At 42.8% G+C, this 72,089-nt stretch overlaps 1 long non-coding RNA gene across 1 annotated transcript; it reads right to left on the reverse strand.

The window, feature by feature from the left end:
- Positions 1-15,752: 15,752 nt before the first annotated feature.
- LOC309652831 lies at positions 15,753-24,722 on the reverse strand. The gene is made up of 2 exons (XR_014258904.1): positions 24,656-24,722; positions 15,753-24,563 (listed from the first exon to the last, which is right to left on the reverse strand). It is a non-coding gene; the product is annotated as an uncharacterized lncRNA (long non-coding RNA).
- Positions 24,723-72,089: the final 47,367 nt, after the last annotated feature.

A 72,089-nucleotide genomic window follows, 5' to 3' on the forward strand; every position in this document is an offset into this window, starting at 1 on the left:
ACCGGAAGCGCAGAGTCTTAACCCCTGGACCACCAGGGAAGTCCCACGTCTTCTTATACCCTGCTGAACGTCACGAGGTCTCGCCCTCTCCATCCAAGGATTGCAAGAACTTTCATCCCCTGCTACCAAAAGACAATTCTTGGGAAGGACTCTTAGGTTGTACTCATATATAAGACAGCCTGTGATTTGGATGTAAGGCTCAGGGTTACAGTGGGCTTCAGCCTCTGGCTAGTGTGTACTTAACTTCCTTCTTATAGTACACTTCTTACAAACGACAAAGACTTAATTAAAAATTCTGAGTCTACACTCTTTTTTCCCCGCAACAGCTTAAATTAAGAAAGCTACATTTTATGCACACCTGAGTTTGGGACTGAGATTCATTGCTGCTGCAGGTGCACGCGAACGGAATTTCTGATGGTGGGAGAGTGGGGCAATTCCTACTGGCAGCTTCTGTGGGAACCAGGCTACCAATTCTAAAGTAAGGTGAGAAGGGAGAGCCAAGACAGGAACCCAAGGGTGTCTTAAAACACAGGCGCGCACAGAGCAAGGCATGGCACAGGCAGTGAGAAGGTAGAAGGGGGCTGAAAGGCTCAATTCCCTGAGCCAATGAATGCAGTGCATTTTTAGATGCTTTCCTGCAGACCTGCGAAGGGAAGGCTTGAGACTTGGGGATGCTTTGGGCACACTTTAAATATTTGTTTAACATTAATTTAGGGGGGGGTGGGGTAAAACTGATTTGCTATTAATAAAAGTCACTGATTAATTTACACCTGGGAGCCAAGGCTATTTTAGCAGCATGTTTTCTACTTCTCTTCATTCTTGCTCTCCATTTTTTCTTTTGCAAGTTTTTGAACCAAATAAATTTTTAAGACTTATATTAAAGGGAATAAAGTTTGGTGAGTAGATCTTCTGTTGCTGTTATCCACACTGTGCTATACATGATTAGGCGGTCAGCATTTCAGCTGACTGACTGTAAAGTGAGTTTGGTGGTGGTGGTGGTGGTTTGTTCGGGTTTTCTTTTTCATTCTTGCACGAGGACGTTGTCTACTTTGAAAGGAGCAGAACCAATCTGCATGTGAAGCCGCATATGAAAACCTGAAGAAACTAGCAATACATTGCTGGTGTATCCCAGTCACGTTTTAGGGCCCGGCCAGACTGGCACCATGGATGGGGGGAAAATGGCCTGGGTGGGGGGAAAATGCCCTGTGGGCTTGCGGGTACCGCTCAGGAATGGACACTCCATCTCCCAGGTTGGACTTCAGAAAAAAGCGAAGTGTTATGGCCCACTTCTGCGGTGGGAGGCCTCCAGATGCTGGAGGTGACAGTGGCATTACCATACACCCAGCGCCTCCTTCAGTCTGCATTCTGGCCGTCTCTATACTAACAGCTGTGCTCCACCAGGAGTGGAAATGGAGTCATTCGGCTCATGGGAGTGAAGGGCAGGCTTGCCATGGAGCTGGTATGGAAGAGGGCAAGATATATACAGAGGAAGCAGCTTGCAGTAGGAAGACTTGTGTCCAGAGGCAAATTCATTCAGCCTAACCCATTTACTCCAGGCACAGATAACAAGTCTCACCTGTCCTCTTCACAGTGGCACTTGGGTATTTGGGTGCTCTGAGCAGGGAGAGGGGCAGCAGCAGAAGCGGCTGCATACCCCCTCCCACCACTCCCCTCCCTAGTGATGACACTAAATCCCCTACCCACTCACTCCTTTCACAGCCTGGAAATGCTCTCAAGTCTCGGGGCTGGGGGCGGGGGTGGAGACAGGAAAAATCAGATCACTCTGGAAAAATTAAGGAGTTTTGTACAAAGGCCAGGAGATGGGGCACTGATCCTAGGTGGTTAAATGAACTGTTAAAACAAATCAGGCATTGAGCTTATTATCCGCCTAGCCCAAGACAGAATACTTGGGGATAGGAAATATATATATATGAAACATAAAACGAGGCAGTATGCTAGAGGCCAGGAGGTACGCACTTACTCTTAGTTACTTTTATGAGATGTGTAAACCCCCAAGTGAAATAAAGAGACAGTTCTAGAGAGGGAAAGGAGAGCAATTTGAACCCTTAGTTCAGTGGCCCTCAACTGGCAATGATTCATCTCCCCGGTGACATCTGGCAATGTCTGGAGACATTTTTGGTTGTCGCAACTGGAGGATGCCACCGGCATCCAGTGAGCAGAGGCCAGTGGGCTGCAAAACAGCACACATTGCAGAAGACAGCCCCACCAAGAATCATTTGGCACAAAATGTTAGTGCCGCGGTTGAGAAGCCCTGCCCTAGAGCAGTGGTTCTCAATTTCTAGCAGGCGTCAGAATCCCCTAAAGGACTTGTTAAAACGCAGATTGCTGGGTCCCACCCGCAGTTTCCAATTCAGTAGTTCTGAAATGGTGTCTGAGAATCTGCTTTTCTAACAAGTTCCCAGGTGATTCTGAGGCTCCTGGTGCGGAGACCATACTTTCAAGAGCCCCTGCCCTAGTTCTCCACTCTAATTACCCTTTCAACTATCCACCTGCTCGAGAATGTGCTTAGACCCACCTTAGCCCGGAGTCTTCAGATGCTATTAGTCCTCACAAAAGGAGGAAGCAAGAGGCTCCCCTTTAAGCAAAGAGACTTCCCAGAGACTTAATTAAAGTTTGGGAAAGTATCCTGGGAGGTGGGGGGGGGGGGACAATAAAATTGATCCAAATAAATTCTTTGCACATACAAAATAAAACTCACATGCACAAAAAGAAATTTGATCAATAAATTAGTAAATTCAGAGTGATGAGGGAGTAATTAACAGGCCCATTTAAAGTGCGGAATACATTAAATACAGAATAAGCGACTCCACCGGGACCAGTGAAGCAGGAAACACCGATGTGTTTGAGAGGCCTGGAAGATTAGAAACATATTTCAACAAGGAGAAAAGAGGAGAGAAAAGGGAGAGCCCAGAATGATGAAGATGCCATGGGGGTGTATGTATCAGAGCCTTTGGAACGTCGGATTTTGAAATGCTACAAAAAGTTTAACAAAATTGCAGCTGCGCGCTTGTGCACCTCCCAGGCATAGGAAACTTAAGTAACCTACTGCGAGAGCTAGCAGGGCCACACCTGGCCCTGAGCAGTTTCTCTGTCAAGTCCCTTTAGATTGGGGTAAACAAAAGGCTTATCCCAAGTCAGCTGGAGCAGAGGCAGACCTCAATGATCCAGAACAATCCCAGAATGATCTTGGATGCCCTGGCAATCTATAAGATCCCCTGCCGGAGAAACTGAGGCCAAAGCAGACTCCATCGATAGTTCAAGCCAGAGCCAAGGGCCATAATAAGGCACTTGGTTGTTGGAAGTCAAGTTCTGGGCAGTTTACTATTGAGGGCAAATACTAGGCCGTCCTACTTCAGACAGACACCCACATACTGAACACGTTCTCCCCAAGAGGTGGGGCATGAAGGAAACCAAACTGTGTGATGAATGGCAGAGCCAGAAAGATATAAATTATTGCTAAGATGAGCCAGGATATACCTAACTTTTCAGTTAAATGTATAGCAGGGTCTTGATAAATATCAGATCCCTTGCTTTCGGAGTCCAGTTCCCCACTTCACCCCCAAGTGAGTCCCTTGGGGTTTCTGTAGGCAATGGAAATTTACATTGGACCAGCCATGGATATGAATCACTGTGATAATTCCTTTAGACCTGGTGGAGAACCAGACCTTGGCTAAAAACTGCATCAGCAAGAAGCAGACCTTTCTGGCTTCTCGGCCTCGTTATCATGCCCCTGGAGACCGCTATGAAACTTGAGTAATAGCTTATCTTCCTCTAAGGGAGCTCACTCAGCCTAGCGCCATGAATTTCACTGCGGATTAGTGAAGGGCTGGGAAGTGCTTTTTGCTTTCCATGGAGCCCTAGGGACCCGGAGATCACGAAAACAGAATCTTTCCAAGCTTGGGGAACCTAACCATGGGAGGCACCCAGAATTCAGCTCCAAAGACTCAATCCAGTTCTCTGAGCCTCCTTTTCCTCAGGAGTATGGGGTCCAGGCCTTAGCTTTTAGCAGAGCGGGTGGGAGGTTGCTATGATCAAAGCTGCTGCCTCTGTTTTTTAATTTCCCTCCACCGCTTTCCATCAGGCCTTCCTCATTAGCTGGATGAGAAGGCTTGCAGAGCCAAACCGGCAGCTGAATCCCTCAGGCTATGTTTTAGTTCTAGTGCTTCCTGGGCTTTGGGCATAAAAGCACCTCCCAGGGTGAGAGGACACGCCGCCACACATTTGGCTGACACCTGCCTATGAAGGAAGGAGGCTGAAACCACTTTCCCAGAGCAGCCCTGGAGCATTCCAGCCAGTGCCGCCTTCCGCAGCCTTTCTTCCTAGCCAGGCACCGGGACGGCTGCCGAGCTGGGGGACAAATTCTTCGTCTGGTGTGCCCTTCCAAACTGCTACTCGAGCCTTGGCTGTCACCACAGGTGGCTTACATGGTCCTCCCAGTGTGAGGTCAGTTAAAAGGCACGAAGCTGCAAACTCCCAGACTCGAGGAGGGAGGAGGAGGCTTGCGGACACACCGACCAGACTCTCTGGATTGCAACATCCCAGGCAGAGAAGCAACCCACCTTTGAACACCTCTACCGGGAGGAAGCTTGGCACACCATGAGGCGGCAGCCCTTCTGCTGTTGATCAGCTCTAATGGTTACAAGGCCATCCTCTTACCCAATCCCCATCTGCCTGCCTGCATTTCCTATGGAGCTACATGGAATATGTCTGCCGCTCCTGCCATCTGATGCTATTTCTATTTGTGCACTGTGTCTTTGCAACTGTACTAACCAGATGGTTGGTGAGAGCGTGGACCATGTCTCCTGCTCCTTACACACCCCCATGGTGTTTGTGGCGGGCTCGAAGACTGCTGGGCAGTGTTCTTAGTTGTGCTCCAAGTTTCTCCACTTGTGACCATCCCCTTTCCCCACAGCCCCTTCCCCCCCTCAAGCCTGAATTATGTTCATTCCAACTCCACCCCTCTGCTCAGCCCAGGCCCTCCTGGGATGTGCTTTGGTATTTGCTCTCTACAAAGCCAACTCCTACCACCCCTTCAAACCTCTTCTCCAACCGGACAGCTTCCAGGAAGTGCCCTCTTCTTTCCTGAACTCTTAGTGCACTTGTTTATGCCAACACCTAGCATTTGAAGGAATATTTGACTCTTCTCTATCTGTTACGTATGTTTATGTTTTGTCTCCTCATGTAGACTACAGCCTCCTCGAAGGCAGGGGCTGTGATCATGATACTTCTGCATTTATCACAAGGCCTGGTACAGGGAGGGGCACACAGCTGAGGCTTAATTAAATGAGTGGTTTAGAGACTTCCCTGGCAGTCCAGTGGTTAAGACTCCGCGCTTCCAGTGCGGGGGGTATGGGTTCGATTCCTGGTCAGGAAACTACAATCCCACAAGCTGCACGGCATGGCCAAAAAATATAAAGTTTTTTAAAAAAAGAAGTGGTTTAGAAATGCTGGAAAGGAAGGCTACCAGTGAATGAGTGAGTCAGGTAGACAGGTTAACCTAATATTCTTGCACTGTCAAGATATTGAGCACCTCCGAGGTGTAAGGTGCCCAATTCATTTTACTGGAATAGAACCCCGTTGGCAAAAGATGCCCAAGTCCTCTCTTCTTACAAACCCAAAACCCACGATCTGTTCTTCACTATGCTGTTTTTCATACACAAAATTCCAGCTGGTCACATCCTTGTGGCCCCCTGTCAGTGCAGCCTTTATGAGCTAGCTGTGTCTCCAGCAGTGGGGATGGGTTTGCCTGAGCCATCCACAATCTCACACTTGGGACACAGTATTTGTAAAAATGACAGGTGAGGCTAAAGGTGCAGCTTGGGAGAAATGCCCAAATTCAACAGCAAACCTTGTGAAGTTCTGGTGAGAAAAAAAAAAAAAATCAGCCTAGTTTCTAAGGTCCTTCTTAAAGTAAGCAAGAAAATGAGCCCAGTGTGTAAGGGAACTGGTGTATATGGTTGGCATGATAGTGTAACAATTCCTTGAGACTTTATCAAGCTCTAAAAGCATCTACATGTACAGAATGTGGTTCCTGAGGACATGGAGGGGTTCAGCAGGCAACTATTTGTGTACTATGAATATGCCTCGAGGCCTTTTTACACAACCTCCGCCTGGATTCCACCCCTCCTTACTAGCTTCTTCTTGGTCATCAGGCCTCAGCCTAAATGTCACCCGACTCCAAGAGGCCTATCTAGAGAAGCTCCTCCAGCAATATGCCTTACCTCTGCTTTCTTTCATAGCACTTCTCACGATCTGTAACTTTAAAAATATATTCACCCATATTTTGTCTATGTTTCCATATACTTATGTATCAATACTTGAATATAATAAGCTCCAGTGAAGATATGGCTATGTCTGTTTCACTCACTGTATCCCCACAGGGCCATGCAAAATTAGTTCTCAAAAAATTGAGATAAATGATTATGAGACAGTGTGGCAAAGCCAAAAACCCAGGGCATTTCACATCAAGTGATCTGGGTTCCAGCTTTAGCTTAGCCATTTACTAGCTGCACAACATCAGACAAACTGCCTAATTTCTGAGCCTCAGTTTCTTCATTTTTTTATATGAAATAAGATCACCTACCTCACAATACTGTTTGAAAGAAAAAATAAAATGAATGTGAAAATAATCGGTAAAATGTAGAGTCCTGTACAAACATGAATTATTATGTGAGGCACCTAAAATGGTATCTCTGCTTTCTCTAGGACACCCACCACAGGCACCTGAAAATCAAACCAGTCACACCCTTGGTTGAATGCTATCTCAAAGACAAAATTACATTGAAAACTGTTATGAACCTTTAGTGCAGGCATTTGACCTCATTGTTACCTGGCAGAGAGCAGGATCCTTAAAAGGGTGGGCCCAGGATAGGTGATCTCAGGAAAGGGGAGATGGGAGGAGAATCTTAAAATGCCTTGAAACGCTTTAAGCTCAGGAGTGAGTGCAGGCCAAGGGGAGGGAGTCCTGGTGGAGCCACTACACGGAGTTGTTAGGCAGAGGGAAGACATAGAAAGGGAGGCAGAAGTGCCAGCTACAAACTTTCTCTCCTTGGCTTGTGTTCATCTGAGGGACGTTTGACTTTACAGAAGCCATGTGTGTGCATTGGAGAGAGGGGAGGGAAGGCAGAAAGCAGCAAACGGATGCCAAGGGAGCTGTACTTAATCATAATAACCATTAGTATTGACTTTGGTGCCATCTTAAAGGAGCCATTTGTTATAAGAACCAATAGTCAAAACCCCAAGTCAGCCAAGCTTTGTCTTATGAGCTCTAAAAATAATGGTATTTTGCTGTCCATCTGTTTTAATTTTCCAAATTCAAATGCAATTTGAAATCAATTCAAAAATTGATTTCTTTCTTCTAAACAAAGAGATGTTAAAAGGAGAAAGGAAGGAAGAAGAAAGGACAGACAGACCCGGCTTTTCAATGAATCACGTAATAATACCCAAAAAGCAGGAACCCAAGGCAGTAATAATTCCCCTGAGAGGTATGAAAGGAAAATGGGTGAGAATTATGACCACATGAACAATATATAAAACCTCTCCAAGCTGAGGCCAGCAAATCACTTACCTACAGCTTCAGCAATGACATAAAAGCTGGAAGAAACACAGTTAAGGTCAATTGGTTCCTGAGTTTTAAGCCACCGCCTCATTTTAATCAGCCCCCCATGCCAGGCAGCGTCTCCAGCTGGCAAACAGCTGAGTGAAGTTAAGAGTTGTTGCTCTTTTTCAAGCAGCTTGAAAACAAAGTGGAAACAGCTGAGTGATCTTGCAGTTAAGAGTTTGGGAAAGGTCAGCAGATTATTTTCTAGCCAGGCCTTGTGAGGGTGTCTGCACCTCGGTATGGTCACAATCCAAGGTCTGGCACTCTACTTTACAGGACCTTTGTTCTGTCAACTTCCCCAACCTCCAGGGCCTGGTTCACAGTAGCCAAGCTCAAATAAACAGACTGATAAACCTGGACCACCAAGTTACGAACAGATGGTGGGATGGACCTAACAGCCAGAATACTTGGGCCCACTACCTGGTCTCCAGGAGAGAAACTGAACTCATTAAACAGCTCAAAAGAAGAGAAAATAAACTACATCCATTTACATTTACGTTCATTGCTTCACGTAACTTAATTCTTTGGGCCTGGATTTTCTGATCTGTATAAAAAAGAACAGTGTTTACCACTTAGCATTGTTTTTTTTAGGCTATCTGAAAAACATTTTGTGAACTGGAGAACATGATACAATTGGAGTGATTATGTTCGGCAATAAGATGGCAGTTTGGGGCACAAAGAATCTGAAAAGGAGCTAGAGTGTTCTACAGGCAGTTTACCCTCACTCCAGTAGAACCAAAAAAAAAAATCCTTACTGCACTATAGAGATGGCTTTTCTAAGGACTCAAAGACACCACACGTAGTCTCTGTGCCTTGGACACGTGGAGAAATCTCAGTCTCTAACACCTTTCTCAAAATTCCTTATTAGACACCCAAAGCACACACTGAAATGACTGACACTGCAGGGTCTCTGCCATGAATTCCCTCCAAGATAGATGCCTTCCTGGGTGCACTGCCCTGTCTGGCATCAGACATGCCCCCACCCACGGCTGCACCTTCACTCCTCTGTCTTGAGGTTCGGCTGCAATAAGTGGCAAAGATCTACTCCAGGAAGATTCATGTTGCCTTCCATCTCGGAGGTGGGGGGTCTTTTTCTGACCTGTCCCCCAGGTCCGGCTGTGCCCCTCTGTTGAGAACAATGAGGGGTTCCCACTCAGAGCCGGGGCAGGGGTGAAATTGGGGAGGGGCAGTGACAGCACAGAATGGATGGTTCTAGACCGCCAGAGATCCGAGCATTCCTCTGGGACAGTAAAAACCAGGCATCATTCACTATAGAAAGAAGCAGAATGAGGGACACAAGGGGGCCCAAAGGCAAATCTCAGAAGCCAGACTGGTAAACCCAACATGGACTCCCCACTGTCCTTGGAATCAAACCCAAGCTGCATAGCCCTTGAGGCCCCAAGTGACCCAGACTCCACCTGCTTCTCCAACGTCACCTCATATACTCACCCCCCCCACCCCATCACTAGCTCCATCCACACTGACCTTCTCTAGACCTGCCAACTCATTCCCAGCCTGGAGTCTGTGCACCAGCTCTTCCTCCCATCTGCGACCCTCTTCTCCTCTATCTTCTATATCTTTGCCTGGCCACCACTCAGGTTTCAGCCCAAATGTCACCTCCTTCTCTGATGACCTTTCTACTAACGTTTCCCAATCCCTCAGCCACTCTCTCTCCCGTTACCATGTTTTATTTTCTTCTTGACACTTACTAGACATTACTTCCTTATTGTCTGGTTCTTCCTCCGCAAGAGACAGGACAGAGAACCAAAAGAGGCGAAACTGAAGCATTGCAAATCAGAGCAGTTAACAAGCTGTGGGGAGAGAGAAATTCTGGAAGCCAGGGGAGGAATGCCTTGTCTTGTGCATGTGTATGAGCAGACTGCGTCTATCTAAATGGGCCACGGTCAACATGTACGGGGTATCTACTGTGTAGCAGCCCCTTTGCATAGACTATTCCCTGCCTCATGTCTCCATGGGGGAGGGCCTATTGTTCCAGTGCTTAGGAGGGAACAGCATTAGAATCCCACATTTGCTCCTGTTTAAAGTGGGAAGAGCAAACATTAATTGGGCAACATTAACCAGAAGGTTTAGGGTCACTTCATTGAAAGGATAATGAGGGCCTGTCTTTTCTCTCTAGCACTTTCCCAGCTTCTGGACTCCATTCTGTAAGCCCATCTGGCTGGGGACTCTCAATTGCAAAAATGTCCTCTATTCTTCCGCCTCGAAACCTATAGCTCAGCAGTCCCCAACCTTTTTGGCACCAGAGACCGGTTTTGTGGAAGACGATTTTTTCACAGATGGGGAGTGATGGGGGAGCCGCAGATGAAGCTTCACTCGCTCACCCGCCGCTCACCTCCGGCGGTACGGCCCGGTTCCTAACAGGCCAAGGACCGGTAGCGGTCCAGGGCCTGGGGGTTGGGGACCCCTGCTATAGCTAATTTTAATTTGGAATATTCGGAAGCCCCATTCTATCTCATGCCTAAACCATATCCCCTGGTTCATCTTTAACAGAGAATCTTGTTTTTTTAGATACAGGCAGGGTAATGATAGAATGTGTGGACTTAGGTCACTGAGGTTTTTCTCTTGGCTCTGCCACCTACTGAGTGACCTTGGATAAGCTATTTAATATTTCTGTTCCTTAATCTTCTCTATAAAATGGGAACGTTAATATCTACTTCATGGGGTTGATATAAGGAACAATATGATACCAAGTATCTAGCAAACAATTAATAATTTTTTGTTATTATCACTAATAAGAAGTAGTAAAGGTACGACAATGATCCACATCTACTTCCTCGTGTTTGTTGTCAGTTGGTTAGAGCCAAACAGGGTAGACAGGTAGGCAGATTAGCCTCACAAATCTCCAACATGGCCTGGAAAACTGAGGGGATAAACACAAGGAGTGGTGTTTGGGGACTAAAGTACTATATTGAGAAACCAAAGTTTTTGGTGGGCTTTACCAGCACTGGTGTTTGCAGCCTTACATGTGGCTTCGTCTGGCATCCTCAGGTTTGGGTCTAGGGCCATGATTTACACCGACAAAGCTTTATTTTCGGCGTCTGGGGCCTTACAGGGATTAATTAGCCTTATGAAAGAGCAAAGCGAGCTCCAGAGTCAGCAGAAGCATCCTGGGGCACCTGGACTGCAAAGGTGGCAGAATTCCACGTGCTTCAGAACTCCTCAGGAAAAGGGCAAGGTCCTTACTAGACTCAGGAATGGCTCACCTCAAAACGAGCTACTGTGAGCATTAATTGATCTCGAGTGTGTGACAGTAGTTAATAGGCTCAGCTTTTTTGTGTGTTTAGGAGGATTCCTCCACTGTTGTATGTCTCAGCTAGGACGGCAGTCCAAGGCTTTAAACCACAACAGCGGCTACATTCTTTGTGAGTCAAGGTGCAATAATGTGAAATTCAGGGCTTTTAAATTTTTAGTGTTGAGCATTGTTAGATAGAATTTGGGGCAGCTCACATAGTGCTGTCTCCCTTGATCTTGTCTGAAATTGCATGCAGGACCAAGGGGGAAGCCTTAAAAGGGACCAACCTTGGGTCTGTTTGGAAGGTCTACAGGCTCCCTGGAGCCTCTTTTCCCCCTCCACTCAATCTATTCGGGAGGATGAGAGCTTTTTGTTTCGTAGTTGACTGGGAGTAAACTGTCTTTTTCTGATATGTCTGTCAAAGGGCTTAGCATCATAGGAAGTGAGGGATGGCCCCTTACTGACACTGTCTCTTCCCCATTCTTCTTCTACTTTTCCCATCTTTCTTCCAAGCCTCTGCTGCCTTCTAATTCTATAGACCTTAAACTGTGAATATTCCAAGTATTTTGACTTGTTTACTTTGCTCTTTTCCTTCCCACGCTCAGTAGACCCACCCACTGCCAAAACTTCAGCTCTCTCCTCCAAGCAGATGACTCGCTCACCGGGTCCTACCTGCAAGTGTATCCCAGGTTCACCCCTCACACCTCCTACATGTAGGGCTGTGCCAGTAAGGGCGGAGAATCCAGTTTCTAGCTTTTGCCAATTTCACCTCAGGCTCCACATCTCCAAAAGTAAGGATCTCTCCACAAACATGCCCTTCCAAGTTACCTTCAATTCTGTCAACGGTCCCCGTCAGAAGGAACTAGCACTTCCCAAGTTTCAGGTTTTCCCTGTAGAAGTTTCCACTAGGGTAACACACATGGCCTCTCTGCAACCCCCCGTTCCCTTATTCCTCAAGGCACGACTTTGCTTATTGGCGAGACTGATGAGGAAACTGCTCGACTCAGTTCCTTCTGTGCCAGGGGTTGGCAAACTCAAGCCCGTGAACCAAATCCAGCCCGCCACCTGGTTCTGTAACTTAAGTTTTACGGGAACGCGACCACACTGGTTCCTTCACCTACTGTCTATGGCTGCTTTCACACCTCAACAGCAGAGGCGAGGTGTTATCACAGAGACCAACCACACAGCCTGCAAAGTATTAGCCGTGGGCGCTTGCCAGATCAACCCTCCTGTAACACCACTGTAATCCTGGCTGCTTAAGGACTTATAATGGGCACCTACTATCTGCTAAAGCAGTGGTCCCCAACCGTTTCGGCACCAGGGACCGGTTTTGTGGAAGACGGTTTTTCCACGCGCAGGGAATTGGCGGGGGCGTGGAATGGTTCAGGCGGTAATGCGAGTGATGGGGGGCGATGGGGGGCGATGGGGGGCGATGAAGCTTCCCTCGCTTGCCCACCGCTCACCTCCTGCTGTGCAGCCCGGTTCCTAACAGGCCGCCGACCACTACCAGTCCTTGGCCCAGGGGTTGGAGACCCCCGTGCTAAATAAAGCCTATTTCTGTGCAAACAAGGGAGGGGAAATTGTTTTGCGGCGGGGGGGGGGGATTTTGTTGCTATTTCTTAGAACTTTAAATTCTCTTTGAGAACAGGGATACACTTGAGAATAGAAGAAGGGTTTCCGTGTTGACCTTTTCTGGGTGGGGGCCAATTTGGGGCAACGCAAACATTGTTAAAGCCTCTCTGGCAAGGATGTTCTAACAGAGCTGTGTATAAAAAAAGTGAGAGAGAGAAAATACCAGGCAGCTTTCTGCTGTAGTCTGGTAAATTGAATAGAAGTAACTCCCTGCGTGGACCAATTCCAGAATCTTTAGGAGAGGGGGCACACATGAAAGAGACATTCACAGAAGTTCTAAGGGCCTCAACTCCCATCTCACTGGGCCCAGGTGGCAAGAATCAGAAAGGCAGACACACGGAGATGCAGAGGTAGGATTGGGACTCTCCACTGAGTTCTTTCATTAAACAAAAGAACAACACTCCTGGGTGACCAAGGACTGGACTGTTAACCCTCCTGGGTAAACAAAGCAACAAACTGTGGTGTAGTGGGGGCTTTGCCCTATGGCCAAAGGAGAATGCAAGCCTTTCTCTCCATCTTCTCTAAGTCTACAGTATAGAAGTTCTTGTTAAGGCCGAGAGTCAAAATGACCTCCAAGAACCCAACCTACCCACCATGTTAGAAGGTACAACTTTTGGTGGAGAAAAGGGATATTGGGTTGGCCAAAAAGTTCGTTTGGGTTTTACTGTATGATGTTATGGAAAAACCAGAATGCACTTTTTGGCCAAAGAAAACTGCTCTTTCTATTGCTTCCTTCTCTTAGAATTAAGTCTTCCTCTTCAAGCATTTAACGGGAAGGGCTCTTACCACTTGTAAGGCCCAACAGGATCACGGTTGAGCCCAAGGTAAAGAAACCCAGCAAGGACAAATAAGGCCAGATCTGCTCTAGACTTTAGGAGGGATGGCCCTACTTTCTTTGGTTTTGTTTTTCTGTGCTGCATTTCGAAAGAGTGGGGATGACACTGAAAGCCAAAAACCAAGGTTTGGCCCTAGGGGGAAAAAAATTCAGAGAGGCTACTTGGTCTGCTTCTGATCTAGGTCACAGGCTGAAGGACAAAAGTATTCCTTTCAAATATTAGGTCTGGCTTAACAAACCAGGGGAGAAGCTTACCAAGGGGTTACAAGAGCCTAGCCAGGAGTACAGCCCAAACATAAGAAGTATAGCTTTATGGTGAAGATCAAATTCTCTGGAGCCAGACTCCCTGGTTCATCTTCCAGCCCTGCTTCTTACTAGCTATGTGACCTTGGGCAAGTTTCTTAGCATCCCCGAACCTCTGTTTCCTCAACTAAAGAGGGGAGACTAGGGGCCTCCCTGGTGGCGCAGTGGTTAAGAATCCTCCTGCCAATGCAGGGGACACGGGTTCGAGCCCTGGTCTGGGAAGATCCCACATGCTGCGGAGCAACTAAGCCCGTGCGCCACAACTACTGAAGCCCAAGTGCCTAGGGCCCGTGCTCTGCAACGAGAAGCCACCACAATGAGAAGCCAGCACATTGCAACGAAAAGTAGCTCCCGCTCGCCGCAACTAGAGGAAGCCCGCATGCAGCAACGAAGACCCAATGCAGCCAAAATTAAATTTAAAAAAAAAGAGGGGAGACTAACAGTTCCAGTTCCATAAGGTTGTTCTGATATGCCTTCTCTGCTAGAGATATTCCTTGGTAGACATAGCAGGAAGAGTTACGGCCACAGGGTCTGGGAGGTTCTAATCCTAGTTACATAGAGACATGAGAACCACTGTGCTAGCCAAGTACATCTTCTTATTGCTCCCTTCTCACCTTCTTCTCAATTCTATTCTTGCTGTGTTAGTCCGCCCTGACGAAAATGCCTTCTCCCTACTTTATCTGTACCTATCCAACCCTAGCACAGTTCCACCTCCTAAAATACCAGTGTACTTACAATCAATACTAGGCAATTTAACACTTAATTGTCCTTTAATCCTTTCATGATGCCTACATTAATCACTCCTAAGAATTAAGAAATTGTCACTGTTAAGATGAAAATGTCATCTAGCTCATAGTAGGTACTCAATAAATGTATGGGCACTGCGGGAAAGGATTCGGAAAGTATACAAATATGTCTCAGCAGGAGGTCATTATCAGTCATTAGTAAGACACACTGGGCCTTACAACTTGGTCTGTAGAGCATGGGCTCTGGTGTCAGACAACGTAGATTCAAATCCCAGCTCTACTGCTGGCTAGCTGTTGGATCTTGGACAAGTCACTTAACCTCTCTGGGACTTGATTTCTTCATCTGAATAATGGCTAGAATAAGAACAATCAACCTCGTAGCATTGTCGGGTGGATTTAATGAACTCGAATAAAGCATTTAGCAGAATGCCTGTAAGTGTTGGGTTACATTGTGTTAGTTGTTAACGCTACTGTAAATTGCTTTATCAGATTAAGTGAACAAGGGCCTCCTAGGAATTAAACACAAAGCCTACATATTCTGATAGAAGGAACTACTAAAAAAAGGGTCAAAGCATAGGGTCAGGCATGGAAAGGGCTAGCCCCAGGGAGGGGCCGTAGGGAGGGGCCCTGGGGGCCTATGCGAGGCCATACTATGAAAGAGGACTCCTAAGTCTGGAACACGCAACACAAACTTCTCCCAGCTTCACACATTTGTCTTAGGGTGGTTTTCATAGTGACTGGAGTACGCCAGCCTGGCCCAAGTTGTGCTCTAAGAAAAAAGAGGGCTAACATTGCATTTCTGAAAGACTCCCATTTGGTTTATTAAGTAATTAACTTCCTGATGCACAGAGGACAAAGCACTGAGGGGACCTCTGAAGCCAATTAAAGCCCAAATGGCTGGATTGCTGCAAAGAATAGGTTCACAGGGAAAAGCCTTCCCTTTCTGAGGCTACCTCCCACCAACCCACTAATTAGACTGGGGAGAGAAAGAGCGGATGGCGAGGAGGCAAGGAAATGGCAACCTGAAGGTGGGGGGGGGAGGTCTAGGAGCCAAAAGGAAATTAGGGAAAGCTCAGGCTATCCCCCAGTGAGTGTGAACAGAAGCAAGGCAAGCACAAAGCACCACATCTGGCCCTCTGCTGGACTGGGAGCACCGACCCTCTACAGAGGCCCAGAGCCAACTTGTACTGGTCAATAATGTGGGTGACGCACAGCTACTCTGGAACCCCAGGCTGGCCGCCGAGTCTCAGAATATTTCCAAGAGGCCCAGGTCATTCGCACTCAGAGTCATTCTAATGTCAAGATGAATCAAGCAGAGCACAGAAGATAAAGCTCCCAAAATGAGCAGGTTGGGCTTGTAAAATATATATATATATTTATTTATTTATTTTTGGCTGCACTGGCTCTCCGTTGCTGTGCGTGGGCTTTCTCTAGTTGCGGCGAGCGGGGGCTACTCTTGGTTGTGGTGTGCAGGCTTCTCATTGTGGTGGCTTCTCTTGTTGTGATTGTGGAGCACGGGCTCTAGTGCGCAGGCTCAGTAGTTGTGGCGCACGGGCTTAGTTGCTCCGCGGCATGTGGGATCTTCCTGGACCAGGGCTAGAACCCGTGTCCCCTGCATTAGCAGGCAGATTCTTAACCACTGTGCCACCAGGGAAGTCCCTAAACCAGAATTTTAGTCCCTTTCCATATTATTTGAAATTGTATTTTAGGTACACATTTTTCTTCCCCACCAAGCTGAAACGTCAAATTGTGGAACCATCCCTGAATTATTTCTCTATTCCCTACTAGGGCTAGCACGGTGCCTGTGCAAAGTAAGTGCTCAAGAGATATAAACATATTTCAATTCAATAAACATAAAAAAATGACTAAGGATGGGAGAAGAACAGAACTAGGAAAAACAGTTTCTGGTCATCTGCAGCAATATTCCTTCTCTTTGTGGATTTTCTGCTCAATTACTTTGACTGAAGTGTATGGGCACACCAAGAACTATTTAGCAAGATGTGTGACAAATTATACAAGAAATACAGGGCTTCCCTGGTGGCGCAGTGGGACCTACCATCAGCCTACCTGAAGCTTGACTTTGAGAGGCTCTTGTCAATACACAGAGACTATTCCAGAACCACAAAGCCCTAGTCTTTCCTGCTGCTTTGGCCCTAATTACTACTAAAAGTTAGCAGCCAGCACCCATCCTTGATACAGTCTTGATATCATAATATATATATAAGTCTGCAAGAAATATTTTCCTTTTTCGCCTCATCTTTGAGAAGGAGCTTTATACTTTAATTTTGGTATTGTAGCTATTGCAAGTGGATTGTATAGGGAAATGGAGAGAAAAAGGGTCAAGACCATAGTCATGTCAGAGTTCAAGGCGATAGGATGCTGGAGCCAACACAGTTTCACAAGAGCCAGTTATGCACATCTCCTCCCAAGACTACATTCAGTGACTACGAGTTGGTAGTTTAAGTCCACCCTGATGGGAATATTTGCACACAGAAATCAGCAAACGTTACACATCAGGGCGTTTCCCCCTAGAGATCCAGTTTATTAGCACCTCACGAACTCAAAGGGACCTTAGTCATCATCAAAGGTAATCCCCTGGAAGATACTAAAGAGGATTGGGACACTGGGAAAAGGAGGGGGCAAAGCCAGAAGGAGTAAATTTGTGAGGGAAAGGATTGTTGAAGAAACCCTGCCCTCTTACCATCCCCTAGGTCTTGGCTCTTGTTCCCTTTTCTCAGTCCTGCACTAGATAGTGTGTGTGGGAAGGGCCAAGATAGCAGTTGCCATGAATATTCCCCCAAGTGGAGAGCCACTCAGAGCTCAGCCTACTTCCTCTGCCTTTAGTGTCAGACCCCTGAGGGACTCAATGGCAAAGGGGTCATAGATGCCCACCTGGTCGCCAGGAAAGCAAAACTCCAGTACAGCTCAACACAATGGTCCCTAGTTACAGATTAGCTGCACATAATTCCCCAGCTGCTCAAATTGCTAGGCTGGACTCAAGTGGCAATTCCCCAAAAATAGAGGAATTAAATGACCGCGTTTCTCCACTCCCACCTCCTTGGACCCTCTCATTTTCCCTGCGCCCTTCAAATGTGCACTCCACAGGGGCACACAGCACTCCCGAAAAGCTCCTTCATTGCCCCTGTGCCTCCTCTTTAGTTGTTAGATTCTGAAACTGCTCAGGAAAGAAGCTGTTGATGTTGGATCGTCACCATCTAGCACTCACTGCATGCTCTGCATTCACCAATCAGGCCTGGCTCTGCACACTTACTGAAATTTTCCTTTTTAGGCAAACCTTCCAACCACAAATATTTACAGTGTCTACCATGTGCCAGTGATATATAGATGTATTTATCTAAAATGATATATGGATAAATAAGGCATGGACTTTGCCCTGTCAGAGTTTACAACTAAACAAAGAAGACATACATATGTTACCCTAGTACAGGATAAAATGAAATTTAGTGCTGATGGAGGCAGAGACCCAGAGATATGTAAGTCCCTGGCATCTGGAAAGATGAAGGCCAAAGGGAGTTAAAATGAAAAAGATTAGCTGATGTTTACTTAGCATGTGCCAGATTCCATGATAAATTCTTTACATAAATCACCTCACTTAATCCTCACAACCACCAAGTGTTCGTGGTGAATTTAAGGTTCTTTCTTCGTTGCGAAAGAATTCGGAGACAAAGTGATAGGTAAGAAGTGGATTTATTTAGAGAGAAACACACTCCACAGACAGTGTGTGGGCCATCTCAGAAAGTGAGAGGCCTCGAAATATTGCGTGGTTAATTTTTATGGGCTGGTAATTTCATAGGCTAATGAGCAGGAGGATTATTCCAATTATTTTGGGAAAGGGGTGGGCATTTCCAGGAATTGGGCCACTGCCCACTTTTTGGCCTTTTATGGTTAGCCTCAGAACTCTCATGGCACTGGTGGGTGTGTCATTTAGTATGCTAATGTATTACAATGAGTGTATAATGAGGCTCAAAGTCTACTGGAAGTCAAATCTTCCGCCATCTTGGACCTAGTTGGTTCTCACTAGTTTTCGTCATGTACTGTCTATGTCATTCTTTTAAAGTTTGTGCCCTGCCCCCTTCCCTCCTGTTTCACAAGTAAGATAGGTAGCATCATCCTCACTGTCCAGCTGGAAAAAAGAAATCAAGGAGTAAAGAGATTAAATACTTCACCCCAAATCATGCAGCTAGTTAAATGTTGGAATAGGGGTCTGCTATAGACTAGATGTTTGTATCTCCCCCAAAATACCTATGTTGAAATCCTAGCCCCCAAAGTATTAGAAGGTGGGGCATTTGGGAGGTGATTAGGTCACGAGGGAGGAACCCTCATGAATGAGATTAGTGCCCTTGTAAAAGAGACCTCAATGAACTCCCTTGTCCCTTCTGCCACGTGAGAATACAAGTCATGGTCTGCAAGCCAGAAGTGGGCCTTCACCAGAACCCAACCATGCTGGCACCCTGATCTTAGGCTTCCCAGCCTCCAGAACTATAAGCAATGTATTTCTGCTGTTTACAAGCCACCCAGTCTATGGTATTTTGTTATAGCAGCCTAAAGAGACTAAGACATTGTGTATCCCAGATCTTTCTGATTCCAGAACTCCAGGCAGACTTCTAGGGAAGATAAAATGAGGTATCATACTCTTTTATTAAATGATCTCCACATTCTTCTATAACTTTAGGGGCTAGTAACAGAATTCATTCATTCTCTCAACATGTCCCAAGCACTGTTCTATAGGAGTTTAAAAAAAAAGACAAAATTCCCTGCCTTTGTGGTAGTTTTAATACAATGAAAGATAAGCCCTCTTAAGGAGAAAATTGCATGTATTGGAACAAATACTTTAATAAAGTGCTTGGAGCAGTGGAGAAGGTGACAAAGCCCATTTGATAAAGATCACCACCGACTCCCCTGTAGTGAGACTGCACACCAGAGAAACCATGGCATAACCTCACCAAACAAAGGAAGGGACACAATTATTTCGCATCAGGCAGGCAGGTTGTGGGGGAGAAGGGTGTAGGTACAATGTAAATGAAGCCATGGTTTGATGGTTTCAAAATAGGGCAGGGCTGTGTATAAAGGGGTGAACCTTAGCCCTGAGCTGAGAAGTGGACCCAGGGTCCTGTCTCCTTGGAAACTACAGAAGTAAGATAAATGTGGAATGGTGTGTCCTAAAATCCCCTGATCTGAAGCTCTGCAACTGGATTGGAAATCAAGGCTGTTTCCAGGCAAGAATGGGATATTCTATTATTACTGGTACGATTTCAAACAGCAAAGTTCTGTCAGCCTAAGATTTTAAGATTTTTCAGCCCTAGATACTTCTATTAATTAACAAGAAGAATTTGTTTTTATAGGTTCACAAAGGTGACCTGAGTGTTAACTGGCAAGAAGGCCACAGAAGAGTGAGGCGGCTCCTCAGTCAGTATAGAGGAGAAATTTAGAACTTTAGTATTGCCAGGACAACATGGGAGGAAGAGAGGTGAGGAGCTGAGATGAAAGCGTAACAGGGAGAATAAGACGGAGCAAGTCTGTGGGAGTGGGATGGTGTGACCCTGCCCATATACATGCTGGCGAAAGTCTACTGACCGGGGGCAGAGAGAGGCAGGGCCTGAGAGGGAGAGAGGTGGGCCCTATGTTTCATACCAAGTAAATATAGTGTGGGACAGGGACAGCATGAGTGACCAGGGAGCATATGAGGCTCCCACAAAGTTCTCCAAAATCATTGGGATGTGTTTGAACTTCGACAGGCCATGAAGTAATTTCACAACTTAGATCATAAGGGCAGGCCAGGCTGATGTAAAACATATAGGCCTCAAGGCAATTCAAAGACATGTTACTTCAACCTACAAGGAATAAATTTAGAGAACACATTCCCTCAAGAATGTAGCCACCTGGATTCAAGCTCCACCTCTATAAGTCAACACCTGACAAACTCAGAAATAGGCCAGGAAGATTCAAAAGGGCCAAGAAGCAAGCAGTTGAGACAAGCAACGTATGAAAAATTTTAAGAAAGCCAAGCTGGTTAAGACAGCACTATTTCCATGAGATGCTTCCTCAGGAAGCAGGAGGTTCCATAGGGTTCTTGTGGCCTTGCTCTAAAGGTAAAGGCAAGACAGTTAGTTGCTTGTGGTAATGGCAGTCAGGTGTCTACAGTTGTGTTATGCCAGGAGAAGGACCTAAGTGAGTGCTGTGAGACAAAGATCATTGTAAACCTGACTGTTGAAAATAAAATCTTAACATCTTGGCATCTTAAGAATATACAACCTAATCATGACTGGCCGAGACATTAAGAGTCATCAAGTGGGGGCTTCCCTGGTGGTCCAGTGGTAAAGAATCTGCCTTCCAATGCAGGGGATGCAGGTTTAATCCCTGGTTGGGGAACTAAGATCCCACATACCGCAGGGCAACTAAGCCTACGTGCCACAACTACTGAGCCCATGTGCCACAACTACTGAGCCAGCATGCCATAACTACTGAGCCAGCATGCCACAAACTACAGAGCCCACGCGCTCTGGAGCCCGCACGCCACAACTAGAGAGAAAACTCGCATGCCACAACTAGAGAGAAGCCCAGGCACCACAATGAAAGACCCCACATGCCACAACGAAGATCCCACATGCCGCAATGAAGACCCGACACAGCCAAAAATAAAAAATATATAAATTTTTAAAAAACAATAGCATTATATATTTTTAAAATAACATTATATATTTTTTAAAAAGTCATCAAGTGAATCAAGAGTCGTGGTCCTGAGCAGGGAACCACACAAATGGGCTGGAGATAGACTTCAAGACTTAGTGAGACAAATCTGTCCTTCAGGGATATTTTGTCCCTCATAGTAACTTGAAAATTTTCTTTAACTTTCAAACATTTAAAAAAATAGAAGTATCACATTAGGAAAAAAAAATAATCATATACCTGCTCTTGAAGAATCAGAAGATCTAACAAGATTTGGCCCACGTTCCCATGTGGTAAAAGGAGGCTGGAGTGGATGGCAAGTGTATCCTCTGCTTCCCTGCAGTCCCTGCCGGTAGAGAATGCCTCATACTCAGCCAGTTTTGCTTATTTATACTACCTGGCAGACTCCTGGAGGAGTTTGTAACTCCTGAAGTACCAAAGTTCATACTATCAATATTTTGCTTTAAAAAAAAGTGAACGCACCCCATCTGTTTACTCACATACTCCACGCTGCTTTGGGGGGCTTTTTTCCAGAATATTGTGCCTTGTAAGGCTGTTTTTTCCTGGACTGTGTGAAGGGAATCACTTCCCCTCACCCCAGGTTCCCTGCTTTGTTCACTGCATGGTCAGCTTGCGGTTTTCTGTTTGGTTACCAGCATTTGTGAAGAAGGACAGTGTGACCGCTGGGGTAGGAGGACCCTTGGAGTGAAGAAAGCCGTTAGGAAATCAATCCTAAAGTGATTTATTTCCAAGCAGTAGATAGCAAGGAGGCAGTGTATATTTATCATTTGGACAAGGCCTTAATAAAGATAAATTCGGAGTTTGAGTTCCCCTAAGGAAGTGGCTTTGACTTCCGACATATGCCAAAATGCACATCACAGCTAATTAGGTGGTGTTTGAATATGCCTTGCAAGTGGCTATAGTTAGGAAGTGGAGAGGAATGATGTGTTTGTCTGCACTGAGATGTGCCACTGATGGTCTGAAAATTCCTGGGACTTTGAGACCAATGTCAAGAGTTAAATCCAAGGATATCCCCAAAGCCAATAATGAATGTGTGCTTGTTATAAAAATCTAGTCAAGACTTTGTTTAGCTGCAGCATAGAGGGCAAATGAACAGACTGCCAGTTACATTCATGTGATGAATACAATCATGCATGATTGCTGGATTTCATTTTTACTGTCTCCTGTGTGCAGGTGGAGAATCCCTGCATTTACCAAAAACAAAGGGGGTGGGAGAGTTTAGACAGCGGACTCCGTACTCCAAACGATCTCAGAAAAACTGGTATTTCAGCTTCTCTGCCATGAGAATCAGGACCTGGAGGACTTGGATAAGGCCAGCCCGGCCCCTAGGGCACAAGATTTCAGGAGGCGCTCACTCTCAGGGTCCAGCAAGAAGAGGGTTATACTTGTCAACTGGGCACCTCCTTAAATTTTGCTCCCTAGGGACCTAACTTGGCTCACCCTAGTCCCAACCCTGTTAGGAACTTTTTTTCTTAAGTTGTGATGCTATAAGATCTCACCAAGGAAGTGGGAAGGCCAAAAAATGTGCAATAGTTACAAAATCATGTACAATAACGTGCAATAACTTATCAGGACACACTGTGCAGATAATATCGTAAATCCTTACATCGTCACAGAAAGGAAAGAGAGGGGTCAGGAGAAATTAGTAGCATGTCTGAATATCCCTTTCTCAATTCCAAAGCCTTCTAACGGAATTAAGGGCTAACAAGGTACTGCCAAGGAGCAGGCGAACCTGCAGGTGACCAGTGAGGACCTCAAGCTGAAGTTCTGTGCTGTGACTGGTGCCTTAGTCAACCGTACCAGTGGGGCTAACAGCGACTAAGACTCATTTCTTCAACTAGGCTAAGAATCTCTAAGATCTTGGCAACATGATTCATTTACTCGTGAGATCTTTTTTCATACGGAGCCCCAAAGGGAAACTTCAGCCCTGTCTCATGTAGGACAAGTTCCAAGTAGAAAAGAGTTCCAGGTAGGGGTTTCATCCTGCCGGCAAGAGAAGAGAGACGGGAGACCTCAGGTCTTATTTTGCTTCCTGTGGCTCAAGTTAGATTACCAAGTATCCTCGGTTTTAAAACCCCAGCCTACTTCATGCCCTCTCCTTTCTCCTACTCCCACCCGCGGCCCAGAACGTGACTGCATATGTCAGGACTGAGAAAAAGAACAGGCTAACGTGGTGCCAAGCCGAGAAGGGTCATCCTTATCCAGCCTTAATTGGAACCCAATTTGAGACTTTCCAAATGGAAGATCATTGAGTGCTTCCAGGTGGGAAAAACCGCCACCTCTTCAAAATTTATCAAACTGGCTCATGAGGCTCTGTGGGCACTCCCCCAAAAACAAACAAAGAAACAAAAAACAACCACTCTTGTTGAACAGAGAGGCTCTCTGGAAATGAATTCCAAACACAGGGATTAGCATTTCCTTTCAAAGGGTCACAGCACACGAAGGGGAAAGGTCCTTGATAAGATGTGGTTTCCATTTGCTAAATTCCACTTAGCTCAGCTCTCTGGCGGCTTCTCCCTCGGTTTGGCTGGGCCACGCGGGAGCCGGGCTTCCAACAGAGCATTTCCAAACAAGAGACTGCACTAAGCATAGTCCAGAACTTGGCACAAGCTGTGATGCCTTTCGAAAGTTTATGCTCAACATTCTGAATTAGTTGACAGTGCTCAATTACTCAAATATTGATACTTATTAAGTACCTCTAAATGTACAAGATCCTATTCTTGGTGCTGGAGGGAGGCAGGGTGAGAAAGATGCCAATGAGATCCCAAGTCTTCTATGAGAGTTAACTGTCTAGTAAGGAGGTTAAGATATGCACAGGAATAGCTAGTATGAAGTAGGAAAAGTTACAAAGTTGTGTTAGTTTCAAGTGTACAGCAAAATGATTCAGTTATATCTATTCTTTCAGATTCTTTTCCGTTATAGGTTATTACAAGATACTGAGTAGAGTTCCCTGTGCTATACAGTAGGTACTTGTTTACCTATTTTATATATAGCAGTGTGTATCTGTTAATCCCAAGACTCTAGTTTAACAAGAGCCGCAGGGGATTCTGATACACTTGACAGAGAACCCCCAGGCTAGAATTGTTCTGAAGGAGAAATGGTTTTCAGCTGAGGGGCGCAAGAAACACCTGAAGAAGGAGACAGCATGAATCAGATTTCAACAATGTAACAAACTGCTAGTTGGCCGCCAAAATTTGCCCTCCGTTTCAGACTACATTGCCTAGCCTCTCTCAGGTATGTGCGGGCGTGTGGCTAATTTATTTCCAATGGAATGTAGGAAGTGGCATGTGCCACTTCCAGGCCTCGACCTTGAAAGAGTGGACCCATCTTATTCACTCTTTCCTCTTCTTCCAGCTGGAACCTGGATGAGATGGGCCAGCCTTGACCACTCAGATGAGAATCACATCCCAGGGGATGGTACAGCAATAACTTGTTGAATTGACAACTTATAAACGAACCTAAGTTCTGGAATGAAGACACAAAGCAGAGCCACTGTCACTCTGAAACACAACAGAACTGTCACATGAGAGAAAAATGAACTTCTGAATTTTTAAAGCCATTCTACTCTATGGTCGCTTAAAACACACACACACACACACACACACACACACACACACACACACACACACACACACACACACACACACACACACACACACACACACACACACACACACACACACACACACACACACACACACACACACACACACACACACACACACACACACACACACCCCTACATTTACCCTAACAAATGCAGACAGAGGTGGTGAAAAGGGTATTATGGCAGGTTGAAGGAGCAGCCTAAGTAGACACAGGGGTCTGTGTGAATGTGCATGGAGTGTTCAAGGAATCACGATAGTTTGGCTGGCCGGAGCATATGGTATGTGAAGTCATAATACCGAGCACAGCTGGAAAGGTAAATTCAAAATTCAGATTATGGGATCTGGCATTCCAGGCCAGTGGTAACAGGGAGCCATAGCAGATCTAACAAGGGAATGCATAATGTTTGGGGAAATTATTCTGGCAACAGTGTGTGTAGTAAGTTGAAGTGGGGAGAGAAGAGAGGAAGTCCAGTTAAGCTTTTGCAATAGTCCAGCTGAAGAATGGCAATGAGAACCTCAATGAGGTTAATTCTAGTACAAATACAGTGATGAAACTGGCTATTCTCAATTTAGGTATTCCTCCCAAAAACTCTGATAAGAAGCTTTGAGCTCTTAGAGGTGGAACTAATGATAGAATATCTAGTGTAGGGTAAAATTTGTTGCTCCAAATTCCATAGAGAAACAGTACATCACCATAGATCTTTGAATATGGACTTGAGAAAAAAGAGGAAAGAGATTAGAATAGGGGAAAAATTTCAAAACTTGAAAAAGCTATTATATGGAATGTATCCAAATATTATTTGGATTATTTTATTTATTTTATATCTAAAATTTTCTAGAATTTAAACTGCAACTGAATTTTTGTAAATGAACTATTATCTTCCCAATGAGCTCCTCTCATTTCTGAGCTATTTTCTCTAATTGTCCACAGTAAACACCTAACATCTGACCTTTAGTTTCTTCGTCCCAGACTATATTATACAGCTAAAGACATGGGAAACATTTCAATACACTCTTCACTAAAGCCAAGTAGTTTGTTTATAGCTTAAATTTAAAAGTGCTCTTGTACTTTGGCTTTTCAGAAAATTTAGATGTTGGATCTGACTTATGCCTTAAAGCATGGCTCAGCCATACTAAAAAAAATAAATGAGTTTAATGATAAATATACTCCAAGTTGGTGACTGGTTAGAATTCCAGGATTATAACAGGATCTAACTGAAGCGCTCCTGAGGGTGTGAGCACACAAGTATTGAACTTGAAAATTACAGGCTTCAAGTGTAGAGAGTGCACTAAAAAAGTTGATTGAAATCAATTACCCTCCTGAAAATTGGGAGGTATTCAGAGAACAATTAGGAGGAGTCCAATCCATATTCATTAATACAGAGTGGGTCCCCAAATGACAGAGATATCTGCTGTGATTAACAAAGTTAAAAAAAAAAAAGACAGCCTCATAGAAACAGGTGTGGGGAAGGCTTACAAAGCACAATAGACAGTAACATTCTTAAATTATATTAGAAAGAAGCTGCAATCTAATTCATGATGAAATGTATTTATTTTTAATAGGAGCCAAAGTGAGGGGGCTCTGATTCAGGCATGTTACCCAACACAGTGAGGAAGTGACGAAGCCTCGTTTGCCCCTGCCCATCCATGGCTTAATTGGTAACTTAGTAATAATCCATATGGTAGGTCAGGCCCCAAACATAAGCAGAGGAGGGAGGCTTCTGCCTGGGAGGAGGTCCCTGGCCAGAAAGCTCTCCCCTGCCGGGCTGCCATCATATGGACAGTCTCAGAATTCACTTCAGCCTTAAGAAGTAAGGAATCCAGAGCTCTGGGTTCTAATCAAAGGCCTACCATCTATTTGCTGAGGGTCCTTGAGGGAATCATCAACCTCTCTGTAAAATGGTGATATTGGTATTGGCCAAAAAGTTCGTTCGCGGTTTCCCATTAGATGTGGGAAATAACATCTTATGGAAAAACCCGAACGAACTTTTTGGCCAACCCAATACTTGTCCTGCCAACCACACAAAAAAAGGTGTTTAATAATCAGGTGTGACTTTATGTATGAAAGTTGATCACTGCTGCACAGTGCAAGGAATTTTTACTGTTTTGCTACTTTGTAATAGCAGCTGACTATGTGCTAGGTTCTGTGATAAGCACTTAGTATTCATTAATAACTTACTCTTCATAACTACCCTATGGAAATGGGTTCCATTATTATCCCATCTTACAGATAAGGAAACTGAGCCTTAGAGTTTAACATACAAGATCACACAGCTAGTAAATGGTAGCACCCTGTGAGGCCAAGGTGTTTGATTCCAGAGCCTATTCTCTAAATCACTGCATTCCAATACCTCTTGACATTAATACTGGATATTTGCATATTATTTTGCCTCCTCCAGGCTGTTATTCCTCTGATGAGCTCCTTCTGCACTTCATAGCTTACCATGTACTTTCATACACCTTCTCATTTAATCAACACCACAGTCTTCTTTAGTAGGGAAATCATTCCCTGTATCATGGAAGACTCAGGGGAAGTGACTTGACCAAGGTCACACAGCTAGTAGGTGTTAAGTATTCTTGACAATACACTGAATCTGCCTTACCAATTTGGTTTCCTGGGTACATGGAGATCAGGAAATGTTTCCTGGGCCATCCAATGTGGGTATTCTATTCCCTGGAAATATTTTTTTAATCTAAATTCCATAATATTTAGAAATAGCAAGGCTCATAAGGTGTCAGAGCACAAAACAAGCACAGCTAAAAATTAGGGTCTGGGCCAAGCTCTAGTGGGGCGCCATAATGGGGAATCTGAGCATACAAATTGTCACTGGTGAATACCAATGACAATCCTAGAAGCAGGTTGAAGATCTAAGCCATTTTTGAGTGACTGCACCTCCTAAGCCCTTCAAGACTAAATCCATAAACAACCATGATTCATGAGCATTTTAAGCACAGCTTACAAAAGGACTCATTTGTGGAGATTTTTAACTGCAAAGAGTGACTTGTTTGAATGCGGAATTCAGCATCAGTCAATGACTGAAGGTCAGAATTAGGTGACCCCCCTTCAGCAGATTTCAAGTCAACCCTGAATCCCAGCCATCAATATATCCCCCCTCCCCACAGCCATGCCCGAAGGCAAATGATGTACACAGGAAAGGCAGGGAAATCTTGCTTGGGGCATTTCCCTTCTGGCTCAAAGCTCTCCAGCTCCCCAGTGCCCTCCTGCTGCGTCCCAGTGCCCTCCTGCTGCGTCCCACTGCCGAGCACCATCTGGTATTGCCCTCCCTGCAGAATCTCCTGTCTCTCACTTACACTTACCTAAGTGACTCCTTTCCTTAGGGTAGCACATGGGATTGCAAACAGCTCTGAGAAATTAATTACAACTAATCTGTTTTTTTGTGGGTTTTCTGGCCACACCACATGGCATGCAGAACTTCCCTGACCGGGGATCGAACCCATGCTCCCTGCAGTGGAAGCGCAGAGTCTCAACCACTGGACCACCAGGGAAGTCCTAATTTGTTAATGGCTGAAAATGAGTTTCGTTATTCAGCCCCACATCTATCCCACTCTAGAAAACAGAAGACAGCATGGTACAGTAAAGGAAAGCTGGCCTAAAAAATCCACCAGATTGAAAGTCAGGCCAACAGGGTCCTAGTTCAAGGTCTCGGTGTTTCAGCTGTGTGATTTATTCTTTCTGGCATCAGTTTCTCAATTGTGACCAGAACCTGCTACCCATTCAGGGATTACCAGCACTGCCCTGCATGCCTCCTGAGATCTATCTGGGCCTAGCCCAAAGTGAAGAGGACGTATATCGGATTTTTGTATGTTTTTCTACAGAATAGGACTGGCTTTACCTATGCTTATACACATTTCACTGCTCTCTAGGAGAAGCCCTCTCCTTCAATTGAGTCTGACTCTGTAGTTCAAAGAATTGATGTAAAGAGAATGTCTGAACCATTCTTCAAGTATTTTAACTTTAACTTTCGGTCCAATCTTACAGAGTTGTAAATGCCAAGATAAGAGTTTAGGACTTGATTCTCTAGGACAGTAGGAAATCATGGAAGCTTTCTGAGCAGAGGAGTGACAGAAATAGGGTGGTATTTGGAATACTAATCACTCTACGGGCTAACACCTATGCCAAGAGCCTTACCACATCACCTAATCCATAAAACAACACTGTGAGCCAAGTATTTTCACCCAAATTTTACAGAGGAGGAAACTGAGGCACAGATAGGTTACAGAACTTGTTTAAGGCCATACAACTATTAAACCATGAATCTGGGATATAATCCAGGTCGGTCTGATTTTAAAGCCTATGCCCTTTACCACTGTAATGAGCAAGGCAGTCCACTTGCCTGTTGAGATTCAAACCCAGGGAGCCTCAGGAAGGAAACAAAACGCTTCCATCCCATCCCACCTGTCTCCACCCGCCTCCAACTGCCAGGTGCCAAACATTTCATACAGAGATTTAGCCCGTTAACTGAGTCAGTCCCCTTCTATGCAGTGGCTCTTAGAGCTGCCATCAGTCATTCCCCCTTTATGAAGGAGCAGTTTTCCACGCTCTCACGGAATAGGATTTAACAGAGGTCGGGCAGAAGAAAGGCTGCAGGCTCTGGGAATCTAGGAGGAGAGGAAAAAGGAAGGTACAGACCATCAAGGGGATAAAAGGGAAGAAGTAGGCTAGGAAGACAGTGAAGATGAGGGACTATCAAAGGCCAAATTTCCTGACTTCGTCATTTTGCCAGGGGTTGGTTTGCATATTATAGAAAGCAAGCTGAGCAACGTTCCTTCTGACCTGGCATGAAAAGAGAAGGAATGTTCCTCAATATTCTAACCCGTCAAACTAGTTCAAAGATTCCATTTTACTACTAAAAAAACGGGCTCAACTGGCCAAGAAGATGGATTTCTCAAAACTGTTGCCTCGGTTAACAGCATTTCTACTTCTGTTGTCATTTCTTCCCTCATACCTCATTCCCGACTCACATATACCACCTTCAATTTCTGAGCACATTAGGGCCAAGTGTAGCTGCTCTCTTGATTTTGTGCGTTTCTTGAGGAAGGCAGTGAGCACTTCTAGACCTAAATAACAGTGGCAGCCACGGGGATGTAAGGGTCCTAGAGCTGCCTCACCTGTTTAGTGCATCCAGGCTCTAAGAGCCTATGAGAGGGCTGTTCAGAGACCTCAGCTGAACACAGACCCTCACAAGGTAGGGAAATGACGGTGGGGGAGCTCATTCATCAGAGGTGAGACCTTGATGCAGAAAAGACTCTACGGCTGCTATGACTTGCTTCAGTGGCTGGACTTTACACACACTCTGGACTCCAGCAGAGTTGTGTAAAATTTCCCTCTTACTATTGTAAATTCAAAAAAACATTTTTACCTCTTACTATTTGTCAAGCAGGTACCAGGAGACACATGAGACCACAAAGATGAAGAAAACACAATCCCCAATAACCCCAATCCCCAATAACCCCACCTTAGTAGCCATACGCTACCTCTTACATCTGTTATTGGACTCACCATTTCCTCGCAAACCGGAGGGGAAGATCCTTGAGGACAGCGAATATCCTTGTTTCTCTAGTGCCTATTACACTGCCTGGTCCATCGCAGAAACTCGATGTGTAATCGGGAAGAACAAATCTGACTCCATACTGGATCGGTTTCTTTTACTTTAACCTTTGTATTCGATGTCTTTGCTTAGTCTTACGAGCTCAAGCAGGCATGAAACCGAGCAGGACCCTGTGGGGCCCTCTCAAGTACAAATCCTTCCTGTGTCCCCTCATTTCTTGTTTGTAGGAAACAGGCTTCATTCAGCCTCCTAGACCTTCCCTGAGTTCCAAAGGGCAGATTCAAACAGTTGCTAATCAGGGAAGGGAGGGAATGCAAAACAAAGGAGGAGCAGTCCAGAAACAATAGTGCAGGGCTTCCCTGGTGGCGCCGTTGTTGTGAGTCTGCCTGCCAATGCAGGGGACATGGGTTCGAGCCCTGGTCTGGTAAGATCCCACAGGCCGCGGAGTAACTGAGCCTGTGAGCCACAACTACTGAGCCTGCGCTCTAGACCCCGTGCTCCGCTACAAGAGAAGCCACCGCAATGAGAAGCCCACGCACTGCAATGAAGAGTAGCCTCTGCTCTCCACAACTAGAGAAACCCTGCACATAACCCAACGCAGCCAAAAATAAATAAATTAATAAGTGAAAATTAAAAAAAGAAAAATTTAAGAAACAGTAATGCAGCAGTGGGGCAAGTTCCTGGTTCCTCCGGAAAGAGTTCTTCTGCAGGAACTAAAGGCGCCCAGCCAGGTGGGGGATGGTAACTTCAGGCTGAGCACGGGATTCCTGGAGCACCGCCCTGCTACCTCACCACCAACCAATCAGAAGAAAGCCACACACACGTTGCAGCCCTCACCCCAAATTTTGCTCATAAAAACTTCTCCCCCCAAACCACCAGGGAGTTTGGGGGTTTTTGCGCACAAGCCACCTATTCTCCTGGCTCAGTCCTGCAATAAACCTTTCTCTGCTCCAAATTCCAACATTTCAATTAGGCCTCACTGTGCATCGGCCACAGGAACTTGTGTTTGGGAACAGGCAGGCAAAGGAATCGCTAAGGGCGTGTGGCCTATAGCTTAAAATATACATAATGGCCCCTTTCTGTGAACCCTGCCTCCCACGCTTGAGCCTTCAATTAAAATACATTTGTTTGTAGCTCAAGGCAACATCTCAACCAGGCCCACGTTTGAAAGGCCGCAGGAACAAAGAATGTAACTAATCCCCTCCGGGTCTGGCTGGCACCAAGAAATTTGCCAGGCCTATTGCCTTTTGACCTTTCTTCCTCCTGCCAGCACCTCCCCCTCTTAGTAGCGCAAAAGAAACTAGCACCCAAACCCGGGCAAGATGGCAGTTTAGGATGGTTGGCCCACCATCTTCTCGGTTTCCTGGCTTTTCCAAACAAAGTCGCCATTCCTTGTCCCAACACCTCATCTCTCGACTTATCGGCCTTTCGTGGGGTGAGCAGTACCAGCTTGCACGCGGCAACAAATACAGGTGGCAACCAAACAGGATTATAAATAAAGAGAATCCTTTTTCACTAACTCGAGAGACTTGAATTTTCCTAATAAGTCATAGCTGCAAACGCTTTCGTTTTGACTCCTCTCCGTCAACGGTCTATGATAGGTTAACAAAGCACAAACACACTCAGGAAGCACCTTCAATTTTTAGGAACCCTTCTGTACCCTAAAAAATAATCCCCGCAATAACGTAGTTGATTTTTTAAGTAAGTTTGACAAACCTGGTCTTCCTAAAGCCGGGTCGCCTGCAGCAGGAACTTCTTCCAGCCCCTCTTCCGTAAAGCAACCTCCCAGATTTAAATATACCCCCGGAGGAAAACACGTTCCCTCCCAGCAACTGTTGCGTGAACCCACAGCTGCTGCCTATTGTTAAGCACCAGCGCAAAGCAATCAGACTTTCTTTGTATCAGCTGAAAAAACAAGAAAATCACACATCCACGCCTAACTGCCTCACACCTGTGCTCGCAAAGGTGGCAGCAGCTCTGAGCATCTTGTGACTGAATCTGGAAAATTGTCTACTTCAAGGAAAGTGACTCAGTAAGCTTCAAACCTCTCTGCCTGCTACATATGATTTGGAATACACATATTTGTTCCTTTTTCCTGGTAATCTTTCAAGTCTAAGCTCTACCCAGTACAGGACTTCCAGATCACAGCTATAAGCAGAGATCCCAGACCTAGAACTTCAGTGGTCAGTTGGCAAATTGGCCAATAGGACCTCCTTAAGTGCAGAGAGACTTCAAGAGAGAAACTGAAACTCAACCCATAAGCAGACTCTGTTTCCAAAAAATAATGGCACCAATTTATTGTGTGCTTACTATACGCCAGGCACTGTTTTAACCGTTATCTTAGTTCTTACAGGTAAGGGAAGTGAGGCATAGATCTGCTAAGTAACCTGCCAAAGACTGCACAGCTAACAGATGTGAACCCAATTAACTCCATGTGTTTTTTTTTAATTAATTTATTCAACTCACTACTCTTAACACAATTAAAAATACTTATCTTAAACTAATTATAATTTGCTGATTTTAAATCAACAGAGCCTTTAAATTAGTAGAATTTTTATTCATTTATCTTTGCCATAGACTCCAAATGCTCTAGGCGTGGCCAATCATCAGGAATCATTCCAACTCTCTGCTCCCTTCATCCCTACCTATCAAAATCCTAAAAAAAAAAAAAAAATCCTATACACCTTCAAGATCTAACTCAAATACTCCCTCCTCTCTGAACCTTTTTCTAGTCAAGTAGATAGATACAATCTCTTCTTCCTCATATTTCTCCCTTGGGAAACTAGCTTTTAGTAGATATTTTTGGTCTAGCTTTTAGTAGATATTTTTGGTCTAGCTTTTAGTAGATATTGGGCTGATTATTTTATCCTCACCGTCTACTCAACCATAAATTCCTTAGAGGCAGAAAATGAGCCACACTCACCTCTGAATTCTCCACAGTCTAACACAATGCCTTGCAATAGTGGATCCAAATATATCTTTATTGAATTGAATTTTCAGTCGAGAACTACATTTACATCTTGCTGTGAAACAAAGAAGTGAGAACAGTGAGAGATGTGGGGAAAAAATGTCAAGTGGAAGAGATGTCGGAATAGTCCCAGCATAAGAAAGAAGCCAGAAGGAAATATGTATAACTACCACAAATCTACATGGTAAAGGAAGCTGGGAAGAGTGTGAACCATTTGGCATGAGAATGTGCCAGGATGAAAACCACAAGGTCATAAAGAGGACAACTATTAATTGCTAATATCCTGATCACAGGGTCAAGCGAACAATGGGAATCCAGCATAAGAGTCAAAATGATCAAAAAATTTAAATTGGTAAATGTCAGAACATAAAGTCAAAAAGAGTCAACTAATGGAAAGGGAATAGTCAAAACCATACAGAAAGTTTAATTACTTAATGCAGTATAATAAGTGGTCAGCTGGTTTAATGTCAAATTATTTCAGTAGAATCTGGGGCAAAGAGTATAATTTTGGAAGACTTACCATTATTGACGGGCTCTTCCAAGGTAGGAGAGGAGTAGCTTCATTGTGTAACATGCTGACAATTTTTTGGATCCATCAGATTTTCACATTCTATTAATCATCCTGTTGATTTTTTGTACAATCCCTCACTGAGTAGTCAGCAGACTAGAGAATCCAAGCTGTACCTAGATCTTTTTTTTTTTTTAATGCTTAGAAACCTTGTCAAAATCCTATAATGAGAGGACATGGTCTAGTCAGAGGGAAGGTCCACATTTGGAACAAAGCTTTGTGAAGGGACCTGATTCAGAGTTCAGGTCCCTGGCCCATTTCTTACAGTTGGGATCTGCCCAAACTCTCAATCAGTGGTTCCCATACGCCAGCTCATGGAACTGTGTCAGTCTGTGATAGAGTTTACCCCTGCTGGGGATGAAATGAAAACAAAGACAAAGATAACAAAGACTAAATTTAATTAGGCTTTTGTTCTTATTTTGTGATTTGTCTATCTTTTTAATTTTGTTTTTTATAACGACTAAGTTAGTCATATAACTTAATGTAGTCAACTAAAATGGTTGTTATTATTTTAATACTCCAGCCTTCCTGCTTGCTTGTTTTTAAACTGCCTTTTCTTTCATCAAATAATAATAATAGTAGTTGGTATTTGTGTGTGTGTGTGTGTGTGTGTGTGTGTGTGTGTGTGTGTTCTTACGTGGCAAAATAAATTCCTGGCAATTTAATATTAGTTCTCCAAGTATATATCTACATTTACGTATACACACACAGACACACACAATTTTTTTTTCAACTGGCCTGGGAACCTCTGCTCAGAAAGATGTTGATAAATTTAACAAGGGTATGGAAGGATTAGCGCAAACCAATTCCAATTAACAGCTAAACTCAGCAGTCTTATCCAGCTGGTGGTAGGAGGCCATTTTCTTCAAGTACAAAAGACAGTAAATTTTATTTAGTTTAGTTCCTCAATAATATAAATTTCTTACAAGAGTCCATCGTAGGGAAATCTATGAATTAATATTGTTAAGCTAAGGTATTAAGACACATTACTTATAATCACTTCCATTTAATGCACAGAGCATGTAAATAGTGCTTCTGAACCTTCTAAAGAGAGATGCATTCATATATTTACCCTTGAATCAGGCACTCCCATAATGCAGCATATTTGTATTTATAGATTTTTTTCTTTGGAACTCAGCCTCACAGACACTTCAGTGCAGTCTCTCGCCATCCTTTTGCAGCTTCCTGGTGGAGATGACATTTGCTCAGCTAAAGAATAGACACTTTCTGGTTGAGTTGCTCATCACACTGATACCCCAAGGCCTGGCTGATTTGCTGTCAGAGGACTCCAGCTGTTTAGCTGCCTTGATATGTCTTTCATAGGAAAAGACATTTCCTGGAACGTCAACAGCTTGTTAAGGACTGGGGAGTGCAGGGGAGAAAACTTGAAATTTTGGAGGAACAGAGTGGTTTGAACTCGGAGGAGGCATGAAGACGCCCCCCATCTGTGTTTGCAAGACTCATTGTCAGAGCTAACCTTACAATTTGTGATGAGCAACCCTCCACAGCTCAGAAGGTTGAGTGTTGGTAGGAGAAGCAGTTCTATTACCCACCCTAGGGGTGAGCAGATCAGATGAGGATATAAAACTCATCAAAGAAGCTAGAAAACTCCTCATGAAATGGTCAGCAATATCACTTCAATCTGATTTTCTTTGTGCCTTGATTTCTGAAAATCAAGGATGAAGAATACTCTCGGGCACACTTATAAGACCCAGAGAGCAAGAAACTGACCAAAGATCCCTGGATTCTAAAGGACCCTTTGGGAAACAGAGTTGGTAGCCAGAGCAGGCAGGAGGGAGGAGCAAACACAGGGCTAACGAAGCTGTGCCAGCCAAACTAAGCCCAGGTGGGCCAATTAGCTCTGCTTTCTTCCACAGCCATCGACTGACCCCTGAATTCTGGCCAGTCATCTCAGGTCTGTGCCATTGGTCACAGGGGTCACCGAGAGAAGGTGGTGGCTCCAAGTGTCACCTCTTTGTATGAGGGTCAGCACAGCAACACTTCAGGGCACCAAGTTCTATTTAATGGCCTGCTGGAGTCCTTCTGCCCCCATCCTTTCCACCATCACAGCTCTTCTCATTCTATATTGTCATTGTCACATTTCCTATTTGTTTTTCCCACTAAACTGTGGGCTCTTGGAGAACAGAAACCGTGTCTTACTCAACTCTGTAACCCTGGCGCCTCACACAGTGTTGGCACATAGTAAGTGCTGAATAAATCTTTGCCGAATGAGTGATGAAGGGCTGCAGGGTTCCCAGCCATTGTCTTATAATAACTCACTGGAAAAAAATTCATTTTTTCTGCAAAAAAAATACCGAAAGGAAATTCATGTAATTCAGTCTGAAAATTTGGATGGATAAAAGTCTTTGCAAAAATATTACCTATGTGCAAGGGACAGATGTGGATAGTAACAAATTAAGTAGTCTGCCAGGGTAACATCAGCCTCGAAAGGTTGCTGATCAGTGGCCTAACCCTGGCTTGTGCAACTCCATATGCAACAAAACTTTTTGAATAAAAAAAATCATAATTTGCATTCACAATGTTGATATTTTGGCCCCAAATGTCAGTTGGGAAAATGTCAGAAGGAGGAATACCCAATGAGGTAGCTACTATTAGCATGTCCATTTTACAGAGAGAGAAACTGAAAGTCAGACTGTTTATGTGATTTTCCCAGTCACTTTAAGTGCCAGAGAGCCAGGATTCAAACCCAGGTCTTAGTTTTTTTCCAAAATTTTATTTGGAAAATTTTTTAAAATACAGAAAAGTTGAAGGAGATTGAAAATCATAAACTCACCACCTAAATTCTATAATTAACATTTTTCTATATTTGTTTTATCCATCTATCTATCCCTCTATTCATTGATAAATCCATCTTAATTTTGGTGCATTTCAGAGTAATTGCAGACGTCAACATACTTCAGCCTACATGCTATATGATTATAGCATGCATATCATTAACTAGCATTTAATATTTGTTTGCACAGCTTTTTACATAAAATTTACTTATAATGAAATGCACAAATCTTACATGTACATTTGCTGGGTTTTAACAAATGCATACACCTTAGCTACCTAAACCGCTATAAAGACTTAGAACATTGACGTCCCCCCTAGAAAGTTCCCTCATGCCACTTCCCAGTCAATCCTACCTCCATCCCCAGAGGCAACTACTATTCTTACATTATTCCACCATATTTAGTTTTTCCTGTCCTACAGTGTATATAAATGGAATCATAAGGTATGTACTCTTTTGGGTAATAATTCATCTATGCCATTTTGTAAATCAGTATTTTGTTCCATTTTATTATCGAGTGGTTATGGATATACCCCACTTTATTTATCTATTCTCCTGTTAATGGATACTGTTTCCACTTTCTGGCTATGAGAAATACTGCTGCTATGAACATTCATATACAACTCTTTGTGTGGACATATATTTTCACGTCTCTTAGGTATATACCTAGAATGGAATTGAATGGTCATAGGGTAGGTATATTTTAGTTTTATAAGAAGTTGCCAGACCCTTCTCCCAAAGTGGTTGTACCATTTTAACACTCCCACCAGCAATGTGTGCCAGTTTCAATTCCTCCACATCCTCACTAACACTTGGCTTTATCACTCTTTCAAATTTTAGTCATAGTGGTGGGTATGTGGAAATATCTAATAGTCTGACTCAGATATTTTTTTATTTCAAAATGAATGCTTTTACAGCCTTACTACACAGGTGTATCTAGGTATATAAAAAATAACCAGATATTCACAGTACAAGGCACAATGTGAGAAGTGCAATATAAACGAAGTACCAAAACATCACAGAGGAGGGAGCTAAGACTTTCAACTGAGATGTTCAGTAGGTTTTCATGATAAATGATATTTATGTATTTATTCAAAAATATTAAGAACCTATTAGGTACTGGTATATATATATATATACACCAGTAACCAATATAACAATATAACAGTAACTAAAACTACAAAGGTCCTTGTCATCATGAAATATAAATTCTAGTGGGGTGAGGGGACACAATAAACAAACAAGTAAAATGCATTTCAGATGGTGATATGATACAGGGTAAAATAATTTGGGGTGGGAAGGTAGGAAGAGCTGACAGCAGGTGGTTATTTTATATAAGATGGTCAAGGCATTTGAGATGGACCTTGAAGAATTACTGGGATTCAATGTGAAGGAGATAAGTGCAGGAACTTCAAGTGGGGAAGGGTACACACAGAAAGCATTGTGTAGTAGGAAAGGACAAAGGCTAAGGGGAGTGTGCTAGGAACCTCAGGTCCATCTTGGAGCACAGTGGGAGAAGAAGCTAGAAAGACTGGGGAGGGCCATTTAGGGATCCCGTACCTACTTCAGCAGGCAACAGAGAGATAAAGAATGGATTTGAGCAAGAATGAATCTAATCATCATCTGAAACTAATTATGTATGTCAATTCTAGCTCAGTAAAAAAAAAAGAACCCAATCACAACCACACTATAGGAAAATTGAATTTGTGGCATTCTATTCAGTTGAGTAAACATTTTGCAGTATCTATTATGTGCTTCACAGAGAGGACTGTAGGAGGGAGAAACTAAAGACTATGGTGGGGAGTAGGGGAACTCATGAGTCATCTGCTATCATTGTCCAGGCTTAAGGCAATGAACATCTTAACAAAGGCGGTGGAAATGGTAATTGAATGATGGAAGACTTATTGAGGAGGCAGAATTGAGAGCCCTGGTGACTGGATGTGGTGATGGGAAGGGTGCTAATCTCTCTTCTGCTTATAGCATATAGCTACCCTCCAGTAGCACCAAATTTGAATACTGGCAGTAGTTCCCATATAGAATGAGGCCTACCTCTTGTAGAATTGGGTCTTTTTCCATTGCCTTTGCTAGAGTGTGGCCCTCTACCCACCTCTCTAGAGTAACTGTATCTCTTTGAACATTTGTGCTTCTAGGCAGTATCATAGGAATCACAACCACTTAGGCCACGGCATCCAAGAGAATGAAAAATGCTTACTGGGATTTTTGCACATGGCTAAAAAGGTGGTTATTTCCAAGGAATATCAAAAGGAAATACCAAGGAACATCATCACCACCACCAAAATTCCTTCTTCCACTAACTTGTTAAATGCCTGACAGTTTCACCATTCAGTGAGAGAATTCAGAGACAGACATTCAACATTTAGGCCCTTCTGGAATCGTGTGCATTGAAGTTATATGGCAACATTTTTGCTTGAGAGAAGCAAGAGATTGGAATGGGTTCATGTATCTGGTGCCTCAATTATCCTTTTTCATTGAGTAGAATAAGGCCCTCAGAGAACAGGACTCTTGAGGTAAAGTGAAGATGGGTGGTGGGGATATTAAGAGAGTCTAGAACAGGAAACAAGCCCAGATAGAGCTCCAACTTGTGGGTGTCTGGGTGCCTATGTCAGTCAGTCAAGGCTATGAATGAACGAGAGAATGGGCCACTAGAAGGCAATCTTAGCAAGATATCTTCTTCAAAGATTTTCCCATCATCAAAGTGCTGGGTGTGGAAAGTCCAAAAAGGTAAGAATCACTGACCTAACTAATAAAGCTTTATCTGCAATAAATCAAAGCTCTGAAACTTAAAAATGCCAGTGTCGGACTTCCCTGGTGGTAGAGTGGTTAAGAATCCGCCTGCCAATGTAGGGGACACAGGTTCGAGCCCTGGTCCAGGAAGATTCCACATGCCGCGGAGCAAGGAAGCCTGTGCGCCACAACTACTGAGCCTGCACTCTAGAGCTCATGAGCCACAACTACTGAGCCCACGTGCCACAACTGCTGAAGCCTGCACACCTAAAGCCTGTGCTCCGCAACAAGAGAAGCCACCACAATGAGAAGCCCGCGCACCCCAACGAAGAGTAGCCCCCGCTCACCGCAACTAGAGAAAGCCCGCGTGCAGCAACGAAGACCCAACGCAGCCATAAATAAATAAATAAATAAATAAACAAATAAATAAATAAATAAATTTATTTTAAAAAATTGCCAGTGTCATAACTTAGGTTCCTGGCCCAAGACACCTGACCATCTTCTGCATGCATCTCAAATATTTCCTCCTTCAGCGCCCTCCACTCTCTCAAAATGCGGTACTTACGGAATCACTGAGGAGAGCCTCCTTGCTCACCTCTTGTTCAGCACCTGCTGCATCCACGTCCGTGTACTCAGTGAACACCCGCTACTTGGTTAAAGAGGCTGCAGCCTTTCAGAGCAGTGCGGGGAGGGTGGATCTCAACTCACCTAGTGTCAGAGTAATGAATAGGGGAAGCGAAGCGAAGTGAAGCCAATGATCGGCAGCAGCAGGAGCTACAAAGAAACCTTCAACCGACCTCCACACTGCTCACTTTAACTAAACAGCCGCTGAAGAAAAGGGACCTGTGAGTTATAGGACAAAAGGCAGTGCCTGGGCAGAGTACACATTGGATCGATGTGTGTTGAGTGAAAAAGTCAGAAAAGTAGCATGAGGCCAGGTAGAGATGCCCAGTGACCAGAGGTAGATACTTGCTTTTTTGAGAAAAAAAAATCCTGTACCTCCCACTCCATTCTGTAGCATCTGGTTTTTCTTCTAAATGTACGAAACTGTCTCTCTTTTGTTCCTTTATTAATACTTAAGAGATGCATCCGTTTCCATGGGATCTGACTGTGGGTGTACCTGCCGGTGACTGTAGCATCACTTCTTGTAATCCAAAGAATGAGCCTGGTTTACATGGGAGACCCGCTGATTTGGACCCTACACACATGTAATTGGTGATGACTTAACCAGTGGCTACTATAAACAAGCTAATCAGGCGGCTACTTAATGTAGTCAAAGAAATATTCAGCTAACCATTTATGGACAACCCAAGAATAAATCGTGTTAAGATTTTTAAGTGGTTCTTCTAAGGACCCATATCCCAGGCAATAGAATATTAAAATGCTTCACTAATTCAGACTCATCTCCGCTCAGCATCTCCATCACTTGTTCCCAGTCACTGATCACATATCTTAGCCTATGAAATATGGCTGCACAGGTATAGCTAATGCTAGGTGGTCCCTGAAAAGCTTGGAATTTGAGCTGAGAGACAAAAGCCCCAAGAGACTGCCTTAAAATGCGGAGAGTTCTCTGAATTCAAACAAGGAGGAGAGCATACATAGCAGGGAAAGTGCTGTATTTCTTGATAATGAAACGGCAGTCAGGAGACCTATCCTCTAGTGCAGCTCTGTGCCTTCCTGGCTGTGTGACCGTGGGCATTTCACTAAACTTCTCATGACTCCAGTTATCTGGTGTGTAAAATAAAGACTCTTGGTTTAATTGTGTAACTATGTATACAATGCAATTGTGTAAAATATCTCAAAGCTCCTTAAATATTATAAAAATATTATATGATATTATAACTGCTCTAATATTCTATGTTCAGTGATCCCATGTACCCAAGAAATAATTTCCAGACCGCAGAGATTCAGCTGAGGAGAGCATGTACATGTGTGTGCGTGCACTGAGGAGGGAGGAGGGGAAGAGCGAAAGAAAGAATTCTTTATGAGCGCACAAGAAAACCAACCAGAAGAAAATAGATGGTTTAAAAATAAATTGATGTCTAGTTACTTTGATTTACTCTAAACAAGTCTGCAACCTGGATAGGTCGCAGCCTGAAAAGTCTTTCTTGGACACGCGCTCAGATTGTCAACACGAATCCTGCCTCAAAGTCATGCAAAGGAAATTCTCTTGTGAGCTTTTAAATCTCCATCAGCTGCTACATTGAAAATGAAGGTTAGATGAGCTACATGGTGGGGAATAAACCAACAAGACCCTATTTCTATACCGTATTTACATGGTGTTCGAGTGTAATAGAAATCTTGCTTTCTTATCGGCAAGATGAATATGATTTTTAGAAGACAAAGAACCAATCCATACTCAGTACAGGGGTTGGCAAATATTTTCTGCAAAAAAACAGATAGTAAATATTTTAGGCTTTGCAGGTCATATACTGCCTCTGTCACATCTTCTTCGGGTCCGTTTTTTTGTTTTTTATAATTGTTTAAAAACCTGGGTAGAAAAACAGGCCGTAGGCTGGATTTGACCTGCTGGCAGGAGTTTGCCAAGCCCTGCCTTAGAAGAATTCTAAGCAATCAAGCAACAGTAGTAGTGAGACCACAAATCTACCAAGTGTTTAAGTGACCAAAGTTAACTGGACCTAGAGCAGGTGAATCTATCAAGCTACGTTCCAAAAGAACTGTGGAAGAATGTATAAGCTAGGCAGTATGTTGAGGCCCTTAGAGAACAGCCGCAGCATTTCTTCAAAGTATTAGTACTGATATTATTTATAGCTAGGATTTGAACCCATACAGACTGACTCCAGGGTACTGTCATATTCTGGAATAGCACTTAGTGAGTGACTTCATGGAGGCATCTCACATGTTAGATTCACAGGGGATCCCTTACTCCTTCTGTAAATCAACTGCTATTTTCTCACTGATTTACATGAAAATTTCAGATGTACTTTTTCTTAACAAATTAGTCTTAAGCTTTACTGCCTCCTTCCCACTTTCCCCCAATCTTCTCTGCCAAGTACTTAATGAGGTAAAAACAAACACTTAACAGATACGAAAGGCAGCCCAATATTTAGAGCACTCCTTTGGGAATCTTTTAATAAGCTGAAGAGTCCTTTCAAAAAATGAGGGATCCCTCAGTAGAACAGACTACAAAGTCCAGAACTAAACTCAAACACATACAGGAATTTAGTACCTGCTGAAAGTGGTATTTGAATCCATGAGGAACAGATAGTTGAATAAATGGTGTTGACAGAACTAGGGAGAAATCCAGAAAAATGTAAAGTTGACTCCACAACTCACACCTGAGCCAAATAAATTCCAAATAGATCAGAGTGTTAACATGAAAAATAAAACCATGAAAAAGACTAGAAAAGTGAAATAACTTTAAAAATAATCTTTTGAGTGGAGAGAAGTCCTTTCTAAGTATGACACAAAACCCAGAAGCCAAAAAAGAAAAGTTCAATACAGTTGACTACATAAAAATAAAAATTCCTTCACGGCAAAAACTTCCATAATGTTTAAAAAAAATGGCAAAGAGAGAAAATATTTGCAATTTATATCACTGAAAATGGGCTTTTTTAATATAAAAAAAGATCTCCTATAAATCAATTTTGAAAGACCAACAACCAAATATAAAATGGTCAAAGGATAATAGATTGTTTATAGAAAATGAAACACCAAATTAAACATGATAGTTGCTCAACTTCATCCATAAGAGAAATACAAATTAAAACCTCACTGAGATACTATTTTCCACCCATCAGACTGGTGATGATGAAAAAGTTTGCTAACACACTGTGCTAGTGAGGATGTAGGGAAATAGTCACTCTCCCAAGTTGCTGAAGGGAAACTAATCTCCATACAACCTGTATGGAGATCAATTTGCCCGTATCTATCAAATTTAAAACGCACTTACCTTTGGACCTAGAAATTCCACTTTTAGGAATTTATCCTACAGGTATGTTCATGTATAATAAATGACAAATGTATAAAGATATTAATTGGAATATTTTTGTGGTAGCTACAGATTACAAATACTTCAAATGTTTATCAATAGGAAACTTGTTTATCAATTTTGGTAGAACCAAACATTGGACATCTATATCTTACTGGTAGAAAATGCCCTGCAAAATATATACTTAAGTGTAAAAGAACATAACAACGTTTTTAGTATGCTACAATTTGTCTAAAATCTGGGGAAAAATATATGTATATGAAAGTAAGCAGAGCATAATGGTTAAGAGCATGGATTCTGAAGTCAACTAGCTTGGATTTAAATCCTGGCTCTACCACTTAATAACAATGTGCCTCAATCTCCTCATCTGTGAAATGGGAATAAGTATATTACCTACCTTGTTGGGCTTTTTTTTTTTAACTTTTTTTTTTTTTTTTTTGCCATACCACGCGACATGCAGGATCTTAGTTCCCCGACCAGGGGTCAAACCGGCGCCCCCTGCAGTGGAAGCGCAGAGTCTTAACCACTGGACCACCAGGAAAATCCTCTTTGTCGGGCTTTTTTTGAGGATTGAATTACTTAGTTAATGTTTGTAAAAGTCTGAGAACAGTGCTTGACACATAGTAAGTACTATTTAAGAATATGTTAAATAAATAAATATGCAGGGAATATACTTGGGAGTTTACATAGGAAGTTATATCTGGCTAAAGGACAAGAATGAAAGACATACTTATACCTTTTGAATATTGTATCAAAAGCTTAAATAATACCTATTTTTAAAAATTAAATAATTTTAAGTATAAATGATTTCTGTTCCCTAGCATATTAATACTTGGCCTCATCTCGTCCCACTTATCCTCTTCTTTGGTACGTAATTTCCACTTTCCATGCCTTTCACTGTTGCTTCTTACTAATTTTAGTATCCCTTTCCTTTCCATCATCTCAGTCTCCTCACTTGTCTCAAACTTTCTACATTCATTCATGATTTCACTACCTTTCTGCTGCTGACTCCCCAGGGCACCTTTCACCAAAATGGCAGCCTCACATCCTCAGAGCTAGATATCTCATCATCTCAAACTCAGCATATCAAAGTGAGCATGTCACCCCCCTCTCATCTCAACCTCCCTTTTATCTCCCAAGCTAGAAACTGGATTCTTTACTTTGACTCATCCCTCCACTTCACCCCCTAGATCCACTAAATGCATCAATTTACCCTTTCACATATGTCTTCCTCACATTTGCTATGGCAGGCATATTGCTCTAGACCAAGGTGAATAATGTACATACTTATTACCTGGAGAGATTGTTAAAATGCAGATACTGCATCAGTAGGTATGGTAGCCAGCCTACAAGATGGCCTCTAATGAGCCCCATCTCCCAGTATTCACTTCCTGTATTGTTTCCTCCTATATTGCATGGAGACCTATATTGGTCTCCATGAACAAAAAATAGGAAAGAAGTAATGGTATGTCGTGTCTCAGATTAGATTATAAGACAATGTAGCTTTTGTCTTGGTTGTTCTCTCTCTCTCTTAGATCACTCATTCTGGGGAAAGCCAGCTACCATGTCGAGAAGTCACTTAGACAGCCTACGGAGAGGCCAACATAGTGACAAATTGAGATGTCCAGCCAATAGCTAGTGAAAACTGAAGCTGCCAACACCACATGAGTGAGCTTGGAAAGAGGCCCTTCAGTTCCAGTCAAACCTTCAGATGACTACAGCTCCAGGCAAAATCTTGACTACAACCTCAGGAGAGACCCTGAACTAGAATCATCTAGCTAAGCCACTCCTAGATTTTTGACCACAAAAATGTGAGATAAATGTTTGTTGTTTTAAACTGCTGAATTCTGAGGTAATTTGTTATATAGCAGTAGATAACATACAGTAGGTCTGGTGTAAGGCCGGAAAAATTCTGCATTTCTAACAGGCCCCCATGGGATACTAATGTTGACGCTGTTGGATCTTGCTTTAGTAGCAGGCCACATACCACTGCAGCAGCTTCTCACCTAATCTCTACCTCCATTATCTCTCTGCTCCAATCCTGTTACATCCCTGTTTCCCAGTGTAGGTTGGTTCCCTATTACCTACCATGTAAAGTCAAAGTGCGCAGCCTATTATCAAAATGACAAGTGGAGAGGGTGTGGAGAAAACGGAACCCTTGTGTACTGTTGGTGGGAATGTAAATTGATACAGCCACTATGGAGAACAGTATGGAGGTTCCTTAAAAAACTAAAAATAGAACTACCATATGACCCAGCAATCCCACTACTGGGCATATACCCAAAGGAATTGAAATCAGTATCTCCAAGAGATAGCTACAACCCCATGTTCATTGCAGCATTATTCACAAGAGCCAAGATAAGGAAACAACCTGAATGTCCTTCATCAGGTGAATGGATAAACAAAACGTCACATTTTCCTTATCCATTCATTGGATATTCATTGAAATGGAATATCATTTAGCCATAAAAAGAAGGAAATCCCGCCATTTTCAACAACATGGATGAATCTGGAGGGCATTATGCTAAGTGAAATAAGCCAGACAGAGAAAGACAAATATTACAGGGTATCACCTACATACGGAATCTTTTTTAAAAATCTGATTTCAAAGAAGCAGAGAACAGAATGGTGGTTGCCAAAGCCTTACGGGAAGGGGAAATGGGATGATACAAGTCAAATGGTACACATTTTCTGTTATAAGAAGACACGTTCTGAGGATCTAACATAGAGCATGGTAACTATAGTTAATAATACAGTATTGTATACTTGAAAGACGCTGAGAGCATTGTCACCACACACAAAAAAAGGTAACAGTGTTAACTATGTAAAGTGAAGGGACGTGTTAATTATCTTGATCTTGGTATCATTCCACAATGAGATATATATATATATATATATATATATATATATATATATCTCAAATCATCACATTTAGGTTTTTTTAATAAATTTATTTATTTATTTTTGGCTGCTTTGGGTCTTCGTTGCTGCGCGGGCTTTCTCTAGTTGCGGTGAGTGGGGGCTACTCTTCGTTGCGGTGCGCGGGCTTCTCATTGCGGTGGCTTCTCTTGTTGCGGAGCACGGGCTCTAGGCACGCGGGCTTCAGTAGTTGTGGCACGTGAGCTCAGTAGTTGTGGCGCATGGGCTTAGTTGCTCCGCGGCATGTGGGATCTTCCCAGACCAGGACTCGAACCTGTGTCCCCTGCATTGGCAGGCAGATTCTCAACCACTGCACCACCAGGGAAGTCCCAACACTTTAAATATATACAATTACGTCTGTCAATTATTCCTCAATAAATTTTTTAGAAAGTCCACAGCCTGCCTTTCAAGACCCCTTAGGAGTTGGCTATATATATGCTTTATAGTCATTTTCCCCACAGCTCTCCACCAGGCACTTTCTGCACCTGTTCACCTGATCTCCTCATCGTCTTCTTCACACACCACATTTATTCCTGGTCCTAAGCTTTCTATTAGCAGTATCGCTCCTGGTTCCCTACCATCACCAATATGTATAAATGGAAGGTCTTCCATCCTCCTCTGCTATCCAAACTCAAGCTCCAAGGCCTAGCTGAGGTCCCATTTCCTCCACAAAACTTTCCCCACTTCATTTTTATCCAATAGTTTTATGAACTATTATTTAACTATTTATTAAATAAAGAATCTCAACTTCCAAGCTAGATTTTCAGCACCTTCAGGTCAGGAATAGTACCTCATAAGTCTTTTTTTTTTTTTAAATTTTGGCCACACCACGTGGCTTGCAGGATCTCAGTTCCCCGACCAGGGATTGAACCCGGGCCATGGCAATGAAGGCACCAAATCTTAACCACTAGACCACCAGGGAACTCCCCTCTCATAAGTCTTAATAGCTCCAGGGTACCTGGCATCGGGCTGGACACAGAAAAAGTAAGTAGGTGTCAGTTGACTGAATCTGCCTGTCACGTTCAATGTGGCTGCATGCCTACAAGCACTGCCAAAATGTACTCCCGGCTTTTAGAGCCACAGAGAGAATCTCTGCAAAATCCACCCCCCTCTTCCCTACCTCCTTCCTCTATACCAAATTATTGTCTCATTTATTTGCTCCACATCACTGACAGGTAAAAAGGTAATATTTTGAGAGAACAACTTTTATTATAGGCAGCAATGAAAGAGAAAATAATGTCACAGTTAATCCAAAAGCCATTTCATTTTGGATTTGAAATCCCTTCTATGATGTACTGTGAACTCATTAGGGTTTCCCTGAATAGTGTTGAGATCATCCATGAGAACACAATGGGAGGGACTTCCCTGGTGGTCCAGTGGCTAAGACTCCACGCTCCCAATGCAGGGGGCCCAGGTTCGATCCCTGGTCAGGGAACTAGATCCTACATGCATGCCGCAACCAGGAGTTCGCATGCCGTAACTAAAGATCCTGCAAGCAGCAATGAAGATCCTGCATGCTGCAACTAAGACCCAGCACAGAAAAATAAACATGTAAATAAATAAATATTAAAAATAAAAAGAACACAATGAGAAAGGAGCCAGGGGAGACCTGAGAACACAGTGGCTGATGAAGGAAGACTATCTGAGGGAGATAAATATTGCATAGATCACCCACGACAAAGGTAATGAAAAAAACAAGTAACACAGAGATGGAGACCGAGGGAGGAAGAGAGAGAGAGAGAGAGAACCTCGAGGCCTTGTATATTCCACACATCAGATGATAAAGACCATTTTACAAAAGGATAACATCCACTATTTTTTGAGTGTTTATTGTCAGCCATTGTGCTAAACTCTTTGCACGAATCAACTGATGTTAGTCCATACAACAACCCCTGTGAGATCAACGCTGCTATGGGTAGTCCTATTTCTCTGATGAGGAAGCTGAGGCTCAGAAAAGTTAAGGGATTTCCCCAAGATTGCCCAGCTAGGAGTTGTTTGAGCCGGGATTTGAACCTAGTACTACCTGAAGCCAAAAGCCATATTCTTAATCTCTACACTCTAGATACAACCCCTATCCTCATTTTGGTAGACCTTGGATGGAAATATCTGTAGCAGATTCAGGAAATTTGGAAAGCAGGAAAAAGTTTCTATTTGGTGCCCATCCACACTCAGACACCTGGTAACCTCCTGCTACATGACTTCCCTCTGGCTACCCACAGCACCTCATCAGGATGGGAAGAAATCCCAGCCTTATTCTTCCAACAAAGTATGTGTACTCATTGTATATTTCAGGCCCCTAATTCCACAGCCTGCGGGATAGCAATGAATGTAATGAAATAATCAAATCCTGTTACCAGGTAACTAATGGGTTACCCCTCCCAGGTAATATAAAGCATTAGCTCCATTAAAAGAGAAAACCCCTAAAGAGGAAACCTAATGACAGGAATTTGGACACCGTGGCAGGCCCACGGGGAAGAAGGTTTGGAGCCAAAAGACATTTTCCTGCCCCTCCTCTCATGCCTATCCTTCCTTCTGGGTTTGACGTGTGCCTTAAACACATCATTGCTTGCACTTATTCAACAACCAGCAGTAGAACAAAATGTGACTTCTTCAAAAAAAAAATCTAATGAAGTTTCCAATTCTCAATTAAAAGAAACATCTCTCCATCCATCTATTTATCCCTGCCAAGCCTTTGTGTTTTGAAGCTGGAAGTTTCATTATCTGAAATTTGCAGGCAATTACTAGGTCTAGTAACTCCCAAGATGTGAGCATTTTTCCAACAGTCTAAAGTGAAAAGTGGTTTTCAGTAAACGTGTGTGTGTGTGTGTGTGTGTGTGCGCGCGCATGCTTTAAGGAGTCTGTTTAGAAAAGAAAGGTGTGATGAAGGCAAGTAGGGGAAGGGCCAGTGGGAATCATATCGGGTCATTTATTTGTCTTATTTGACATTGGGAGCTCCAGAAGTATTAATAAGCAGCCCTCCACGTCCCAGGGGAAGCTTTTGGATTTACAGCTTTAAACAACGACTCATCCTCATTTTGGCACAAAGTCAAACCAAAATTTGTCGTAGTTTAGAATGCTTGTTAACAAAGAACATCAAAAATTAATGCTCATTAGGGCGCTCATTAATATGCACGGTGCTCGCCAGTTTGACTTAATTAAGTGAAGCACCACTTGAAGATAATATTGTGGTCCAGCAGAGAGAGGAGGCTGCGCAGGTCTGAAGGGTGTTCCCTTGGGACAGCGTTAGCAACACTGCAGGGCGGGGCGCCTGCCAGCCTCTTCCTGAAACTCTTCCTGTTAGAAAACAGGAAGCTCTCAGAGAGCAAGTGCTGTAGCCCCTGCTGTGATGTCTGATTCCACACTCCAGTTTTCCTGTTCCAAGACATTATTTGCTGAGATGAATGGAATTGAGGTCAACTGGTACAATCAGATCTTGGCCAAGAAAAAGACCCCTAAAGAGAGAAGGAAGCTCAGGATCTGAGGCTCAAGACACAAGATTGGGGGCGGCGGGGGGCTGGTGGGGGATGGAGAATAATAGAAGGCGACAAAAAAAGAGACAGCAAAGTGAAAAAAAAAAAGTAGCGAGCAAGGGAGAAACAGAGTGAGACAGATATCCAGATACTGTCATATTCCAAAGCAGAGGACACACAGGTGGGGCATTACTATTTGTGTGAGGCTTTGCTAATTTTTTGTCTTGGTCAGTTTGAGGTTTCTGGGTCTGTTCTTTAAATGTTCAGGGTCATTTCAAAATCATTAATTCCAGTGGGCCACTACAGATAAAAACGAATGCTTGAGCTCTGGAACGTGTAGCCAGTGCTTTTTCAGAGAATCTTGAATTTGAAACAGAGGTAGGAAGCAATGTAGCAAACAAGAGTGTGACAGGGCAATTTGAATCCCAGCTCTACTACTTAGTGTGTAAATGTGTGACCTTGGAGAAGCCACTTCATGTCTCTAAGCCTCAGTTTCCTCATCTGTAAACTGTGAGGGTGAACTGTATGAAATTGCCATTTCATTTTTGAAGATCCAAATGTTCAAATATCAGCAATTTCATATTCAACGTAATAAAAAGATTAAACCGAATAGCATATTTTAAGACAATTTTTAAACTGTAAAATGCCAAAGATCATTTATGATCAGTCATAACTGTTGCTACTTCAGAAAATATGCATATGGATTATATTATGCTCCACTTAATAAGAGCAGCTAAATCAAATCAAACCTCTTTCCCAAATTTTGCCAAAGGCCTTCCTGACTCAAGAGTCAAGGTTACGATAGCCACAGCCAGGTCTATCACTGTGAACCAATATTACTGACACTGTTTAAGATCATTTAAAAATGTCCTGCCCATAGATAACTAATAAGGACCTACTGTATAGTACAGGGAATGCTACTCAATACTCTGTAATGACCTATTTGGGAAAAGAATCTAAAAAAGAGTGGACATATATGCACCTATCAAAGAAGGCAGCATTATCTCTCTGAGAGATGTGTGCCCAGTACAATATGCCATTCACTTCTTATCTGGGTTGAATGGTAAATTATTCTAATACAATATCATCTTCTGTATGTGTATAACTGACTCACTTTGCTGTACAGCAGAATCTAACACAACACTGTAAATCAACTATACTCCAATAAAAATTTTTTAAAAAAATTTAATTAAAAATAAAAAAATAAAAATAAATTTTAAAAATTTAAAAATAAAAATAAATAAATAAAAAATACATTAAAATGTCCTGCCTTACTGCAATAGGTATTTAACAGAAAGTGACCCAAGTAATTTCCAAGTGGGCCCCTAGATGTGTATATGTGCATGCGCACACACAGACACACACCACACACAGAGGCGCACACACACCCCCTCAGCCATCCTCCTATCTCTCCTCAAATTGACTCAAAGCTGTATTGGAAAAAAAATAAGAGTACAGAGTTGTACAAGACGTATCCATAATGGGGCTTCCCTGGTGGTGCAGTGGTTAAGAATCTGCCTGCCAATGTAGGGGACACAGGTTCGAGCCCTGGTCTGGGAAGATCCCACATGCCACGGAGCAACTAAGCCTGTGCGCCACAACTACTGAGCCTGCGCTCTGGAGCCCGCGAGTCACAACTACTGAAGCCCACGCTCCTAGAGCCCGTACTCTGCAACAAGAAAAGCCACCGCAGTGAGAAGCCCGCGCACTGCAAAGAAGAGTAGCCCCTGCTCGCCGCAACTAGAGAAAGCCCGCGTGCAGCAACAAAGACCCAACACAGCCAAAACTAAATAAATAAAATAAATAAATTTATAAAAAAAAGAATTATCCATAATGGCACACTTCGAAGTATCAATTATAACAAGTCCAAGTACTACATAGGAGAAGAGGTGGGCCAGCGAAGCAAGGAATTTTACTAGCAGTTATTCAAGTTCTAGAAATCACAGCTGGCAATGGGTCTGGGTCAAGCAGGCTAGGCAAGGTAGAGTCAGAACAAAAGGCAACAGGGAAGGTGAGGGCAAGTAGTGGGTCAGAAACCTGATAAACAAACAGTAATCAAGAGGCCACAGATGATTGAAGCCAGAATAAGACAGCAACTGGGAGCTCTGTAAAAGGTAGAAAAAGTAGCCAAATATCCAGAAACTGAGAGATATAATAGAGGACAAATTACGATTCAAACAAAAAAGAAATGTCAGTCTTGGGGGGAGGATCTAATTTAATTGGGCAAAATGTCGCCTCGTCTCTCATCTGAGGAGATAGCTGGGCTTGCTGTGGAGGCAGGGATCAATGCTGTGGCGTTGCCACACTGGGGCTTACCGGAGAAACAGAATACGGGGCTGGAGTGAAGACAGAGAGGGTTAAACAAAAGACCACTTTTCATAAAGGGAGGGAGGTTATTGATGGGAAAGAGGGCTCTCTATGCAGCGAAAGGAAAGCATCTAGCATTAGAGGAGGTACACAGAAAGCCTGCACACACACACACAGACACACACGCCTCTGCCAATCAAGCTGTGAAGATTCGGAATCTCTCTGAGGAGCAGAATATGATATTGTATTAGAATAATTTACCGTTCAACCCAGATAAGAAGCGAATGGCATATTGTACTGGGCACACATCTCTCAGAGAGATAATGCTGCCCCCTTTGATAGGTGCATTGTACTGTGTCTGTCCAGCAGGCAACCTGGGTCTTTTTCTTCCTTCCTAAGTCTGAACTTCATTCTCAAACAAACTGACTGTAGGGAATTTCAGTAATGACTTGACACCCTGCTCTAGGCTTTTCCTGCTCTGAAACGATTCCCTCTTTGGGCTCTTTGTTCAGAGACATATTAGTGTGAATTTACATTTGTTGGATTGCATTGTTTCTTCGTTCGTTGTAGCATTCTCCAAACTTGGGATTTTTGTTCACTGCATCGTCTTCCGGCTCATTAATGTAAATAATAAAGAACCTGGTTTCCGATGCCATTCCGTTTCAGAGCCATATTAATAATTCATTTCCAGCTTGACAGAGTCCTTTCGGCAGCTGCTTTGTTCAAGGCTTGGCTCCTCACGGTGGCGATAGGTCAATTGTCTTCTGGTGAAATTGAACCGGAGGGCCAGAGAAGGGCATTTGTATTCCCCACGTGTGACCGTAGGGGATTAATGGTGTGGGGAAAATGCACCGAATCCACTTCTAAGGCTCCCTCTGGAGACTTAGCCTCTTGTTCCCGTGTTCTTTCCGAATCTGTTCTTTTTAGCATTAATTATGAAGACAATGAGCTCAGCGCCCAAGTGTAGGAGCTGAATTCCTAGTTACACACAGGGAACGAAAGGTCTGTTTGTCGGTCAAGATATCTTTTCTCTTTTCTCTTGGAGGAGAGAATGTAATGGTCTAGTGAGGTCAGCTCAGAGTGCCTGGGGCATGCGATGGTTTATGCAGCGTCCTGTGCGTAGTAAGTGCTTGGAGTTCTGTGGGCTGATTGACTTAATTATAGTACCTGGCTGGGGCAAATGTTCCAGGGACAAGGATTCGTAGGGTAATACCCACCAAAATCGTCGCCACTCCCCTTTTCCATCAGATAGTCCTCTGGAATACTGAGTGAAACATGTAAGTCTACAGAAAATTAAAGTTTTGAAAAACCATAGACAGGGGCGTGTAAAAGAGCCAGTTTTAGACTGAAAATAATGGGCTATGTGACAACAGGTGAAAACATTCTAGAGAGACAGCAGTGACCCTTTGCCACGTCCTGCCGACAGAGGAGGCAGTCAGTCACCTATAGAGTGTGAGGAAGAAACAGGATGGGGAAAAGCTAATGGGGGCTTTGAGTGATCAGAGAGCAGTGTCCAGTAGCAAAGTATTCAGGGAAGAGGCAGTAATCCTGTCAGGGCAGCCTCCAGGGGCTGTCCCAGGAAAGCAAGGTGCACCGACTCTGAATACAGAACTGGGAACTGGTTTTAAGACGGTCGCCCATGGCCTTCCAGTCAGCCCAAACCATTCTTTGTTCCCTGGGTGAATGGGAGTCCACCTCTGAGTATATAAAATAAAATAACATAACAAAATAAGATGAGATTGAAAGTGCTAATCACTGGAATCAAATTCATACAGACTAGAAGAAAGAGGTGAAAGCATGGTTCCTTGAATGATACATGTTTAGGGAGAAGAGGTGCTGGGGGATCTAGCCCTTTAACAAGACACTCATCTTGACACCCTCATTTCCCCAACAGTCTCATCAGGCCCTTTTATACCCCTTCCCTTCAAAGCATTCAGAGTCCTGCTCTCTACTAGGTGGAAGGGGTGATAGTATAATTAGGTTAAAAAAATTGCTAGAATGGGTCACACATCCCCCAAATAAATGTAACATCCTATGGTATGAGAGGCAGCATAGTTTAACGGTTGAGAGCACAGACTCTAGAGCCAGCCTGCCTGGATTTGCAGTCCTGGCTCTGCCATTCACTGGCTGTGTGTTCTTGGATCTCTCTCTCTCTCTCTCTCTCTCTCTGTTTCCTCATCTCTAAAATTGGGATACTAAAATTAATACCTACCTCAAAGTGTTGTAACAGGGAATAACTATCTATAGTTAACATCTCTAAGGCCCTTAGTGCCTAGCATACAGTAAGTGCTACATAAGTGTTTATTAAATGAAGTTAGTTTATTAAAAATTGCTTTTGAAAGTTCTTAAAGGATGATCTTTAATGATGGGGTTTAAGTCACTACCAGAAAAGCGTATTTTGGAGCACGCCTCACATCACATTGCAGGGATAACCATCTACCACTGACAAGGCCTTAAAACCCTTACGAATCTATTCATCCAGGATGGATTGACTGCCCATTGCTATCCACTTTCAATGATTCTTTTGCCATCCAGTGAACACATCCAGGACACAAGCTAAAAAGCAAAAGCTATGGTTTCTATGCCTCCGCATCTCCAGACCTTTGCCTCTTGTCTGCCTTTGCAAAGTGCTTTCAAGCTGAACACAAATCAGATTCAGCCCCATTAACAGCACCGCAGACAACCGCTGAGGCTCATTTCTTGGCAACCTCCACCCTTCCACTCACCTCCCTGTTTCCTGCTGAATCAACTCATGCTCCAACCCAGGTGGTTAAGGATGTGTCGGTAGGTCACCAGCATGGATCAATCTTTCACAGTCTGTAGGGCTGTGAAAGAAGGGAGGATATAAATGAACTAGACATCAGTCCTTGTTTGTATAAAGTGACCAGTACAACAGGAAACAAAACCCAATGCTATATGAAAAGATTTTGTCTCATACATAATAAGGCTCCCAGTGGGCAGCCTGACACCAAATGGATAGCTATAAAAAAGTTATTGCTTCACTGTGACCTGAGCAAAGATCAAAGAATGATGAAATTGATGGGATTTTAATTCTTCTGGTTTGGTACCAAATTAAAAATCTTATGAGAAGCGGGAACCTAGTAGAGCACACTGAGAACCAGGGCTTTGTAAGTATTTTGCTCCCACTCCTTGACAAAGACAGATGACTGGTAGAAATAGGCAGAAAACTAGATTATTCACATTTTGAAGACCCTCATTTGGCAAACCTTTTGGATATAGATATTGAATCAGGTTTAACCTGAAACAAAATCGAGACATCCTTTTCATCTTTACTTTGTCCCCATCCCTTTGTCTCTTATCTTTCCGGTACTCTTGTATTGATCCCTGGCTTTCTAAGAGTCCTGTCCCCCTAAATTTGTCACCTCAGAGAAACCTGACTTTTTCCATCACTGACCCATGTATTGGCAACTCCCCCCTATTTTGCTCCCCTAATCTAGCCTATATCCTATTCTTTTGTAATCTGTTTCCTAAAGTATTAGTAATTTAATGAACAAAACTGTTGAGGTATCAAAGACTGTTAGCTGTCCTCCAAAATCTATTCTGCCATTTTTTCCTGGTAACATGACTAGACTACATTTCCTAGCCTCCCTTCCAATTAGATGTGACCGTGTGGTTGAATCTGACCAATGACATGTGAGAATCACTTCTAGGTACCACCTCCAGGCCAAAGCTTTTAAGAAAAGGGTTTGACTCTTTGGGCTCACTCTTCTCTTCTACCAGCTAGGTGTAGATGCCAATGAGGCCTTGGGGGGTTGAGGGGCCACAAGATGGGGAAAATTCAAATCTCTAAACAACTGTGGGGAGGAGAACCATTTTGCCAGCCTGAAAACTCATACAGAGTGTGAGCAAGAAATAAACCATTGTGTTGAGACATTCCATATTTGGTTTTACTCATTACCACAAACGAGCCTAGCCTACCCTTACTAAGACACCTGGAATATGTGCATTTTTACAGATGTCTGCTATACACACAATCCCCTAACTCAAAGAGCTGAATCTCTAACAGCAATAGATTTCAGGTAACACTGATAGAGATTTTGGGGATAGAGCTTTTGGCAGTACCCATCATATCATGTACAAAGACAAATCATTGATGCATTCAACCACAGAGGATGATGGAAGGGGAAGCTGGACCAAAGCAAAGACCCATTAACTAGGCTAGGTACTGAGGAAACCTGAGCAGAATATAGAGATTGGCCTCAGCCAGGACAGTTGGGATTTCCAGAGCAGTGTCCACAGCTTCAAACAATGGTCAGAAGGAGGAGATCCAACCCAGCAACAAGAAATTCTAGAAAGGTTCCAACCCAGAAATCAAGCATAGTGTCTGTCAGCATCATGACTTGTCCATATCTTGCCAGTTGATAGGATACCAAGGAGTAGGCTGGGGCAGAGTCTAGGGAGAGAAGATTGGCAGGAGGTAGGCAATGTTCAGGGTGGGACAGAGTCCTAGGGGGAGACAAGGCAGAATTACTAGATAAACTGTATAGTGGGAGATTAAAGCAAAAGTCACCTAGAAAGGGGGATGAGGAGCACTGCAATTCGGGGGTGGAATGAATACATAAAGCTCACTCCTGGCTCAGTGCTTCCAGCTCCATTAAATAGGTCTGAGGTTGGTGGTATATTTTCTGTCATTTTAAAAATTGATTTAGGAATAGGGTTGGGAGTGGTCTGGGCTGCAAGTGGGGCCTGTCAATAGAGGACCAAGGCACTATGGAAGGCAAAGGCAAGGGGAATGTGGGAGGAACTGGCAATTTAAAGATCCAGGTTTCAGCTAATGTCAGTGCTGGCCAACAAACCTTCGTATTCGTCGGAACGGCATGGCTAATGTCAAATCATAGGCAAACAATTAAAAATGCATAACATCGTCTTCATTAAATCGGTACCATTAAAGACCAGAGCTATTAGCACATTTAAGCATGCATGACTAGTACCTCTCTTACCGGTGAATGAGCAAATCCTCTTTGTCCTTGCAAGATTCCATATTAGCCAGATTCAGAGAATTATCCAGCTAATATTGGCCATAGCCAGAGTTGGGACTTCTTCTGTAGAAATTGCTGAAAAATAGGCTTTCGGTCTCATTTTGCAATAGTGATCATTTCTGACATTGGATTGTTTGTTGTACATTTATTATCTGTCTCCCTCTGAGCCCTTTCACAGCAGCTAAAGTACTCCCTCTCATGGTCTCTAGGATTCACTCACAACTAACAACAGGGCATTGTTCTGTTGGATTTTTCCTCCGCAACACTTCTAACAACCCTCGAAGCCAGAACCCTGACAGCACTTAGCTCAAGCTTTGATTTAGCTCTTTGGGTCCTATTTTTGCAAAAGAAAAAAAAAAAAAGAAACTGGTATGATCTGTATTGGAAGTTGGAAAACATACACACATACAAATATACGATGTACATATAACATGCATAATAGCAACTTCGTTCTCCCTGATTCTAAAAGACTTTGCTTACAGAACACCTTGCAAAATTCAACTCAATTTTAAAATGCTGTCTTGCCGATTTGGAGCGGGGTAATATCAGTGGTGCCTTACACAGGAAGGGGAATTGCTGTATCCAGTCACCATAATAAGGAAGCTGACTGCACAGGGTGATGTGAACAGCAAAGGCCAGCCCCACTGTACAAAGCCCCACAATTCCAATCATTCATGCCAAAGAGGTTGTGAGCGCCAGGAAAAGAACTTATAGGCATTTCCCCTTGAGCAGCCAGACTTGTAAAGCTTCTGTGACCGCCCCCCTCCACCCCGCTTCCCCACTGATCAGGCCTTATTTGTCTTTCCTGTACTCTATGCATCCTTTCTACTTTACCCCAGAGCTTGTGGTTACTGTCTCATCCCTAAGGTGAGCCCCATAGCCTCTTCCTGCTTTGTTTCCATAACCATACTTCACTCCGCCACAGAAAATCACTAACAAGAACCAAAGACCTCCCCCTGAACACCACAGCATTGCTATCAGTTTAAAACAGCGGTTTTCACACACCAGTCTACGAAATAGTGCTGGGCTGGGCTGAAGTCTCACTGATTTTTTACAAAATTAGAAAAATAAGGTCAATGTAATGAGAGTTTGTCATAAAGCTAAATGTATGCAAATAAAAGGACTGTCCTTTATTCGGGGGTCAATCCTTCTTACTTTCACTGTGGGGCGAGGGGGGCATTAAAGTGCCCTTTCCTTTATTTTCCTAAGTACTATAGTGATAGTAATTGGTGCTTGAAATTCAGCTCGGTACTTGCTTTTTTTTTTTTTTTTTTGGTTGTGTGTTGGTTTTTGATGTTGTTGTTTTTACTTTGCAAAAATAAAATAAAATATCTGGGAGAGAGAGATAAGAGAGAAAGACAAAGACATTAACTAGTTTATCAAATTAGCTCCTTTAAACATTCCAGGAATGAGATTAGAAGGTGGCGGTGGGAGAGAGGGAGGACGGATCTGTTTCAGTGGGAGGAGGAAACAGAGAGGGCCAAGGATGGCAGACTCAGCTTAAACTCCGCAGGTGAGGTGTTTTTTAAAAACTGGGCCCTGGGAGGCAGTGAAATGAGGATGTGGATAGTCGCAGAAGAGGACTTTTTTCTGATTTTATATTGAAGCCCAGCTGCCCCTATAGCCCTCTCATTTGCCCGATTACAGTGACTCTCAAAACTGCAAATTGGGATACGTTGCACTGACATCATTTGGAAATAAGACTCAAATTTTATTCTGATAGCAATTAAATTCCCAATTACCTGGAAGGCAAACACAGTTACACAAATTATCGATGCGGGCTGACTAATATTAGAACTCAAATGGTGATCACTTCAGAACTAGGCGTTTTACATCTCCTTTCCTTTTTTAAAGACGGCACTGAAATTTAGCTGAACTGGACTTTGTGAGTCAGCGGACTAAACTCCATTAATATTCTGAATATAAAATGTTAGTTTCACTTATCTGAAAATTGATCTTCTCCCAAGACTATCCCCCTTAATCTTTTTCTCCCTCTACTTCTTCATAAATGTATTATCTAATTCCGTCACTATATTATTTATCATCTATTATTATTTATTAATTCACTAGCACTATCATATAATTCAGCAATGGAATTTTTGCCATAATGCTTTTTGGTACATTTGCACACTGAATAAAACCATATTGATTCTTAAGGATTTTTATGCTCTAGAAATGCTTGCTGCAGACAAATTTGCAAACAAATTTTTATTTGGTTTCCAAAGACATTATTTTGACATGATTTCAACTGATGCCAACAAATCAAACCAAGCTCTGCAACAAATGCCTTCTTAATGGGTTTTGCGTTATTTGTTTTAGTTGACACCATTTATTATAATTTAACAGCATTTTCCTTCCTAGGAAAGTCCAAAATCAATAAAAAATGGTGACATATGTTTGTATTTATTTGGAAATACAAATGCAACCAAAGGGCTCTGTCAGTGTACGATTGATAGAGTACAGGATGTTGTGGTTTGGGGGCATCTGATTGTCTGTCTTGTAATGTGAATTTTGAAACAGCTTGGGATTCCTGCCCCTCGACTTTCAGGTTAGGATAGAATTTCACATTAACAATACATCACCTTGGATATGTGGTTTTCTATTTCAATTTGCTGCAATGTAGCTTTATCAGTTCACAAGGTGGGGAGGGGCCACAGGTGGGATGAGGAGAACAACAAGCCGATAATAAAATATTAAGACAAAGAAATAAACACATTTGAAAGGTTATTACTGTGAGAGATGCTGAAACTGACATATCTGTCTTTTCTTCCAACTATCATGGCACACAGTCTGGCAATGGAAATCCCAAAGCCCAAGATGGGGCACAGAGGTTCAACATCAAGTTCTCCTCACAACAACCCTCTGGCCTTCATGTTGACAGTAGGGAAATATGATTAAGAATTCCAAGGAGAAAAAGTATCCTGCTCTGGGTCTGACTGCCAACCCCTTCACAAACACATTTTCAGGATCTGCCTGTCCCTTGACCCAGGTTCAGTCCCTTGGTTCTCTTCTGCAGACCAGGTACAAATGAAATTCTATCATAGAATTATAACATCTCATGGTTAGAAGGATCTTAAAAGTCATCTAGTTCAGTGGCTCCCGAAGGCTAGTCCAGTGACCAGTGCCAAATCCTAATGAAATTTTGCAGGTCTATGAAAAATCGGGGCAATGTAGTAGAAAGCTACATTTATTAATGGACTTCGCTTCATTCTATTTTTGAGGTATGAAATGATGATGTACAAAACGGTAGGTTTTTCTTTTTCCTTAGTGTCCTCATTAGAGTGTGAACCTTAATTTCTTGTCTCAGATCTCCACGGGGAAAGAGCTCCACTAAAATAATATTCCTCCCTCTCTCACCCCTCATTTACTTGCCTCCATGGGAGAAGGAATGAATTATTTGATTTAATAAGTTTGAAAGAAGGAGCTGAGCATCTTCAACTTGGCCCCTTCTGAGTTTCTCACTTTCTGGAGCCATCTTGTCCATGGATGTTCTGCGCCAAACCGTTGTCCAACTGGAACAATGGCCAGGTGGATAAGTTGAGCAGGGTTGAAGTATTACCACAGCCACTTGGCTGCAGATCTAAAGCCCCAATCTCCATTTCTGCTTTATCTGTGCTAGCAGTGACATTTTATCTTCCAGCTAACTCCTGTATCTATACCTCAATTAAGAGCTAATTGCTAAAACATAGAACACTTATTATGAACAAGGAACTGTTCACATGCTTTACACTTGAGTTAAGTATTATTATCCCATTTTACAGATGAGGAAACTGACACACAGAAAGTTTAAGGAATTTTACTAAGGTTATTCAGCTAGTAAGTGCCACAAGTCTATATTCAGACTCAAGCAGCCTGGCTCCAATTTCCAACGGGTTTCAGACTCAGGAAGAGAAGAAAAGTGCTATCCATTGCCAGAAAAGTGTTATCTCAAAAATCTTATCAGGCCTCACTTGGTTAAAAAAAAATTAAAAGCTGGAAACCTATATCGGTACTTTCAATTTTTTGTTTAATCTTCACTAACTAGTCAGAGATCCAGTACTGTACCCACAAGTGACTGGCTCCAAGCATTCATGCACTTCAAGGATCGCTTCTCCCTCTTCCTGCCCATTGTTCAGCCTGCATCTATGTACCTGAAGACCTAGAATAAGAGGAAACACCATCAAGGCTGCCTTTTTCTTGCTAGAGCAGCTCCAATTGATAGAAAATGTTTCCTTGTATTCAGCTATAATCTGTTCCTAGATTTGTCATAAGTAGCCACACCACAAATTTAATCCCTTGTGGATAAAGCAGCCCTCTCTAAACATTTTTTTTCACTCCTAATAAACATCCTGAGTTCCTTATGTCATGCTTGGAGTCCATTCATCGCACTAGCAATCCTCTTCTGAAAGGACTCCAGTCTGATTATATCTCTTTTTTTTTTTAAGTGGTTTTTTCTTTAAATCTATTTATTTATTTATTTATGGCTGGGTTGGGTCTTCGTTGATGTGCGTGGGCTTTCTTTAGTTGCGGTGAGCGGGAGCTACTCTTCGTTGAGGTGCGCGGTCTTCTCATTGCGGTGGCTTCTCTTGCTGCAGAGCATGGGCTCTAGGCATGCGGGCTTCAGTAGTTGTGGCTCTCAGGCTCTAGAGCGCAGGCTCAGTAGTTGTGGCGCACGGGCGTGTCCCCTGCATTGGCAGGCAGATTCTTAATCACTGCGCCACCAGGGAAGCCCCTGATTATATCTCTCTAAAGGATGGTGTCCAAAAAGGATTCTAATACTCCAGGTGAAGCCTGGTCAGTAAGGATTAGAGTAGGCCCATTTCCTTGCTAGTTTGGGATTCTATACTTCTATAAATATCCCCTCCTTCTCTTGTCCTCCAACTTAAATAAGTGATTCTGTCAGTAACTGAATCATCTGGAAGCCCATGGCCCTGGCCAGAGGAGTTTCCAATCTTGACTATTATCTTGAAATCAATGACCAACCAGTTCACACGTGACAAGAAGGTCAGAGGTCATTTATACCCACATATATGTCTGATACCACCTGGCACTTGGCTCCTGACCCAGGTCTGCCACCAGTCCCTCCATTTTTCCATGGTTGCTAATGTTTGATGCTGACCTGATCTGACAGTTGGTCTTGTCATGCCCTTTGGTTTCCCTGAAAAGGGATCTTGTCGAATACCAGGGGAGGCTGACAGTGCCCTCAGGCCTAACTGTCAGCAAGCATTTTCTCTATTCAGTTTTCTTATTTGGTCTGCGCCTTTGGCTGCTTCCGTAAAATACCAAAACATCCAACTTATTCTGTCAATAAGTCAGGCAATTCAATGGATGAAGATTAGTAAAGCCAGTTGTTTATCAGCACATAGAAAAGCATAGTAGTCCAACTGTAAAATACTTAATAGTGATGTTAAGGTAAATTTATAGAAGACAGATCCTTAATGAATTGGGGAATAGTTAAGATTAGTAGGAATTGCTCCTAAACTTTGAAGGTTGATGTCATGAAAAGCAAATATATCCATCTTCCCACAAAATTTCTCTTACTGCCACAGTTGAAAGTACAGTCTTAGGCTATAGAAAATGCTGATATGACCCAATCTGGCAGGTCTTAAATTCTTATAAATGCATGAGAAAGGGACAAAATAATTCAGAGAAAGGATATGAAAATTCAGAATTCATAAACTAGTTATATCATTGAATGCCTGTGAGGCACCTTTAAAAAGCCAGATTGATCCATGAATCTCAAAGCATTTTCTAATCATCAATTCATAAATTCACATAATGCCATAAGGAAACAGGGCAATGATAAATTATTATTTTAAATATAACAACCCAAAGGTTATGTAGCTTGTCTACAGATAACAAATATGACATTTAGAAACTGAAACACGTGAAATAAATTCTCAGTCCTGCCTTTTATCAATTTATAAAGACTGCATGGCCTCGGTTGCCTCAGTAATAAATCAGTAGCTATTTAGGATTAAGTATTTGGCTTTTTTTTCTAACTAGTTTATAAATTAAACCATAAGCCACATGAAAGCATTTTGACAATGTTGTTAAGAAGGAGGTGATAGAAACCTGAGCTTTAACTAAAATGATTCCTTGTTTCAAACAAATTCACTTTGCCTGAGTTCTAATTTAGATAATTGATTTAAAAAGTTTATTTAATTTACTTTTTGAAGTATCTAAGGGATTTCCATGCTGGAGTACCTTGTGTTAAAACATAGTACTTAGTGGTGAGATATAGCATCACACTACACTTTCTAGATACTATTTTGACCCATAGAAAGAGTGAAGATGTATGCTCAGGAAGTCACCCAGGCTTAGGATAAATCCGTTTCCTGAAGAAGGCTAAGAGGATCAGTGGACCTATGGCAGAAGGGAGACTCCAAACAAAATACCCCCCCACCCTCAAATAATCATGGCATCAATGCCATCTAAGAGATGTCTTCTTGGTACCTACCTCTCTCAGTATTTGTAACATGTTCTATTTGGCAATGGGGTGGTACACATGAGAACACATCTTCAGTGTTCTAATGTGATGCAACAGTAAAACAGGATTTGTCTTATAGTCAACATTGTTGGAATACATCACTTTGGTCAAGTAACAGATACCAATAGAATGTTGAGATTAAAGAAATTTGCTGTCCCAGTGCCTTTCATGTACTGAATATGAGTTTATTCCTAAAAGGAATGCTTAGTTTAAAACCTGAAGTTAAAAAAAAATGGCTAAAGAAATTTGGGGAGGAGAAGATAAAAATGACAGCAATAAAAAGATGCTTAACCAAACTGAGTTTAAAAAAATATTTTAAGAATAATTATTTTACTCTCTCAATTTGCTTATAATTTTCATGGCTGAGCTTTCTATGAAAATTGTACCTTTTGGGTTCTGTTCCAAACTAATTGCCATTTATTATATCCTGAAGCTATTTATCCTGTTTACCAGTCCTGTGGATCAGTCAATAGGCCCTTTTAATTTCAATACAAAAGTTATACGGGAATCAAAGTTTGGGATTACCAAAAGCTCTTCCCTTCCCCACCTGGAAACCACTTACCTACAGGTATGACTGAAACTCAGTGAGGTCAATTGTCTCGCCCCAAGACCCTAAGGAAGACAACTTTGGCCTGAGGCCCTTCCCGTCCTGCTGCCCAGGCTCTACTCCCTTGTTCCTTCTATGACCTTTTGCTCTCTGCCTTCCTTGAGTTCTGCTTCTCCCAGGCTGCTCGGGGGCTTCACCTTCCCTTTTAACCTAATCACCTCAATAACCCTTTCCTCTTTTTTAAAAAAATTGAAGTATAACTAATTTACAATGTTGTATTAGTTTCAAGTATACAGCAAAGTGATTCAGTTATACACATATATATTCTTTTCCATTATAGGTTATTACAAGACATTGAGTATAGTTCCCTGTGCTACACAGTAAGTCCTTGTAACCTTTTCCCCTTGAGTGTTCTCTTCCTTCAGGGTCTTGCCCTCTGATTTTCAGGATGAAGACAAAATATCCTATAATGGAATCCCCTAGTAAGGGGAATTTAACATAGTCAAGAGTTTCAGCTCCAGAGTCAGCCTGAAATGCATTAGAATCTGCCATGTGGTCACTGAGGGCTTGGTGGGCACACCAGTTAACTGTCTTAAGCCTCAGTTTTCACATATCTAAATGGGAATAATATTATACTTACATGACATGGTTGTTAAAAGGAATCGCTATAGAAAGGTAAGAAGGTGCCTGATTCTCAGATTTTTGGCTTGAATGTCTGAGTTGGAAGGGAAGGTGATGAGTCTTGAAGATATATGGTTTATGGTCACCAAGGTAATGCTGCCCCTGTGTCAGCTGAAAATATTGGTTTGGAGCTTAAAATAGAGAAGTAAGAGCCAGAGATACAGACACAAAAGTCATCAGACTACGCTGATACTGTGGAAATGGATGGGATTGCCTAGGGGAAAGGTAGAGAGTGAGGAGTACAGAGGATTTTGGTCAGGGCTCTGAAGAACAGCAACAATTAAAAGGTGGTTAGAGGACTTCCCTGGTGGCGCAGTGGTTAAGAATCCGCCTGCCAGTGGATGCGACACAGGTTCGAGCCCTGGTCCCAGAAGATCCCACATGCCGCGGAACAACTAAGCCCGCGAGCCACAACTACTGAGCCTGTGTGCCACAACTACTGAAGCCCATGGCCTAGAGCCCGTGCTCCGCAACAAGAGAAGCCACCGCAATGAGAAGCCCGTGCACCGCAGCAAAGAGTAGCCTACACTCTCTGCAACTAGAGAAAGCCTGGGCGCAGCAACGAAGACCCAATGCAGCCAAAAAAAAAAAAAAAAAAGAAAAAAAATAGGTGATTAGAGGAAGAGGACCCAATAGGGGAGACTGAGGAACGGCCATAGAGAAGAAGAACCAGTAGGGATGTGGTGTCAGCAACAAAGGGAGGAACTAATTTTCTAAATGGATTAGTCATCAGTGTCAAATACCACAGAGACGTGTCAGCTGAGAGGAAACATACTCGTTTACTGAATTTGACAGGTAGAGTCAGGGACTTTTGCCAGTGTTGGTTTGTGGAGTGATAGGGGGAGAAGCATAACTCTTAGAAACACATTTTGAAAGACTGTAAAGTTCTTTTAATGCATATCCAAAGTGGTTTCTCAGTAGACTACTAGAGTGTGTTTCCGTTAGAAGTGATTGACAGGTGCTAAGTGGACAGTCCGGGAGATGAGTGCCCGACCGTCTGGATGGGCTACCTCTACAGAAAACAGGTAGGAAGGGAGCTTTGTTTAAGCAGATTAAGCAACAGCTAATGACTCTGGGAATGTTGCCTCTTACTATGCAAAAGGAGAAGCTAGTTTGTGTACAGTGTGGTTAATAATGAATTAAAACTTTAAGTCTCTTGCTGCGCACACTGATTATAATATAGTAGAGGATTAAATGATCATGTTTGTTTTAACCCAGATTTTAGCCCACCCAAAATAGTGAGGTCCATTATGTAAACTGAAGCATGTTAATCTGGCATAGAGAGAGTCAAAAGTATCTTTTCTTTAATTCAATGGAATCTGTTAAATAAATAGGGCTGCAGGCAACACAGCTAAATTTTATAGCCTGGAGCACTTTCCCTTAAGTGTTCGCTGAGCAAATTTACACAGGAAGCTAGCCTAAGCTTGTTGAAATGAAGAAGTCATGTCTTAGGAGGAGGAGTTGAGAGAACAAGGGATATTTAGCCTTGATGACAGTCACCTCAAAGGAACAGGAGCACTTCTTCAAACACGTGACACATGGAAAAAGGATGAGAAAGTTGTGAACCCCAAAGTCATTCTAGGACCTATGGGAGAACTGTACATAAACAGAAATGTGCACTCCATAAAGTTCCCATTATTAATAGCTGTCCCATGATAGATAGGCTCCCTCAAGGGTTAGTCAATTCCCCACCACCGAAGTACCCAAGCCATAGTTAAATGGCCACTTGTCCCAGATGCAATAGAAACAATATAGCTGGATCAGTTCAGATTCTATTCAGTTGCATATAACACAAAGAAAGCAAAAACTATATATCAGAAAATAAGATAATGGCTTAAATAATATAGAGAGGTATATTTCTCTTTCATATGAAAGAGGTTTGGAGGAAGGCAGTGCAAAGCCGCGGGGTGACTCCATGGTGTCCTCACACACCCGGGTTCCTATCCTTCCATTGAATCATCCTATCACTTGTCTTCCACCCTTAAGGATTCCTCGTGGTTCCTTGGAGTTCCAACCGCCACGTCCTCCGTGTCAGCCTGAAGAAGGAGGAAATGCAGAAAAACAAAAAGGGACCCCTCTTAAATGTGCCAACTCCCTTTTAGAAACATTCCTAGAAGTCCCAGATGAAACCACTGCCTCCATATCACTGCCTAAAAGTTAGTCTCATGGCCTTGGCTAGCTGCAAAGAAGGCAGGAGAGTAGGATCTTTCATTCTAGGTAGAAAGGTATCCATCTGAAAATTAGCATTTTGGATCTAAGGAGAAAGAGGAGAAGGGATATTGGGGTAGGCAGTTGACATCTGTGACATAACAGCTATCTGATGAGCCTGAGTTGGATGATGTTTAAGATTCTTCCCACCCCTTAGATCGTGTGAGCATATACAGAATTATGTTTCAGGAAAGCTGCTTTCAAAATACTCTTCATCTGGGAGATAAAACTGTCCTTATATGCACCTCATCACCTGTGTAACCAGCTCCCTGCATATCATCGCCTCTGTTTTAACCGCTCAGAGCGGTTGTCTTCTGTCTGGTTGGACCCGGATTAATGCTGTGCCTGAAACAACTAATCTTACTGGTTAAAATCTTCTCTCTTTTGAAAGTCCCTGAGGGAATAAAATATAGAATGAGGATGTTTTCGTGAAAATAATTAGGCAAGGAGAGATGCAGACAGCCTAGGGGTATTTCCTCAGTAAGAGAGGAGAGCCATTAGAACAACTATTCATTCAAATACCAAATATTTATCTAGCATGCACCATGTGCCAGGCACAGTTAGACACTAGAAATACAGTGGTGAACAAAACAGAGTCATGGTTTCTGGCCCCACAGAGCCTAGAGTTGGTAGAAGAATGAGCCATCAAAGAAGTATAAGTAAGAAATTAGAATTGAGGTTGGGGACCTCAGTCCAAAAGCCAACTTCAGTAACCTGATAATTTGGCCTTGGCCTTTGCCTTCATTCATGAAAGTTGGAGCACAAGGGCTATTTAGAAATGTCCGAGGAACACTGACCTTGAAACTCATCCTCTCTGGGCCTTCCTTTGTGATTCCTTAAAAGGCAGTGTTGTTCTTGTTCTGTGCTCACAATTTTCCAGTCCTGCTTTCCATAATCCTTGCCTTGCCTTGTCCTGGGTTATGCGGCACTGTGTCAACCCATTGTAAATATTGCTGCATTTGCAAGTATAATAACAAATTCCATGCAACTTCGCCTTTCCATATTGTCTGACAAGAGGCTATTATTGTTTTAAATTTGTACTTACATACTGTAATATTTGCATTTTGCATTTAATCACTGTCACATTTTAGTGATGGGAAGTGGAGCTGGGGACGACAATTGGTATCCTGTATTTTGACCTGAAACAGTACCTACAGCTGGGATGTTGCCCGGACCCATAGAGTCTTCAGTGATTCATAACTCAATGGTCTTAATGTGTCTGTTGACCTTCTGGATAGTTCAGTCATCACTGTTTTGTGTCTAACTTGCTTGAAATCTAAAACTACTTTATCCAAGCAAAGGGAAGCAAGCACTGTATTTTTCAAAAGTCTCCATCTTAGATGCCTTTGACAACCTCTTCCCAGTCACCTTTTCTAAGTATCTTGACTCCTCCCGTTGATGCTCCTTGTTTATCTTCTTCAGGAATAATACACCAGTTTGGACTTTATCAGTGTTGCTTATTATATTCTCCTGTCCTTTCTCAAGGGTTCTCCATCTTTCTTCAGCTGAATTGTAAGCAATTCAAAGACAGGACCAGGTCTTTTAATTTATCTTTGGTCAATGACACTATATCCCTTCTCCCTTCTTTCTGCTTCTGTTACTCTTTTGGTGAGCGTGAGATTTTACCCAATCTCCCTACAACACCTCAACCTTCCTACCCCTAGGCTAGGCCAACAACTAACCTTGTGACCTTGGTCAGGTTGCTTAGCCTCTCAGAACCTGTTTTCCCGTCCCTGTAATGGATTTGATACCTATCTCTTAGTGTTGCAATGAGAATGAAAAGAGAATAACCTTTCAAACACTAGCGCCTGGTCCAGAGCCTCGCACATAGAAGAGATTTCAGTTGCTTTACTTTTCCTCTCCCTGACCCACACACCACCCAGAGAAACTGTTCTGAGACCCACACCCTCAGAGTCCTATCCTCTGTTAATATGACCACGCTAGTGAGTTTAGTGCATTTCTCCTGCTACATAATGTATTTATATTTTAAACGGAGTTCCCTCTACGGGAATGGCTTCAGTCTCAATTGAACTGACACCTGAGCACACTAATGAGTTCCCTTCCTGGTATTTTCTATCATTGTTCCCTGCTGCGTTCAGAGTCATCATAACACTTAGCGCAATTTGAAGTCAATTACTTCCTTCCCTTACTGTTTATCTCTCCCAATAGGCTGTACACCAAGGGCAGAAACCATATCTGCTTTAATCGCCAAACAATTTCCAGAACCCAGCAGAGTGCCTAGCACAGAGCAGACAATAAATATTTGGGGGATAGATTGACGGATGGAGGGATGGAGGGATGAATGGATGGATAGACAGATATAAGTGGAAAAATTAATCGAATAAGTAGAACACTATGGTAGAAATTTCAGGCTCACTGGAAGGATGGTAAGAGTAACATTTGGGGGCAGACAGGTTATTTGTCACCTCAAATTGTATGGAGATAGATAGACTTCCTTGAAGAGGAAGGGTTAAGAAAAGGGTTGACTGGAGCAAATGGATTTGTACAGATAGCAAGCAAGGTACATTTTGAGAATTTGCAAAGAGGATAGTGTGTCTAAAGGCACAGGAACTCCTAAACCAAAGTGCTTATCATCAAATACTTTTCATACAAAACACCAGAAGAGGCCTGACATATAATTTATTCTGCTCTTTCCTTTGTCTCTCCTGCCCAGAATTTAACATGAAAGCCAGCTGCTTGGACCCCCAGATTCTAGCAAGAGTCCTTAGCTTCTGAAGTGAAAAACACACCACCAACAACCTATCACGGCTGAGGCATCAGAAAACAAGTTAGGTTTTTGAGCTGTCAGGTTGAAAAGGATTTGCAAGCCCCTTCCCACCTACTCTATGCTACGAAGATGGATTTCCAGAGGCTTGAGAGAGATTTGTACTGTGGCTTCGAGGTTTACAAAATGCCACCATCCGAGGAGTTTGAATTATTCCTCCCCTGTATTTCATTTGTAATGTACCTTTGCCAGCATAAAAAGTGTTAAAAGGGCATTTGGAAAAAAGAAAAGGGCATTTGAACAGTAGTAAGGCCCTTAACACTTATGAGCAGCTATTTCCCTTGCAATGCAGTTGTGCCGAAGGGAAATAACCAGTAACAAACTGGGTTAACGCCTTGTCTTCCAAAATCGAATACCACTTAGTTTTAGTTAGGAACCAGTGCCCAGAGTGATTAATTCCTGAAGGATGAAAAAATGTGGATTTTCAGGTAAACATTTTTGATCTAGTCCTTCTCTCCCCTACTCCCCTACCTACTCCTTACTCCAAGGGAGGAATAATTCACTCAAGAACCCCCCAAACTGGAGAACCCATCAAATTTAGGGTAAAATGCCTATGACTCAAAACATCTAGGTGAGTCCGTTCACAGTTAAGAAAATATCTGAATTGTGTAATACTTTTTCCTGGTCCTTTTTAAAAAATTGAAGTATAGTTGATTTACAATGTTGTGTTAGTTTCAGGCGTACAGCAAAGTGATTCAGTTATACATACATATATATCTATTTTTTAGCATAATATTTTAACTTAAAGGTTTTTGCTTTCAAGCAAGGGGCAGTAGAGTGAAATAGTTAAGAACATAGACTCTGGAGTCAGGAATGTATTAGCTTGAGACCTCTGGCAAGTCACTGAGCCTCTCTGAATCTCAGTTTCCTCAAATGTAAAAAAGAGAATATACCAATACCTACTTAATAGACCTTTTCTAAAGGTTTTAAAAATCATCAGTGAAAGTATATAGCATAATCCTGGCCTATTCTAAGTGCTTCCTATATGTTAGCTAAGTTACTGCTAATCTAACCAAGTACGTCTAAGTAGATTTACTTAGCCACCTTTGAATGGTTATTCTTAGACTACTTGCTTTAACATCCTGCCTTATTGAGTGGAGACTTCTAATTGGTACACTAATATTTATTTATAAATGAGTATTTCTAAAGTGCTTGAAATTTTGTCTTGTTAACATTATTCTTCATTTGTTTTCTTTACAAATAGTATATTTAAAAAACTTCATTCAGCCAACAATCTTAGTATCACCACAAACACCAGTTAACAAGATTTTACCATATTTTGATTTTTCAAAGTACTTCTGGGCATTTAAACTTAAAAAAAATTCTTTTCATACTTTTTTCTCAAATGCAAACAAAAATTGTCCTGAAAGGGGTCTACAGGCTGCAGGTGAAAACTTGACATTCAGCCAAGACTTATTCAGAGTCGATAAAGTAATACTCCTATGCCTAGGTAGATGTGTAAATTTTCTTCACATGATAAATAAGCAGGCTGTGATTTCTATCAAATCAATCTTGGCTTGAGTCAGTCCTTCTCTAATCAATAAATCTGGATGTGCACTGAAATATGAAGTCAATATATGCAGTGTTACATTTACTTCAAACTCCTTCATCAAAAATGCCTAGCAATTTTTCTATTATTGCCATAAATTCAAAATACCAGGCTTATTTCTTTTTCTTTTAACTACCATTTTAAAGTTTCTGGGTCCTGAAAAAGCTCTTACTCGGATGTGGTTAGAAATCCACATAGATTCTCTGAGCCAATCAATGCAGTAGCTACAATTACACTGAAATGCACTATAAAGCAGAATTGCATATGAGGCAGCATTAGTGAAAATGGAGGTGTTTGAAAGTTATTGCTGGGATATTTGGAGTTTTTATTAGCAGTTCTAAGAAATTGGAGGCTTTTGGGTAATGTGTGAATCACAGAAAAGATATCAACCATTTTCTGGCCAAGGTTATGGGCCTTCCACTGCTTCCCTGACCAATATTCCTTTTCATTGTGTATATGTGCACAACACAGCCAGCCTCATTGAAGCCTTCCAATCTTGGCAATGCAATAAGTTTGTGCAACTTTCTCAGAATTTTAAGATTGCTGGAAGATCCCAGGCGTCTCATTCCTTTTCTGTGCTCAAAAGAATTGTGGTCAGCCCTCTTTGTGTCCTTCTAGACTTGTTTCCTTTTAGTAACTGCTCCTAACACTCTTTACTAGGGGCTGTGGGATATTTTGGAGATCAGTTCTTGCCATCACCCTCACATCACCACCTCAAAGCTATGCGTGACCAGGATCTGTGTCTATTCCAAGCTTACGCAACTCAGAAGGCGTTGTCCTTCATTTCCAGTTGTTTATTCCATTGTTAATGGGTGCATTTTGACTGTTGCTCAAGACTCCTAGCTCAGGGG

The sequence above is a fragment of the Balaenoptera physalus genome (assembly GCF_965194825.1).
Source record: "Balaenoptera physalus genome assembly, chromosome: X".
NCBI classification, from domain to species: domain Eukaryota; kingdom Metazoa; phylum Chordata; class Mammalia; order Artiodactyla; family Balaenopteridae; genus Balaenoptera; species Balaenoptera physalus.